Raw genomic sequence first — 65,807 nt, 5'->3', positions numbered from 1 at the left:
ATTTTTTATCATAATGGGATGCTACCAATCTATTGAATATTCCGCACAATATTATAATCATAATAAAATGAAATATATAAAAAGGTATCCTTTATAAGAAATTAAGGAAGGAAGAATAAGATATTAACGTAATCATGGTAGAAAATAATTTTCTATTCTTTTCCTAATTAACATGTTACTACATTACATTATATAGCAGGTATGTTTCAAAGAAACTATTATTTAATCAAAGCATTGTATTCTAATTTGTCTCTTTTAGTAATTAAACATGTGCAAAATCAACCGTATTAAATATTACAACTTTATGTGAGATATATGTATAAGTGAGTTTGTAAGCCACCCACGGATATTATATAAATCATAAAAATCTGTCTCCTGTGGACCTCTCTCTTTCTCTCTCGTAGAGGGTTGTCTTTCGCTGCACGCACGGTCAAGATGTAGAGCGGGTGCCGATAAATTAACGGGATTAATTATCCGACCCTCGGATTTAACGGAGCCGAGGGATACGGCCTACCATTCTCGGCGATCTTCCTTCCACGGCTCATTACTTTCAATCGCAGCACTTCAATATCTCTCTCTCTCTCTCTCTATCTATCTATCTATCTCCTTTGTCTCTTTCTTTCTCTCGTCCTTTTTTCCCCGCTGCTCGTAATTTTTACCATAGCTACTGACGAGGTTGGGGTGGGATTAAAGAATAAGGAAGAGGAGGTCAGACTTCGTTTATATGTCTTCATCCACGATTTCATCGACCAATGAAAAGGACGAAGTTAAGGGATAACAGAAGGGAGAGTAAGAGTCAAAGAGAATAGCTGCGTCGCCGACCTTACCATCCCTTAAGGATTATAAGGCCAATCCTGCGGCTAATTTGCGAACTCTCGAATTCTCCCTTTAACATTCTGCGATTTCGTCTTAACCATCCTCTCATCTGCCTTTTAGTCGTTTCGTCCTTGTTTTCCTTGTCTTTCTGCTCTTACGCGCAATCCTAAAAAGACACGAAAATATATACACTTCAAACAATTTCGTTTTTCCTCCAACCTATTTAATGCTGCTTTATCGTACCTGGTATAAGCAATGTTCTTTCTTTTAGTTTTGCGGAATTTCACGATATTTTTTTACATTAATTGATAACTCATAGAAAGTGAAGGAGATCCATTTCTTGCTTCTTACTTTTGGTCACATGTTGAAGATCAATGTTGACCTACTTGCACATTAACACGTACTTTCACGATAGACAGTAGTTTTCTAATCGTTCGAATTTAATATAAGTAACTGCTTCGACCTACATATCGCAGAATTTGAGCAGCATTGTTATTGTATCGAGAGAAATTTTGGGAGCATTTAAACGTAGACAAGCAGATTCAAAGTTTTCCTTTTAAAGTTAATAGTAAAAAGAAATGAATGAGAACAGAACATTGATAGTTCTTACACAATCCTTATTTCCATCTTAAGAAAAGAAGAACTTATGATCCAGAATCCATACTGTAGTAATTAGAAATTAAGCTATCTCGTTGCTGAAAAATTGTTCTTATACAGTGACGCTAACAATTACAGGTACATTTTCAGAATTTTAAATGTTCATAAAACGCAATAATATAAAAGTCGATTGTGCGGATGAAAACACTCGCAAGTTGATCATGATTATGTATTAATTAGCTATATAAATTATCTTAATTAGTTACTACTCTGCTTTCAAGATTAGCAGATAAAAGATAGGAACTTTTTAAGATTGTGCCAAAACCAAGAAATGCATAAAAATATCGATGATTCATCGTAAGCCTGTACGTTCTAAAATCATAACCGAAAAGTGATATTTCCAAAAAATACTGAATTTTTTTAGCTACGCAAATAAAGAGATTGTACTGTGTCGTCACATCTTCAACAGATTAAGCTATAATCATAATCATAACCTGGTTATTACTCGGTCATTATCCTTAACCATTATTCTCGTATAAATCCTTCTGCATTTATATAGGATACGTAACAGTATTAGGACACTTTTACTGCTCTTACTGATCGCATCCAACGATCTAGTCATCATGGACAACATTATCTACGACGAAACGTCCGGCAGCTGCATGGAAACAGAATAGTTAGGCATATCCTAACCGCGGCTGATAGGAGAACAGCGTGGCTCTCCGTTTTGCTCTTTCTCTCGATCTCTCTGTCTTGTTCTCCGTTATTATTCAGGAACTTTGCTGACAGCTCTCCGGATAGGCAGATAAGAACGTCCTCTGAATGCCGAAGCGCGCACAATGCTCCTTTGGAACGACGTGTACCCACGTCTCGTGGTTACTTTTCTAGCGTACAATCGCGACGAGGCCATAGTTTACCGAATAACATGAACGTTCTTATTCCGAAATCCCAATTTTTCGTTATCCACGCAGATTTGTCGACCGCTTCCGAATTCATTTTCTGAGTTTCATCGATTGCTTCGTTGAGCATCGTTCGGTTAGATTAGGTAGTCGCGTCACATTCATATCTAATGGAAAATGACGTTAAAGGAAATGGCTATATATGTACAGAGCTGGAAAGAAGTCCTCTGAACGAAATACAAACCTAATTGATCATTTTCGATAGAATCGATACAATCGTAAAGTTAACTGCGCGTATTAGCCGAAAGTGTCACATATATACAAAACAAAGAATATGGCATCGCGTGACAAGTCTGGCGAGATTTCTTTCCGATTCTACACCGCACTTGCATATATGAAATGTTAATTGCGACGAGAATTATGATTGTAAGCATAATGAAGATGTTCAGTATATGATTGAGCACTAAATTTAGAAGAAATCGACTTAGCTTTTAAGTAGTCAATGTTGGCAAACACGAAACTTAAAATAATAAATCATTTCAGTCTCTGAAATTGAAGGTATGTACGAGTGGAAAAACCTCAGTATCACTTGATATTTGAAAGCATATTTCCAGTCAAGCAAAGTAATAAGCATTAGTAAAGTGGGAATATCAACGAAGACAAGCGTAGAAATATGAAAGGATATTGCAAATCAAATAAATGACACTACTTTAGAATTTGTAAATGAACTATATAATGACTGATTATATTTTTGGGATCTTCTTAAATCTTGCAATGTACTTATAAAAACATGTAAATTTTCGATATTATTAGAAGAATTTTTACATTTCATTCGGAGCCTCGTCGTATCTGTTGTTTAAAAATCCAATAAAAATTCAATATTAATTAAGGATTAATCGAAGAACATAAAAGGGCGAGATTTCCAGGGCGAGAATGTCATTCCTTATAACGATTTACTAGCGAGGGTGTGGTTTAAATTATTCCTGTGTCGGCTGACAAATTAAGATCAGATAGAGAGATGATCCTCGAGGCTGCTGACTTTTAGATTTTCATAAGGCATCGGCCCGCCACCCTACCGGCTTCTTACATTCCACCCTCTTTCTTCCATACTCTTCGACCTCAATTTTCTTATCCGTCTGAACAGTCTACTATTTCCGTCTCTGTTTCTGAATCTTCATTCTGGCGTTTTTTGAATCAAATATTCGAACCGCGTTCAAGATTTGTGAAATTTTAATGCCTAGTTCAGAATTAATTATTTAGTTGTATTCCTATTTCGTTTGTAGAAACATGTCATCGTTAGTCAAAAGTTGAAATTTTTTAACGCGTTATGGTGATTATCTTTTTCAACAAGAAACGACGAAATTCCGTAGAAAATGTGCCGTGAACATCAAATTTACAAATAAGTGCTTACACATAAATCTACGTACGTATTATTCCTAATCATAATTAATTGTTTATAGAAACATGTGAGGCAAAATTTTTTTTAATTAAAGCTTAATGCAGTATGACTACATCAGTGTGTTCTTATTTTTCATATCATTAAAGAAAGATGATTAATTTCATTACACACTTTTTCAACGACGCACAAAAATGTTTGCATAGAATGATTAAATGTTTAATACGTCTAGTTTATATATATTATAATTCAAACAAAACGAATGTTATGCAGAGTTCTCAAAGGTTTTTCGCTCAAATAATATCCGTGGGTTCTGCAAGCATAAATGAGGCTCAACTTTGTAAGCTTTCATAAAAATAGAATGAAATAGTGTGATACTTCATTAATTTGTCTTAACGAGCACCAACATAATTTAAATGAAAAACATGGTTTTCCATTGAAACACTTAGCTTGATCTTAATATGTTTTCTTATTTTATTTGCAGACAACATTTTGAATTGTTCAGTTAGTAACTCCAGTATTCCTTTGCAGTGAAGCTTTTTGAAACCAAAAATGATATTTCGGAAAAGAAGATTATTCTTATGTATTAATCTTCATGTACACATATTTATCTTTTCCTTTTTAACTTGCTATCGATGAAAATAATAATTTATCAAAATTGCAAAAGCGATATCACTGAAGTACGAAAGCTTAAATAAGGTTCAATTTTTAACACAATTTTTGCTAAAATGCAAGGAAAATCGTTGACGATACGTATGTATTTACGTGAAGCACTACACCAGTAAAATCAAAGGTTTGGTGAATTGAATAAACTTTTGCTACGGAGTATCGATAACAAATCGTTATCCGTTTATTGAATGTACTAAAAAGACATACAATACAAAAAGAAATACAAGATATCAATACATTGCAATTTTCTTAATTATTTAATTGTAATTTATTGTAATTTATTTAATATATTATCTTTTTATTATTTTAAAGGTAAGAGAAATCTTGAAGTAAAAAAATTAATGAATTTCCAAATTCTGTGAAACTTATTCGATATTTATACGATTCATCCGATATCGGTAAAATAGTCCCGATTTCCTGAAGAACGTCCCTAAATCTTTGCCGCTCTCTTAACGATGTCTCGACTTTGCTTCACTCGAGAGACAAATCTCAATAACGAAAGGGATAACAGTTTGAGTTTGTACCTGTATAGTCTCGGATAAGAAGAAGCTGCTGCGGTGAAGTCGAATTTCGATGTTTTGCGAATGAACGAGCATCGACCTACGTGGATCTTTACAAGACATTTTAATTGGACAAATCCGCCTATCCTCATTAAATCCGCCCTGACTTCAGTACGATCTCCCTGTTGTCGTCCTATGCGTGTATCTCATAGATGACGAAAGCACTTCCCCTTCGTCATCTTCGTGTAGCATTGTCGACTTAAACGGAGTCGAAAGTCTGATATCCTCTGATCAGATTCGCTCATACCGTCACAGGAACTTCGATAGAAAGATCCGTTTCCTCTTTAATCATTAGTTCTGCATACTATTCGCCATGGGGAAAACGTGTCGTTAAATTTTATGTTTTCTATAAAGTTGATTTAAATCTTAGTTATTAGTTGACTCTTATAATTGTATCATTAGCTTTTTTTAATTTTGGCATTATTTAAGAACGAGAAATTTATTTGATTTCATTTTAACTGAGCGAAAATAAATTTGAAAGAAATTTGGCAACAATTTGCATCTCGTACTGAATTAAACAAATTTTAATGCAGCTCAGTGTCAGTGTATGTCACGTTATGATTTATATACATTTACATCTAAAAAGTTTGTAGATTTTATATATAAAAATAAATGACGTTGAATAAGATTCTCTTTTAAAATGTCTGTTTATTTAATATATATGGTCTGCTATAATATTCACAGATCTTAAATAAGTTAGTACATAATAAAATTTTTCATATACATTCCTTAAAATTAGTAAACATCTCCAGTTTACTTAAAAACATAATTAAGATTATGATGTGTAACGAAACAAGCACGTACACTGTATTTAAAAGAAAAACGGTTTAAACATCGAATTGTATATACTATAAAATTGTAGTATTGATTTTGAAGAAGTGATAATTTTATGTTGATGTGACAAGTATAGTTCTTTGCCAAATCTGTAGAAAGGCTTTGATTATTATTGTAAAGCTTGAGTCGGAGTTGACTCGGCAGCAACACGTTGATTTCATCTTGGGGTGAGATTTCAACCCCGCAGACTCTACGTTTCGAGACTCGCAGACATTATTACAGACATTTACGCTGGTCTGTATCATATCTTATATACCGCATCTAATTAGATATTGAATAGGACTGGGTGCTGAATAGAACTAAATATAATAAAAATATATAAAAATAATACAAAATAGTTTTTGTACGAATAAACATTTCTCACATCGATGTATGTGAAAACTAATTTTAACCCCCTCCTATTTGATATTGCATATATTCAACATTGCACTTTAACAAGTTAACGCATTTTAACGATTAACTAAATGATAAATGTATCAATGTTTTCGATAAAATTACTTTTAAGTTCTAGTAAATTATGCAAAATCTTAGTAAAAATATCAAAAGATACGTATTCTTGCTATTAATAATACATAAAAGTGAAAAATTTGTCTCGCAGAATGACATATGTAACATTTACTATCCAATTATGCCTCATTGGTAGCATAAGTAAATGGATAAATAAAATAAATACTATGAAATGGGTATAATAATATCTCAATGCATCGCATGTTTGAAAAGATTCTTTATTTATTTGTTCCTTAAGCCATAACAGACGAGGAGAAGAGTATTTACAAACAAGGAAGTATAGACACATCGATACTATTTAAGAAGGATAATGACGATGCTATAAATCATGACGTATAGTTTTTATTCGACAGTATTCTCATTATGTACACTTATTAAGGTCCATAATAATTATATTAATTATTACGCGATAATTACAACAAAAATGTAACCGGCGAATATGGTCACAAGTCAACGATATTAAAGAATAACAGGTTGATTAACGATGTTTCCAATTCTCCTCTTTTCTTTTCTTCCGTTTTACAGTACATAAATGATCGTGTCTTGTGACACCTTGGTTGTTCCTACTTTACGTTACATGAGGAAACGAGCTAGTCTGCATGATATGGGTGCGTTTGTGGTGATTCGCCCTCAAAAAGGGCCATTTTCAAGCGCTTACACTTGGCCCGGCGATTCTTGAACCAAAATTGTACATTTTTTGGTTCCAGTCGCGGGAACTTTTGTCGATACGGCATCCGATTCAGCTCCTCCGTATATTTCAGAATCAACTGCGAATTAAACAAATTAAACCTCTTAAAATAATCGATTGATTGACAAAAGTAACAAAATGGGATGAAAATTATAAACAAAGTAGATTCTAGTTACGTCTTGATTCTTATTGAATTTTTGAAGTGAAAAAGTAAGTGTGAGACTGGGCATTTATTGATAATAAAATATATAATGTAGTTTATCTTACTCATATATCTTGAATAACATCTAAATTTATTATGTTATAAACACATTGGACATAATTTGTTTCACGTGTAATCATTTTAGAGATTTTAAACTGAACTTTATTTTCTCAAATAGGATGTTAATTTTTCGTGTTCAAATTTTAAAAAAATTTTAGAGAATAAAAAGATCTGCACAAAAATGTATTAGTACTAGATAACTTTCAATTTAATAATTTAGAAAGCGTTTGGCTTCATTTTTTGAGTATTTATTTGGCATAATTTGTACCTTTACGTAATTTTTCGTTTATTCCATCATCATTTTAATAATATTCCTCGTGTAAATATCATAGCACTTTTTTTTATACATTTGAACATAAATATCTATCTTTTCATTTATACAGAATATCAATTTTCTTTTTCTTTTTCATAATCGCGTATGAAGCCTGAGAATACTATCACTACTAAAGGAATAAGATATATTTTCCATATATTAGACAAAATATTCGGTTAATTAATTGGTTTATACATATGTCAGTATAAATACAAACAGATATTTTATTTAGAATTGTTAAAATTTTGGAATAAAAAATATAACAAATAGTACAAAAAATATAATGCTGTTTTAAACAAAGTAGACCATGAAATCTTTCGAAGGAAATAATTCCACGAAAAAGTACGCAGATTACGTGCTTCTTGAAATCATGTAACTTTCGTATATAGCAATTTTTGACTATAATTTGGAAAGTATTTAAATTATGCGAATGAATATGAATTAAATACTATATTGAGTGAACCATTCTGTATAAAAGTGGGTAAATTTTATCTTTTGTATTATATTTTTTTTATTCACAGCCACAGGAATTAAACGCATAATCTTTAAGAGAATGCAATGTACAATTCTGACTACATCTTCGTTACAATCAAGGACATAGAAAGGATAAAATCACGTATAAGGATGTATGAAATAATATAGCGATGTTAAATTCATTTTTACTAACGTCATATTTAAAACGCACTAATATTTTAAGCTTGAGCAATCATGAGTGCTATTTTTACCTATTACATCAAATCAGGAAGCGAAAAAAATGTAATTCTAAATACTAGATAAGAAGATTGGCCATCGTACTGTACATTATTATTGATCATTCTCGTTCGACTTGCACGAATATATTTATTCAAAATTTCAAAAATAGTATTAGCTTCAAACATCCAAGAAATACCGTAAAACTGTTTCAATGACTAGATGAGTATTAATGCCGAGTAATGACAAATGTACATGTCGATGGTTAAATAGCATCATTCAACTTACCGCGTGACTGGGATGAGTATTGTGAGTGAACCAAGTTTCGAGTCTCGGTACTTCCGTTACAGGATCAATGAATGTCCGGTTCCTTTTCCTCCTCTCGTCCAACATGCTAGTGGAACAACCAGCAGATCCACGTGGCGGCAGATAAGGTGACATATACATTATTCCATGACCAAACATTGAACTAGGAACCAGAGAAAATCCAGGTGGCAATGGGCCGGTCGGTCTTGTCTCGTCGTCTTCTGAACCGGAGGATACCCTGGCATCTTCTTGTTTCACCGAGGATGGCGTTGAAGGTGCAGGTTGTTGATCCTCGGGTCTGGTTGTAAGTGACAATGGACCAACGGGTGGGCTACCAGGTGGACAGGGAGAAGGTGATGTCGACTGAAATATAAATGCATAATAATAATTACATATTAAACATAATTACATATTAGTAATCGTTATAGCAATAGTAAATTTGCTGTACCTTATACTTTATTTAAAAACGTATGTTTACTAACTGAATTTCATTTTAAAAGCGATCAAGATTAATACTCGTTTTAATATTTGTTTGAAAAATAAATTTGCCAAAATTAGGGTTATACTTGATTCATTATTATAACATCGAATATTTTGCTCTTCTTTTTGAAAAAATTACAACTTTGTTTTCAATTGCATCAAGATGAGCTTTGATCAAAATCTGTTGACTCCGTATCTCTGCTACAGGAGCAACAATTGTTTTAATTTTTTCGTGTTTCGGTACATACCTGGTTCCTTGAATCCTCTTCCTCGTCTGTACAATCTTCGCTGACAATACTGGCGCCTCTCGGACTGAGCCCAGGAGGGCTGTAACCATTGACACCCCTGTTTTCAGCCCTCTTCTGAGCGGCTCTGGCATTCTTGAACCAGTAGACAACGTTATTTACGTCCAGGGGCTTCCTGCCTCGTCGAGACTCTAGGGCATTCAATTCCGAGACGTAGTGTTGAATTTGTTGACGTGACGGGTGTTGATTCTCACCGAACCATCGCTGAAGCCGTGGTAACTCCAGTTCGGGATCGAAACTCGTTCTCATCCTAGTTTTATGTGAGTATTGAAGAAGCGCGGGATGCGGAGGACCGATCGTACCACCTGCCGATCCAATGGTACCGCCTCCATCCGGCTGAGGGCTCTGCGTGTGATGCTGATGATGGTTGGAGGAAGGTACTATCGGGTTTAGACCTAAACCCAACTGTTGCTGTTGCAACCAAGATTCGAAGTTTCGTTTAGTTTCCTCTGATAAATCGTTTCCACCTCTACAGAGAGATAACAGTGTCATCTGCAAATCAAACAATAAGTTGTACTTGAGTAACTGAAACAATTGCAACAAAGATGAGAACCTTCTACCAAGTTTCAATGCATTTCGTTGTTGGTTAAACAGTAAGTATGGCAGCATCCTCGTAACTTTCTCTTTGAAAGTGCATTTTCTAGGTATTTTAGTACTGGAATGTGGTACTGAGTCTTATTTAGTGGTTTTTGCTTATCACGTTATAGATCGGGAGACAGTGAGCATTTTTGATCGCTTATTTTCATACGCAATACTTGCAGCTATTCCGATTCTTTTTAATGATGGTAATTAACAAATGAATAGTCTGGCTATTGATTACTTATGAAAACAATGTATTAAAAATATAAATACACTGTTCTCTTTTTCACATACGTGAAACTTGACATACTAATTAATACTATAAATACTATCATCAAACTTAGTAGAAAAGTAGTGTGACTGATCTTCGATTATGGAATTTGCAGTCTGGCAACGTTTTTCGATTAATAACTTCTTATTTAAAAAATTTTAATTAGAAAATACAACAGGCTTACAAAATTCAGTTTGATTCCAAGGTATGGTACAGTTATCTTCGCACATACGAAAATTTTTTTAATCATTAATATTATTATGAAATTATGTAAAACAACAGTCTGGCTGGCGCACAACGTTGAAGAACGAGTCTGACGATAATTCGAAGATTTGACAGAAAGAAGTTAGTGCACTTATTTTCAACAATTTGTCTCTGGACTCCAGCAATTACTGTAGCAAAGTAATCTGAAAATTTTCTTCGTTTTTGTGCATACTTGTCTTCGTTGCGTTAAAAATTTTTAAAAGGCGGAATTAAGCAAATAGACCGCGGTCACCTTTGTTCATTCAGCAATAGAGAGTTACAGCGCTCGCCAATTAATGCATTTGGCGAGCCTGGCTTGTCTTTGGTAGTTCAAAATGACAGCCAGACTATTTTTTTTCATTACTTCATACATTGAATTGTTATGTGGCTAAATTTCAAGCCTGTGAGAATAAAATTGCGTTCCTTGTATGACCGCAAACGAAAAAACGTACGGATTTCTTGGTATTTGCAGGAAATATTTTATTTCGAATAACATCCAAACTATCTTCTTTCCTCATTTTATGAGATTGTCATCTGATTAATTTTCAGCCGTACGAAAATAAGTCCACTAAGCTTCTTTTTTCACTATTTCCAGGCCAGATTAATTTTCCATTTATCCGCCAGACTTTCTTACTGAGTTTCACGATACGATTAATTACTACATTAAATTTCATCTTCGCGAAGGTGCAACCAGTTTTTATTCCAAATTATTTAAAGCCTTGCCGCAGTTATGTCTATCAGAAAACCGTAACTAGACTTTCCATTTCTTAATAAACAGTAATAATTCTGTCTAAATAACCTTCAAATTTGGCTGCAAAAATAAATGATCAAATATGTTTACCGTCTCCTGGATTGTTATTTCGTTGTTTAGTTTAAGATCCTTTCTTTCTGTTTATTCTTGGTCGCGAACATCCCTTGTACGTTAAGATAACTGAATTTTTTGAACAGTTTAAATTACACACAGGACGCCATTGAAATGCGATTCAGTTTTATCAGTCGCTACGATTTTGTCAAACAAGGATATTGGCACAAGAAAAATGCAAGTAAAGATAATGAACATAATGTGATTCTAAGAACGAATTAGCGATACAATAGTGCCGTTAGATTAAATGCTATGTAGGGAATCGAATAATGAGACTACTAATATGTGTAATCGTCAGTGTATTCAAAACAGATCTTGTCGCGAAACGGTATCTATACAGTCGTTTAGTCATAGTTTAAACTGACTCGTTTGCGATCACGTTCGTTTATTTATAATCGTCAGGAGAAGGTCAAAAGATACAAATTCGTCTTGTTTTACGGTTCCATGTAGCGGCGGCATTGTTTTGCCCGGAGTTCATAACTCCTTGCAATACCCGTGACCTAACGGTCTTGATACTCCGAAGCCAAAACAACAACATGATTTGAAGCAAATTCTAACTCTTGTGCCGCTACATCACCCCCTACCAGTGATAACGTTTTATTGCCTTTGCAGAGAAAGTCCCCGTGTGTAATCTTTTGTGATGCCTAACCGAAACCTGCCAATCGGGAAATATACACCTCTACAGCTACATATGAATTTGAGGAAATGTCTATTTCAAACATCAAAACGCCAAATGTTTGCTGAAAAGCTATGCACTTTTATATCTCATAAAGATCATAGAAAACTCACGAAGAATCGTGTCTTTTAAGAGTCGACGGACGAATGAATTCACGCGAAGGTTTCACGCGCGTTTCTCAACAGTTCATTAGATTACATGGAGAAATATATGTATGTATGCATATGAACGTGCGTACTTGTGACGATATCGCGCGTGTTTGCGCCGGATAAAAATTGATGCGTACACGCGGTTAAGTTCATTTATACATGTTACAGATACATAAACGATTGTCATGCATCTGCCGATGAACGTTATTCTGTTGCTACATTTGTAAGTACGTTGCTTCCTTTTTAATAACACCGAGTGTCTGCTGAGTGCGGCAAATATAATAACAATATCTCAATTGTTTCCATTTAAGACTTGATGAAATAAGCGGCGAATGAAACAAATAAATACATTGAAAAAACTATATAATTTAAAAGAAAATTATTACATTATATGCAATAGATACTTCTTTACGAACGTATGTTATATTCTCATTAGACGTACGAAAATGAAAACGGAACGCTGTGCTGTGCCTGGGGAGTTTAAAAATTTTGTTAACAAAGAAGGGATTGTAAATGTTCGTATATAACGGAAGTAGAAACTGAACAACTAAGATATAAACTAATTATTCAAACTTGAAATGTTAAATAAAAGAGGAAAGATGAATACTAAATTAAATACTTTCATACGTATTCGTTTTATTCACGTATTAGTGCAAAAAGAATTTCAGAAGCATATGTCTCAGAAGTTCATTGAAATGATTTTTAATTGCGAGTTTTGAAGTGTTCTACCTTGTTATTTATTATTATGCGTAATATAAATATATACAACAAAAGTAGAACAAAAAACGGAACAAAATATGGTTGGATTGAAAAATGAATCATTGCTCCATAAGTAGTGGATTCAAAATTATATAGGAGATTATTTATTCAATTAAAATAACAAATGATTATTAAAAGATAAGTAATATAACAAACAATTTAACGCGTACGATGTGATTTTTACAATGCTATTTAAATTCAAAACGACCCTGGAAATGTATGTATCTTACACTTTTATTTATACGACTTTATTTGCTTCTTACAAATTACACCCAGTATGAAAATAGTTGTTAATAATATCTATGACGTCCATAAAAATTACACAGTAATAAAGTTATAAGTATTACTGTATCGAGTGATAATACGAGTTAGGAGGGTATCGAGGTAAATATATACATATCGTTGTTCGCGCGATATAATTCCACCGGTGGTGTGGCATTAAGAAGCCAGATTATGGAAAAGTTTAGATTCGTAGGAAGTAGTACGAGGTTTGACAAACGTGTGCGTTATCTGGACAATGATTTATAAGAACAAATATCTCCGCCCGCGAGGATCAAGGTGCTCGACGCCACTTTAATAACGCGGTAATCCGTCGCGTATCCATGGCACCTTGGTAGCGTCAGATACGACGCAGAACAATTATTATCCACAGGCTGTCACCCGTTAGAATTTCTCATACGACGAATTTTACAACCCAGCACTTAATCACTCAGGTAGGCAGTCGAGACACAAAGCGGTTGACAGGGCACGAGATTTCTGAAATCGGTTGATATACATGTAAACACCGTCGAAGAAAAAAGACGGGCCACCCAAGCTTATCTGACAACATCGCGCTGTAATTCGAGCTCTGATTTACGCCTATTTATTATTTCCAGATGACGCAGTAGCGTCAGCTGATCATCCGCAGGGTGGTAGTAAATCAATCGTCATCGCAAGAACTGATATCAAATATTTTGATGATCAAATATTCTCGACTGAACTCATATTGTCAACGAATGCTCGAATGTAGACTTTTTCGTAATACAGAGGCTAACGGTTGGATACTAGTGGGAGACACAGCAGGAAAACCACCAAGAAAATTAGACAAGGATTTAAATTTGTTGTTACGAGATTCTAGATTTGCTAATGTTACCAGCAGCTGTCTCTTATTTACGCATATCGTTTTTAGTACTACATTCTCACACAGTACGTCAATGTACAAATTATTATCTCTGCTGATATGTTTCTTTACTTCTTTATAAGTAGTCGTGTTGTGTTTGCTCACTTTGTCGCGATGGAAACGGATGAGGATATTACCTACAACTTACTTAATATACTAGTTGCTTGCTGCTCAGAATAATGTACTAACGTTATATATATAACGTTTCTTTTCCTATAATGGTATGATATGACATGATAAAAATATCGATGAAAAATGCTATTATACTTTCTGTTAATATATCTTCCAAAATTCTTTTTGCCAAATCGTGTGTGAGGTATACATATGCATGCACGTATTTACCAAGAACAGAGCAAGTCTACTGTTTTTATGTTTTGTATGCGCAAATAGAGAGAATTATTGAAATCTAACATTTATGGAACAATGAATTCGCGTTTCTGATTGATCCGAGTCTACATAAAGACCTTGCTAGAACAATGAAGCTCCAGGCAATGATACTAAACGTTAAGGAAGGCAATTCTAGGCATGACAGCTAATCATGCAAATTTGTCGAGACTTCATAAATCGGTTGGTTAGCAAGTGTTAGCTAGCGCGAATGTCGAGTCTTGGCCAAATGATCGGCAGATTAAGTCGCATGAACTCGAGTCGGTGATTCTCCATCACAGCCGTTCGCCATTAGTCGACGGGCCGAAACTCGAACAGGAAACGTCTGTCAGGGAAAATTGGTAATCATAGACCACCGCGAGCGGCATTAAAGTTCAGGGATGGGCGAGTATAGCAGGATCTTCAAAGAGAGTGCACTTAGATAATGCCCGCCCGAAGGGGGTGGCATACCCCATCACCCTTCTCCTTCTTCCGATATCGAGGGGGCTTTTGATGAAGGCTGCGAATTTGGTTGAGTAAAGGGTAATCCTATCACATGCTATGAGATCTTCGTTGCCGTCGAAAGGGCGCGCTCGCGTTGCTCTCTCATGGAAATCGTACGATGATGCCTCAACCTTCGAAGAAACGAAGTCGAGTGAACCCAGTCCTTAGGATTATTTCTTCCGAGGAATTAGAAAAAATGTCTCTATTTCGGTCATTTGGTTGTTAATATTCTTTTGAACGTGATTCTGGACAATCGATGAGAATGATCATTTCAATTACGAATTAAACATGATGTTTTTAAAATCACCTAGGTTTTCAGAACTTTATTCGTCTTGAAAATGTATATTATTTTATTCAACTATTAAGTTCTTCAGATATATGGTAAGTATAGTAAGTTATGATCAGTAGATATATTGTTACGAGTATTATTTTGATAGCCACAGTGTGAAATGTCCGAAGCAATGTGTATCGCGACAGAAAGTCAAGAAGAGGATTAACAAGAAAATCGATATTGATTAAATAAATTTAAAAAATTGTTAGAAGTTGCTGAAATCTCAAAGTGTAAAGATAAATCATTTCAAAACGAGTATCATTGCATTGCGTTATGAATACATATATGTAGAGAATAATTTTATAAATATTGATGTAAATACTCGTAGGACATATGGTCACGGATAACAATGCTATAGTATACTATATATTTGTGATTTTTCGAGTTTCGATCGTGTTATTAGTATTACATGTATTAGTGTTATTAGTACTAGTATTCCAGTTCACTTCTTCAGACCTGAAAACCTTTCACCTGAAGACACAATGTACTAATAACACGATTGACAAAATCACAAATATACTAATTAATCATCGTGAAAGTTTAGAATATAAAATACATACTATAGCTCCATTCTTGTTCAAATTTATTAATGGTTTGTAGTATGTCGTGTAAATGTTGGAAATGTTAGTAGATGGGCTAAAATAAGTCAAAATAAATTGTAGAATTATTAACTAACAATAGGTTTAATTAATTGGAAATGTTCCTTATATTGAACAAGGAGGATTTAGATACTGTTGTGGTTGTTTGAATCTGGGAAAACATTTATTTAAAGCGGAGATCAACGGGGATCGAGACCAAAAATCTGGCAAAGATTACTGCTAGTTCTTAAAGGACGAACAAGAGCGCAAGACGGAGGACTTCTTAATGAGATTAGGTGTCCCGAAGACAAGCACTTTCTGGTTAGATTTACATTTTAAACATTTTTAAGCGGTCTTACACGGAGATTCCTTTCGGCTGCTTGATCTTTAAGTTGTTCTTAAATTTCGCGGTTTAATGCTTTAACATCGTTAGCCGATCTTAATCTTTGTTCGGACAATTGATTGAACTTGTTAATTTAATTTGTAATCTCGTGAACATTCAATAACTTGTTTATGTCTTTAATTGTCATTATGATACTGCTTCACACTGGGTAATACTATTACATTTCTAACTTAGTTACAAAAGCATTGTTTGAAAAAGTTTCCAAAAATATTATCGTAAAAAAGAAACAATATTACAGTATAGAAATATGTAACAATATTGTGGAAATATTTAAAACAGACAAGACCGGATCTGTTTATGATATATGAATATATACTGCTATTCGTAAGTATGTAGACATTTTACTTGATTATTATGTATTAATAATACATAACGTTACTAAAATATAGGAATTAACGAGGAACTATTGATGATAGCAATATTTATTATTTTTACGTGTGGAGTCAACGGATGCCATATAAAATATAAATTGTTTATTTAATATAATCTAATCTATTAACATAATTGTTACATTCGCGCTACATAGTTAATTTTCTTATCTGAGAATTGGATGCTCGGCTTGAATTCTGTGAGGTGAGATCAACGCGAAACATGGACCTTCTCCGTGAAAAACCCACGTAGTGCATAGATTTCATCTGTACATTTCTTCTATTTCTTCTCCTATTACTTTTCTTTTCCTTAATTTTTTGGTTATAAAAAGAGTAGGAACAAGAGCTAAGTGAATCCAGTTGGACAAGAGTCTTTGTACCATAAAACTCTGGAAGATCAGGTATCAAAGTCGCGATCAAGCTTATTGCAACCCTTACTTTGTGATTTGTAGTTAGAGTCAACACATAGAAATCGCGATAATTACACCGAACAATTGTATGCCCCAGTTTACAGAATATGCATATACAGTACTCTCTACTATATATCATTATATCAAATCATAATATTCGCTGAGAAACTCCACAACGGTATACCTTTGCCGCTCGAGTAACCGATTAGCTAACGTTACAAGGCCTACGAGTAACATTTCCTGCGGCTCCCAGCGTTAACCACACGTTGCATGGGTTCATCCCTGCGTATATTTTCTTTGGCAACCAGTTTAATAAGCAACGTTGAATTTACCATACTAACATACTTCATAACTTAATTATGGCCTAATCCGGTTCGTAACGTAATTTACGAATTTCTTTTGTCTATCGATTCTTCTTAATTTTCTCTATTTCATTCGTAACTTGACAATCAAGCGAATATGATGAAGAAAGATGTTCCATAAGAGACATTTATATGGTGTTGCTCAACGTCTACAGATGTAAATCTTTTTTATTGCATATTAACGTTTAAAAATGAATTTTACCATATCATGATATTGTACGACAGCTCTGATAAAGGATAACATCGTCCTACATTTTTCTATGGATGAGTACTTCTATTTTTTCCATTTTATAACTTTGTAATTAAATTAAATATTTTAAAGAAACGAGCAAGTATCCGCGTATTTCTGGACGTTGTCATACGTATTAAACATAAAGACACGAAAAAGCTGATTTAAAATTAATAAACTTACCTCGTCTAAAGGACAACCAGCTGAGACGAGAAGTGCATGACTATGGAGTAACAGTAATCTTAATAATTTGTTTCTAACTTCAGCCGCTGGACTAGGCGGCGGCGGCCTCGATCGGTATACTTGAATCTTCAAAGTGGCGACTGATGTTAGTTCAGCTAAAATGTCACCCACTGTTAACAAAGGACCGTCCGCAACTTTTTCCATTGGCAGAGGTTTCCAGTTCCTTATGACGATACTTCCTCTAGCGCTTGGTATCAAATCGCTTGAATAACCAAGACGTACTAATGCCTCGCCTACTAAATCCTGCAAAGGCGAAAGAATTATCTTATTAATACTATTGGAATATGTGGTGATAGTCGAAGTAAAAAACAGGGTTAAGTTAAGCAAGTTAAAGACAGGAAATCTGTAAACTCTGGGTAAATGGCGCATCGTTTTATCCAGATTATATGACACTATTTTTATTAAATCACAGTTAAAATTATTTTTGTTAAACGTTACGCGTTATATTTTGTTCTTCTACCGTCGGGAGACTGAATTGTTAATTTATAAATGGAGATTACAAGGGAAGAACTTGTTACATTTTCCATTTTTTATAGAGTATCAGTCTTAAAATCAAGTACATTGTAAATTAACTTTATGTTATTAAAAATATCTTTCTATTTCATTTTAGAGTTAAATATGTATTTTACCATCCTTGTAATTTAAAAAATATCGCTTGTCGTATTATTAAAGTATTCAAGGACATTTACATATTGCTTGTTTTATAAAGCATAAATTGTTCTTAGTTATAAAGTGATATTACAATAAAAAAAAAAATAAACAGAAATGTACTTATCATGTACTTTTTTCTCGTAATATTCAAACAGCTAAAATTGAAAAAGAACTTTGGACCATTCTTATGTAGAAATTATGCTTGTAACTACTATGTTTATTAGAATTTTATATTTGCTGATTGAAGTTATTACTTTCCGAAAAATGAATGGCGGTGTTTAGAAAGTAATACTTAATTTTACATTAAAAAGAAAGAAATACTCACTTGGAAAGGCATAGCCACAGGGATGATAACGTAAGAATCCGTTTCTACTTGAGGCCTCCGCCAGTTCTCACGAGAGTTGCTTACATGCGTTTCTACGATATTGTGAATCGTCTCGACTACACAGTGCACTGGAAGATTTTTTCCTGAAATCAACATTGTTTTCATTCTTAAGATTCTCTCATATAACATTCGCACAAACATGACATTCGAGTTTACATTTGCATAAATTAGTAAAGTGTTAGTTCTTTTCATAAATAAGAAATGATTTGTAGAAAATCTTGATAAACTTGTTGCTATAACGATTTTCCCAAATGTTTACGTCATTTTTCATAAAATTGTAGAGAGATGTGTAAAACTCTTTCAGCATTTAATTTTTGTAGCGCAAATGTAAGTGTCAAAAGATACTTTCTAGTATAAAGCGAATTTATAGAAATATTCGGAAATATATAAAAATATCCGAAATGTCGACACATTAATTAGAAAATTTTACTTCTATAAAATTCAAAATACTTTAATGTTTAGTATTTGACGTAATATGATAAATATAAATAATAATTCTAATAGCAATAATAATATAAGTTACCTGCTTTAGAAAAAATTAAATATCTATATAAGTTATCCGTTTTGGACTAATGTTAATTAAATTAAATGTACAGTTTTATTATCAAAGAAACACGATAATTCGTGTTAATGATAATTCACAGAGTAAAAATTTAATTAATTACAATATTTGTATATATTTCAAGGTAACTTGTAGTACTGTATTATAATAATCTATAACTCGACAATTAGACGGCCGATTCGTACGTAATACGAAGTCAGAGTATTTCGACAAAAGTTTTCAATCGTTCAAAATGGAGAACAGGGCTTCTTGAACAATCAAGCTAGTTCCGGCTCTATACATTCGACCGACAATAGGCACACGCTTTCGCATTTCAGGATTTGAATTCGAGGGTCCAGATGATTCGTGAAGCTGAAGATCGCTGAGAGAAGTCTAACTCTCGTGCTAAGCATATGCAGATCCACTCGTCTATCCCGAGACAATAAGAGCTGGGCGATGGCACAATAGCTGCGATCCTTGTGTAACCCTGACTTAAGTCCCAGAGTCTATCCCACTTCAGGTTATAATCCCAGACTTCTACGAAACTGAGGAAATGGAGAACGAGAGGAAACAACGAAAGAAGGAGAAGGAAGGAAACTTGGTTTTGCCGATTTCATTCGGAGAACAACGAAATACTTATTAATCAAAATACCGGCGGTATCTCTCTACTGAAAATGAAACGATAACTGTAAGTAGTTATTCATCCCGGAAATACATATTGTGTCGTACTTTTAATTATCTAGGATATATATGTGGCGCTTTTTATTTTAATTTTCCATGGAATAGATGTCAATTATTCATTATACGAATACACAATCAGTAAGGAATTAAGTAATTGAGAAATCGATTCTATTTTTTTTTTGTCAATTTTTAATGTTATAAGGCAAATTATTTTGCTACGATATACGAGCATAAAAGAAATAAATAGTCGTATTAAATATGTAATTGAATAATTATATGTAAATATAACCAATAAATTTTTATATATGATAGTTGTCTATATATTAAACGATAAAATTTCTGTAATGTAATGAATACACAAGCAGAAGGAAGGATAATTTCTACATTGTGTTCTACTAAATATTTTTATCATCTAATTACTAATTTCCTTTGTTTCCGCGTTTCAATTATACTAATTAAATATGAAATATCGAAGTTTACCACGAACTATTTTCAATATGCATGATTTCTTCGTTATGAACGTGTTGATCGACTTACATATTAAATCATAAACTGATATAGGATGTTCTCAATACTCGGTGATGTAAGGTGCTAAGTCTACCAGTAAGATGACCAACAAAGGATTTACTGCCGGTGGCATGATATTAGGTATTAATGCCCTAAACTTCCATCTAATACGCTGGTTGCTATAGGGTCTACCCCCAGGATGCATAAGACAGGTCGTACCTAGGAAGACCGAAAGCTGACCAGTGGCCACCTTAATCCAGGGACGTATAGTTTTCATTAAGGTGCCCTGCCCTAGCGTCGTCTCTGTATGGGGATCAGCTGGTTTAAGGTAGGCATATACTCCGCAGATTTGACCACGACCGGCCGTATTATGCGGTCTGTTTATTAGCAAGCTTTCTTGATACGCACAGATCCGCTGCTGTAATCTACTGCTTTGATATTTATTTCGTCAATTTTTAATATCACAAAATGTATCGCGTTCATTTTATTTTTCTTATTCTTTCCGTTACAAAATATCCATAAGAACGCGTTCGGTTTTTAAATAAATATTACTAGAATGAAGGCCGTATATAGTCAGTAAAATAACATCTATATAATAGATAATAAAACTTGGAAAGAAAAATTTACAAGTTCGATTTAGGTGACATTAAATTAAAGAAATACAGGTATGGCAAAATGTATTGTTAGTATCCGTTACGATGTTAATGCTCATTGTGCTTGAAGTTTGCTGAAAATATCAGTAACGTAGCTTTCCATATATTTTTTGTTTTCAATACACGAGAGAGAAAGAAAGAAGGAGAAAAAGTGTCAACCACTCATCCGCAAAATCTTTAATCTCTGCAGCGGCAAAGACATTTCTCATTTCTGGTGTAGACCCTATCGGGCTTCCGGTTATCTCCCCGTTTGCGCTGTGAAGGAAACACGACGGAAGCGTCAGGACGGTTCGTCTTTGACAGTTCTCGCTACAAGATAAGATTCATCCCAAAGACAACCCTTGAAGAAACGAAACAACTTTTCTCTTGATAGATTTCTCTCGTTTACGAAAGTTGCTATATTTTCAAATCGATCAATGAACGACTTAATCTATCATATTTGTGTTTGGTATCTATTCTGCACGCATGTTGTATATATTTTAATGATCCTTTGAAGCGTAAATTGCCTTTTTTACGAAATTGGAGAGATTGAAATTAAATTTCGGACATGTCTTTTCAGAATATGTTTGTAAGAAATATTCAACGGAAAAGTTAAAAATAATATCCAGTTACAAGCTAAAACTTAATAATCCTACGTAACTGCAAATGAGTACTGTAGTAAAATACCGTCTTTTAAATTTTGAAATACTCGCAAATAAATTTTAGCAAGTAATTATTTATAGTGCATAACGTCTGTATTATATGAATCTAATATTCGTAAATTCGCGTAGAAAATAAATAAAATTGTATTAAAAGATTATCATTTAATTTAAAATATCTTGTATCGAATAACTATTGTTTATAAAAAAAAACTTGACGGCATGACTGTTATTAAGATAAAATGTATTACAGAAAATGAAATTGTACAGTGTATATGTATAAGAAAATATATAAGCGATTCGATAAATATTTGGATATACCTTGTAAATGTAATTCACATAGCTAACGTTTAACGAAGTTCTACACGATAAATTAGCGGACTGGTTCTTGCACCCATTGCCAAGTCGGCGGTGCAGATACAAGATAAAAAGTTGGAACATATTTTTCGACACCCCGTGATCACCCATTCCACGCTACCGTGATAATGGGTTCTTTAGGTGCACACGGAGCTGCCAGGGGAATGAGACGAAAAATCTTTACTGAATATTTCTTCTATATCTTCGACCCCTGTTCCTTCTTAGGGGATGATTATTTATAATATCAGATTGGTGAGAACGTTTTTAAATCACTGTCGAAAGATCCTCAGGATCGTTTAGATACATCGATAGAGAAAAGAAAATTCCTTGCCTCGTTGCAGAGAAATTTTGATTAAGTAATTTACGATGGAAAACGAAATTTTTTTTCATTGTTTATATACATATACGTATACATACACATAATTCTATTATATATTCAATTCTATATTTATATTTATATCCATGAAATCTGCAAATTACAGAGTGGAGATGGATTGAGATTAACTACGATATTTGTGCATTTACATTTCGTTTTAATATAAATCAGTTTGTTTGTACTGCAAATAATTCGTTGGAAATACATATTACGTGTAATTGAATGATTTTTGTAACGGTATTATAGAAATCAAAATATTATGTTTGTTCGAACATTTGATAAATACTGCCAACAATTTGCATTCTTTGTTCCAAGAACAGAAATCCGCACCAAATCTAATGTTCTACATCCGGAAGAGCAGAGCTATGCAGATGACTCGTAGTACGGCAAAGTCTTCGATCCTAAGGTTTCCCCTTCGTCTTGGTGACTTGGTAATCCAAGACGATTTTGTCTAATCTCTCAAAATCGAATCAAGCTGTGCCCCGAAGCCTCGACTAAAGAATAGGGATATTAGAATCCATGTTTGACGGTAAAAATTTAAACGAAAACAATTCACAGGTAAATGAAAAATCTTGTCTATTGTTGTTGTATAAAATAAAAGACAATATCACGAAGATATTTGCAAATGTTTTCTACATGTACAAAGAGAGTATCTTCTATTACTGTAATAACCTAGGCTAACGTAGGAGACATAACATTCGTGCACGAGCAAACGTCTAAATTATTCAATGTTCGTCTATCTTGTCGATTGCAAATAAATCTGAATCTATAAAAATGTTGGAGGCAAACACGTCCTAGCACGTTACGGAATTTGCGATCTATGGAAGTCTGCCACTTCCGTTCTTGAAACTTAACCTAAGCGCGTACATTAGAAGGAAAGTGTGGGCGTTTTTGGTATCTGAAGCTGATCCGGCGGATGCCGGCCTTTACAGATAAGCGACCAACTCTTTCGAACTCTTTATCTACACCCGTCCTCTTTCAAAGTCTTTCCCTTTCGCGTTTATTCAATCTTCCGTGTCGTGTTCCCAACGTACCATATTGTTTGCAGCATGATTAAACATTTGTAATGCCAATTTTCATGCTCTGTCTGATTAATTTAGAAAATATCGATACGGTGTAACATTCGGTTCGCAATAGCAATGCAACGCAATTTAGTATTACAGATTATGCGTTTCCATTATGGATTAAGCGTTGCGAAAAATGTTCGATCAAGAAGATTCTTCGTAATATTCGCGACATAAAAAATCAGAAGTTGATATCGCTTGGTCGTGCTCCATTTGCGTGCATACGAAGGTTGTGTCCGTGAGTTCGCGTGCGATTTAAGCTCTACAGCACCGCTAAGCTCGCGTTGGGGAGAAAGCACCAGATAAGATGTAATGAGATAACCTCACGGCTAGTGTGGCTTATAAGATCACCAGCCACGCGACGAAACCTTCTAAATCTAAGTGTTAGCCGATTCTTAGAGACAGGATCACGCACCGTGCTAAAAAGTACATCTCAATACAGTACTCGATTGAAAAGTGCGCGATCGTACGCGAAATAGCAGATCGTAACGAAATGGTATTTCATTCTCTTCTGGATTTCATCGACGCTTTTTATTTCTTGTCTTTTCATGACGTTTTATCTCAGTTAATTGGTGTACTAGATGTAGAAGACGGAAAAATGAGAGAGACGAATGTAACAAGTTTATATGTTATATGTAGAATTTAAAAATAATTCCCAATTTGCTCCAAGTTCTTTTATAAAAATAAAGCAGGGATGAGAAGAATAAATCGCATCAAAAGTTTGAAAATAAAAAACATGTAAGCTTTAAACGGATGAAAGAAAAGTGTGTGACTGGCAAGGATGCAGAGTTAATATGTCTCCTTAATCTTTTATTTCGGACCATTTTTGATATAACAACGTGATCTTCCCTTTCTCTCTCTCTCTCTCTTTCTACCGGGCTCATTAGTTGTGTCGTGCAAATATTAATCTCTTTGTATTTCGCTGAACCTCGATCCGAACCTCCGAGGCGCGTTTTACTCGATAGTCGAGATCATTCTCTCAACGTATGCGTCGCCGTTGAATGAAAGCAAGGGTGAAAACTTGCCCTAAGACGCTTAGAGAGTAAGCTCTTATACACGACAGAGAATAAGAGAAGGGCGTTGTTCGCTCGTACTCCGTTACCGTTTCCCTGTATGTATATCCGTTTCTATGTATATAGGTGTTTTGCATATGCGTGTATCTATATGCGGAATATGCGAGTGTACGCGCGCTTACACGCACACACATCACGAGCGAAGAGTTTGTTTTCCAACATCTGCACAGGTTCGTACGATTTCGCGTCGTTCGTCGCGGTAACTGACATTTGTGTGCACGCACTATACTCGAAAGATTAAAATTACTTTGGTAAACTGCGTCGAACGAAGGAAAAGGAAGGAAACTTCGTAAGATACTAGAAGGGGACGGGGGACGGACGGGGACAGGATTCTCGAAGAGGGAGAACGTCTCGTAAATTTCTCGACTAAGGAGCTTAATTTGGATTTTCGGTAACGAGTTATTGTAAGCGCCAACTCATTGGGGGATGATTTAAGTGGCACCAAGGACAGGTTCCGGTCGTCTATTACCGATAGGCGATGGATGGATTATTCGTTGGATTTTCAAGAACAATATCGTGAAACTTCTTATCGGTACCAGTCTGTCGCTTTCGAAAGTCTTGCAGCGTATCAGAGAAGACAGCTAACATGAGATTCGGTTTATTTGTTTAATTTGAGCCTGAGATATCGGGGTGGAAGCTGATGGATGGATTTTTCCCTAGTTATGCAATGTTAACCAATATTGTCTAGAAATAAGAATATGCTGTTTGCGGAAAAACAGCGATGTCTGCTTGATGCATAAATTTAATTGATTTCTTTTAAACAAGTAATGATTTCGCTTCGATTCTGGGTACAATAAACGTAGTAGCGTAAACGACGTTAAATACTATATGTTAATTTAGCGAGTTATATCAGGATGTTTTTACGCAGGGTTTATAATGCTGGATTAAGAAACAGAGATATGTATGTACAAAATGTATATACCGCAGCAAACATACCGTGTTTATGTACAATTCAATATGTGAAAAACATTCGAGGAATGAGTTGTTGTACCGTTGTACTGTACTGTACTGGATAGTACTTTTAAGTAGGCTAGCAAAACAAATGATACTATCTTATTCACTCTAAGGATAGCTACATATAGGTTGACATTTCTCGATTTTGTATATATGGCCATTCCTTCACGTAACGTGAGAAAAACAAAGTTTGTTACCTGAATCGAACATATCGTTTGTATGAATTTGTTTCATCGCTTTTGAGCATTGAATTAATTTTTGCGCTATCTTTCATATGGCGGGTTATACGCCAAATATTATATTCATGTCACGTTTCTAAAGAATATAGGTCATCCCCTAAGCATCTGCAATATTTTCGTTATTGTTCGACTGTATGGAAACAGTTTGCAAAGTTTAACGATTCAATAAGCAATAGCTTCGTCTCTCAAGATTTTAAGTTGCGAAATTTCAGGCTCTCGGCACTGATTTAACACTTTCGCTACCGCCGTTTAAGGCAAAAGTCGCTGTTCGCAGTTCGAGTTTCCAATTTTCAGCATGTTACATAATATGTCATATATTTTTACGTATATATATAATAATAAAAAAAATGATAGGTAGACGATCCAAGGAGCATTTAGAATGCGTCACGTATGTGTGATTATAGGACTGTAATAAGCAACTAGTGCGTCACACATGCGTTGTAGCGAGAGGATAAACAAGATAACATATCCAACAAATTTTATTGTTGCATAAAATTTATCAATTGTACATAGAATGGAGACCTGTATGACGCGAATGATACGTTCCGCGTATATGTATATTTCATTTAAAATACCATAAAAAATGATCACTGTTCGTTTTTACACACTTTGAAGAAATAAATCAAATGCTGTTCCTTACTTATAGATAATCGTATGATTCTCGATAAATTCACAGGTGGTTGGGACACATACGCATCGGTTCTTTCCTTGTACGACAACAAATTAAATTTTATTTCGAAGTATCATATCCTACAGAATAAAAATCGTTTCCAAAATTGTGTACGATTATACAGTTACAATTTATTAATTTACTAAGTTATCGATTTATTTATTTATGCAAGTTAATGGAATTCATTTTTTCATGTACGTATAAACAATGTAAATGAAACAATGTGCCGTTAAAAATTAATCGAAGCTCAATATATCACACAAGTGTAATTTCATTCTTTTCTACGAGTAATGTTTTTATGTGTCGATGAATTGTCTCGTTTCAAAGAATGTAAAAGTTTAAAATTTCAAACTCTCAAAAGTCGTAAAAAAATATAGATAATCTTAAAATTTCGGAAATTGGAATGTTGACAATCATTCTCGCTTAGCGTGAGATTCCTTGCAAGTGTCTGACGTATGCCGCTGTACTGTTTTCGGCTAAAGCCAGTATTTACGCCGCAGGAATTTCCTGTAAGTGTCAGACGTTTATATGTCAATGCATCGAAAAAGCGTGCTTCTAAATGATTTTCAGCTATCGTATTCGCGTCAGATGTACACAGTTGGAAAATTGTAGGAAGCACACCTTTCTCGAAATATCTGTTCCTACTAGATAGAGACATTTAGTCACAGTGTTAAAAGTTAAAAGTAAATATAATTTATATAGGACTGTATGTAAAATTTCTGAAATAAATGAAGGACGAAATATATTTGACAAATAGAATTTTTATTTTATATTCAAAACAATTGAAGAAGAAAAAAGGAAGGAAATTAAAAAACTCATTATAGAAAACCTAGGCTTCCTTTACAGTGAATGATAAAAGAGAGGGGAAAGACGATTTTATAAGAGGAAGAGTAGAAAATATTTTTTCTACCTGTACAAGTCACTTTGTTTAGGAAATTATTTCACAAAGTCTTTCTTATATGAAAGCAATTCTCGTCAAAAAAATATCAGATGATTCGCAATTGAGAAAAATTCAATTATCGTTTAGACATTTTGCCTAAAAAAAGAATTCATTAAATATGAATACAAATCTTACGGAGAGAATTATTAACAAATATTTTTTAACGCAATTACTGAGCTTAAATGCGTTACAGTATTAGAATGCAAATGTGCAATTACTCAAATTGCCATTTATAATTGTACAAAATATGCAGTGCATCCTTAATGTCGCACAACCTTCAAGATATATCCTATTTCTTAGAGATAAATGTACCTTACGGCTATAATAAGGAGAAAGTTATTAAAGATTATTTAAAAGAAAGAAGCGCTAAACGGTATGAAATGATTCAGCCTGTGGCTGACAACCTGATTTAGAAACGGGATGGAGTCCTCCACGAAATCCTCAGAAGGAAGAGAGCTGATCCTTCCGGCGACCGGAGAGTCCTGCAGAATGACGTAGTAATCCCACGGGAGAGCCTCGGCCTTAGCCTTAGCTTAAGCCATAAGGGTTTGCATACACGCGCAGAGAGAGAGACCGGCACAAATCAGGATACACACACAAGCAAACGTACTGTATACAGTGGCTTGCACGCGTCCTTAAAATACGGATATACGCGCAACACGAATGCTCCTAATCCACGAGGGTTTCAGCAAAACCTGAACCCGCCATCGGCCGAGGAACACTTTGGATTTAGCTATTCCACTTGCTCGGACGATCTAAAATATTTAGGGAGATCGATGAGAGCTGCGTGCGTTCTGAAGTAACATCAAAGACGATCGGATATGCAAAGAAACTGAGTAAGATTCCTTCTCGACTTGCCATGGAAAAATAAACGTTTCAAAGAGCTTATAGGTTCCCGGAGGACCGACGAGTTTCATTTTGCTAATGATGTTTCAAACCTTTATCTTTCAATTTCTTTCAGTCTCGTCCCTTTCCATTTTGTAGAATATTAAAAAATCTTAACATTGTGTTTAATTGCAAACAGTAAACATTTATGGAAAATTTTTCAATTTAATATATTACGTATTACTAACGTATTACATATTACGTATTACGTATTACGTATTACGTAATATTTCACGTTACCATCGACGTAATATCGACTATATTACATCATATGTATAATTTACTTATCTTATTCCCACGTTTCTGCTACATTTTTGTTGCTAATCGCTCTTCTTTCGCACAACTGGAAATACCACGCAAGAAGGGTTATAATTGAAACACAATAGTTTCGCCGGTTCTTTTGAACAATGAAGGCATTTTATGCGACATTGTGCTAAGGCACGTAATCTTCGGGGGTTTCTCGGGAAGTGACGCTGGTCGGAGCAAGCTAAGGTCGGTAAGAGAGAGGGGTCGAAGAAGACGGCAGCCACGAGCATCGAATCGGTGATGGAAGGGTGAAGGCTGAAGGAGGGTAAAAGGGGAGGGTTAAAGGGCTCCTTAGCGGAGATCTTAGGCAAATCCAGCGTGAAATCGCATCAGAACATCCCCTTGCCAAAACCACCACTTACTCGTACCATCCTTGCTTGATATCAGTGGTATCCGCCTAAGAAAATTTTTATTGCTATTTTTTCTTCGGTCCTCTAAAAAAAACTACGTTTACGCACTGCTTAAATATTATGTAACATCATAAACGTTAGGGTAACTTAGGGTAAAAGAATCGTCACTATTATAAGTATTTTGTGATATTTACTTGTGTTGAATTTCCGCCCACTACGATAGATGTACTTGTTTTACATATGCATTTAGTTAATTGCCATACGCGTATATCTATTACATATATGCCTATTATACGCATATAACTGTTAATTGATTCTTAATATAAGTTTTTATATTCAATTTTAACTTCGAAAATATAACATGGGTAAATTCCTATACGTTGTTACGTATTTGTCATGCAGTTACAATTCCTGTACATCATCAATTGTCGCTGTCTGATAGAATTCCCAGCAGGGAATAAGGGATAATAAAGTCTCACCTCTGTTTTGAATCGTCACGGTGCTACAGGTAAATGTGACTTTTGACGAGCTGACGACCATAAGGCTACAATTACTCAAGACTTTAGCCAGCGCACTATCTCCGGCACTCGCATTCTTCCTTTTCTCTTCCACGTTCTTGCCACGGGACCTTTGTCGGAGCTTGCTTCTCTTAATCAAACCACGGAGAGAAAAGACATTAAAAGCCGCGGAGAGACCCCGTATCTCGCTTCGAAATAAAGTTCTAGTCAACCAGGGAAGATAAGGCTCCCCCTCGACGCTGCTCTCTTTCTTCTACTCTTATAGGATCGCTGTCTAAACGCACTCTATTATTACAATACACTCAGCCGAGCTCAACAGAGTCGCGTGTGATTTCTTCTTCCACGGAAGATTATGTCGTATCCTATGAAAATGTTCCCCTGGCATTAGATAACACCTTAATGATCGAAGGTTTAATGCATTCCCTACTGCGTGGAAGTATTATTCTTTTCTTTTTTTCAAGCTTCTCTAAATTAATTAAACAGTTTTGAACTTTAGGAATCAAATCCTCTTACGAATAAACACGGCCTTTATTTATTTTATCGTTATTCGGATATGTTAGGATTAGGTTTTACTACTTAAATCTATGCCAAATACTGAAGCGTACACTATAATCACTCACAATCAAACTTTATTGTTGTGCTTATTACTTCCAAACATAGAGCTTGAAAACATAAGACTTTCGAATATAAACGTAAATAATATTTTCACAAGATGGTAAGAGAAATTTTTGAGAAAATAATTTTCTACTGTAAAACGACATATGATTAAACACGAACTATTAATTATTCTGTTCATATTATCTGTTCTTAACACGTCTATGATTCTAAGTTAATTACTTCGATCATAGTTCAGAACATTTACATGAAATTTATTTATTCCCTCTTATGAATTCGCATTGCTAGTTTCAGTATAATATGTATCAAATTGAAATGTAAATAAAGTTACCGAAAAATGTGTATAATTTCTAATATGTAATCTATAGAGTATCACAAAGGAAAATAACCTAATACATATTTCTTTAATATAGATTCTGAAACGAACCACTATATAAATATCATAACGAATACTATACTTTTTGATGTTTCGTGCCTTTTTGTCTCGCACGCGCATTCTATCTGTCTCTTTCGCCTTTGAATTCCCCATAAATGCATAAACATCCACAGTCTATCAATTACATATTTTATCTTTTTCTCGGTGAGCAGCAGAAGCTCGATAAATTTGAAACTCTTCTTTCTGTAACATGCATTACAGCAACGAGCTGCATGCAGCGCATAGTTCTTTGTTTCATGGTCTTAAACCTGCAAGAATATTTGCGAAGAAAAACTTATCACTTACGAGAAGTTTAATACGCAAGTCTATTGGTCGGGAAATCACTTGAACGGATCGAATCGCGCGGTCACCGACGCGCCGTTCTGGTAAGCCGCGCTTTCGCGAGCATCGTCTTCGACGCGAACAGGAACTCGAACTAGATCTCTGCGTGAATACATCCAGGTGAATACATAATGTGTAATCCTCGGGGTATGCGGACTCGGCGTCTTAAGCTAATCTTGTTAGGCGTTCTAAGCCTTCGGCTGACCCTGCGGAGCGGACTTTTAATCCCTTAACACGGCTACGCGCACGAAGATTTTGCATAAGAAAGAAATAGGATTGCCCTGCCCCTGTTCGAAGGTGACGAGCCGTTTTCCGTCTTCTTTCGCACACTGCCAATGTGTTTCTTAAAGAATCGAAGTTCCGTGTTGCATACGTTCAGATCGGAAACCTTTTCATTCGAAAAAGCAGCAGATGCCAAGGGTCTCTCTTTATTTTATGCGATCTCTTTTTGCGTCACCTTAGAAGTGTTAGCTTAGAAAATTCATAGAAGTGTAACTATTTTTTTACTACAACGGAGCAGCTGGCAACATGCTATGTTTAATTTTATGTCAGGCGCAAGATAATCGGTTGGTTACATTCGTGTAATCGTGTACGTTACAGTACATAAATTATGTCAGCATCTGATGCAATTTGATATAAAAGATTCGTATCTTTGTTACATTCTCTGAATTATAATATAAAAGTGTTCCATAACTAGGGTTAAATAAAACACTGGTAATCTTAAGCTGAAATAAGTAATTTGCCTGCATATTACGTTACTCTAGTTTTGTATTTATTTGTAAGAAATGGCTGACGCTTTGTAAAATCTATATGCTCTTGTAGAATGTAGGTATATAGAAACACGTGTTTTAATCGCTGCAATTGTAAAACCTTAACGTTGAACAAACTCAGTTTATAACTACTTAAATTCACTAGATCCAGGTATCTTCGTACAACTTATTTTTATCCAACTCCAACTACTGTTCTTTTCTTTATGTATCGATATTTACTAACTGTACGCAGTTGGCCGAGATTCAAAATCATGGTTCAAAATTAGGTTAATGTGGTTTTATTTAAAAAATATATTTTATCTATTTATTATATAATATAAATAATATAAAAATGTCCAAATATGTATAAACGATAGATTAACATCGAGGAACAGATTATTGATTCAATTCAATGGGTAAGTAATTGCATCAGTTCGCCGATATTTTAAGTACATTACATAATTGACGATTACCGAAAGAGCGATTCGTGGTTTCTTATCCCGAAAAAATTTCAAAATTGGTATGATGTTTAGTTGATTCGGTAGATGTAATATCACAAGTGCTAGAAACGTTTAAAGCACAGAGTGGACCACATTGTCTTCATTATAATTTATCATGTTGTTAGTGAATGGATCAAAATTTCAACATAATATGACTGAATCTCACGACTTTTTATCTTTGCATAACATGTGCCGAGGAAATTAATCGATTTTGGTACGAAAATATCTTCATATACCTCGCTCCACATTTAATACAATTTAATCGTGGATTTGTTAAATTTCATATAAAGGATCGAGATTCCCTCTTCCATTTTCAATTATGATACGCCAATAAATTTTACCATGAAAAAACTTGAATAATTGAAATATCGAATAGTAATTATTTGATGTAAAATAATAAACTTAACGTGTACTTCATATCCGTCTGTACTAATTAGTTCAAATGTTTTGCAATAATTCTTGGTGTCAGCACTACAATATCAATAACAGAATTCGAAACTTTATAATTACATAGCACTCTTCTGATAATACGAAGTAAGCCAAATTACTTTTCGCATAAATGCTTGTACATATTTTTATAACATACAATACAAATTTAACAATTTTATAATATAATTTGTGTTTCAAAACCTATAAGATTGAACCTGAAGCTCTGGACTCTGCAACTCACATAATCTATGTTTATAGCTTTCAAATTTTACTTTATTTGCTTGTCGATATGCTATTTATTTTATCTTGTTAGTACGTTATTATATCGATAGTAAACGTTTTATCTACGAGAATAATTATCCCCCAAGTTTCAAATTAAATTAAAAATCTGTAATTGATATTAAGAATCTCTTCTTTCACTGGTGTACAAAATTTTAGCTGCAAGGGTTTAATCACGTTTGAAAATTAAGTAGTTAAACATAAGTATCTAAATTCGGACGATGTGAATGTGAAAATAATTATGATATCAGCTTTCGAGTGGAGAAACTCTTTATAATTCGTCGCGGTTCCAGTATACAGTTTGTTTGTCCATGCGCGTTGCAACATAAGGAAAAAGCAATTAACAAATCCTATTAAAAATAAAGTCAGGAGACGTTGTCGACGGAGACTTGATGTTGTCTTATATCTATATTTATAAGAGTCTTAGAATATTAAGGCTCCAGAAGAGACTATTATGATTATACAATGAGAGCAAATTCGTAATTCAACGACACATCCTTTCTGTTTTCTATCCTGCTTCAGGCTATTCTTAAGGTTCATAAGACGACTTCAAAAGAAAATTACCGTTATTGAAATTTAGTCGCCTTAAAATTTATTTCTATTAATATAAAAGTTTCATATTTTCCTTGATCTATTTATATATGCAATAAGATATTTGTCTCTGTTATAATATCCCTACAAATCCAAGATCGATACGATTAAAACATATTTGCATTTATCATCATGTAACATATTACATTATAATAACACAGTAATATTCTTATGTTAAAAAATATAAGCTTTACTTTGTTTATCTTTTCTAACAAGGTAGTAGTATTTTTTTCTAATTGGAGAGCAAACAAAGATGCAAATAAAAATATGTCGCTTAAATGAATAATTTGTGGAAACATCTAATACAAACCAACATCCTGTATTAAATATTCATAATTTACTTAAATTGGATAAATATGTGTTATGTAAATATTGAAAAATTATTGAAAAATAAATATTGAAACATTAAATAAAGATCTCGTATGCTAATGCCTTTTTTAACGGGCCTTATGTTCTATATACAATCTTCTAGTGATAAAAGACGAAGAACCACGGTAAAAATTTATTTAATATCTAATATATCCATTATAATGATTACTGGCGTCGCATAAAACACGTGTAAAGTATCTTACAAATATTACTCAAATTAAAATGTTAATGCATACCTTACGCCAGACGTGTACAAAAGTTAATATGTAACATAATGATTTATAGTCCCACATGTGCTAGAATAGCTGAGGTAAATTCGGGGTATTTGTCTTGCTCCTAAAGATTTTTTTTACTTGGAATCTAATCGAGTAGACGCCCGGGAATAAACATTTAAAGCGTGATTACGGAAAGGGCCGGAGGCACCCATCGATGACATCACCTGCCCCATCGTGAGCCTGAAAGAGGAGAAAGATAAATCGAAAACAGGATGCAGAGGCGTGGATTTTCGCAGAGGCCGACGTGGTGGCATGCACACACAAACTCGTATCCACCAGTACATTGGAAAACGTAGTTGGAGATACGGTGGAAAGAGAAAGAGCGAAGATGAGGGGATCAGTGTATACCTACACGCGTCATGGTACACACGAGAGTTAATGCCACTCACACACCGTTGCCACCTTCGAGGATTATCCTACGGGGATATTTTTGATCGTGCAATAATCCCTAATACGATTTACACAGCTCGTGCTCGCAGGGACGCACACATTATTCGCTGACGCCCATAACCATTCGCGACATTGCACCTGACTGTCGCCAGGGCGCCTCGCGTTCCGCAAGAATTTTAATTAACCGATACCGATGTCGAATAAATCATCTTTTTATTCGAGATAGTTTACATTGTCTTTCGGAGAAATATTAATAAGCAGGGGCTGTACAATTTGTTATGGAAAGCTCGAAGATAATGATTCAGTGATAAATCGTACCAGCGAAATATGATTAATATAAAACGCTAATACTTGTGTAGCCGAGATAGTGAGCGTACTAAGTCATAAAAAGTATACAGCCAGAGTACTGGTATAAATTTAAATAACGATTAAAAAGCAAGTGCTGAAAGATATAAATAAGTTTTGAACACACAGCTGGTGTACGTACCTTAAGGTTGTTTTGGTTGGTTATGATTTAGCGGCGTAAAATACGTGACTATTGTTACAGTTTAGGAGGAGAGATACTCATATAGTTAATTATAGACGCATGATATGTAATGTAGCAAACAACTTCAAATGTTACGAGGGATTGACAATGTGAAATATTCTACAGTTTCATTAAATTCATTGAATCGTGTCTTTTAAAATCAATGATTTACAAGTTTGGGATGAAAAGATTTATTAGTAAGGCATCGGACTTCGCTAATCTCGCGGTATCGTTTCGTCTCTCCTGCTCTAGGTATACATTTACAGATCTGTATATTGTATGTACGAAAAGATTATTACCTTACGTTAACGCATATTTTAGTTCCTATTTTTTCCCTTTAATCTGAAACATATTTGTATTCAACATAGTGTAACATATTATATTATGATAACATACAATATACGTTACAGGTGCAGTGTAATAAACATATGGTTTTTTATCGAAAGATACTGTTATTTTATCGAAATATATATATATATATAAAAATTATATAAAATATCTAGAAATATATAAATATATAAAAATTTCGATAAAATTGACTTCATACGTATTTATCTGTGAAAGTCAGCAAGCAATAATTTAAGTTCTATCTTGCAATTTTAAGAACAATCTATAAGAATCTTAAGGACGAAGAGGGTAGTTCTAATGAAAATTTTTATTTAACAAGCACCAATGAGATCTTTGACAAGAAAGATTAAACTACTCTTTGATGCTACAATGTTAATTCAATTACTTGAACGAAGGAAAAGGATGGACTCAATCGCACAAGGCGGCAGTTTTCTCCCATCTTAACGATAAGAAACGGCAAAGACTGAGATGTTATTGAAATGTCGCCGCTATTCCACTACAAGATATTACAGATTGATGAAACTGCAAGGACCGATTAAAAGATTAAAACATAGCGGCTAATCGTTGTTATGGCGCGGCGGGTAAAACGAAGGAGCCAAGTGGCACTCAACGGTTGTTAGTCGCTCGGATAAAGATAAGTGTCGACCCTTCTTCTTCTGATTGTGAGACTCCTTCGTCTTCTTCCTCTCGTCAGACGTTGGCGAAGATTAAGCCAGCAGCCGTGGCCGGTGACCCGTGAAGATAACCGGCCGTATATTCCTAAAGCCGTCGATCGGTTCGTCGTCCATGCGCTTCTCGTAAGCCGCGACTTTTTTATCAACCCCTTTCGTGCGTTGCATCGTTAGCTTTCGGATTTCCGATGTGCCGTTCATTGCACTTTCAGCTGCTCGCACGCGCTTACGCCGCAAGGAATCGCGTTCCAGATATCGCATTCATCGGCCAGCGAAACAAGACGTTGAAAGAGAAAAGAGGAAGGAGCGGTTTCTGTACGCGGATGCTGTACCTACCTGTTCCGCAGCTTGCAACAATGCCCATCTTTCGTCATTTCTCACTGGTCCAAATTTCGTCAATATTCATGATCGCTTCAGAGCCTATCCAATTTCGGACAAAGATATATTTCAAGAAATTACAAACGATTGGATTTATTATACACTTTATGCGCGTAACGAGAAAAAGAATTTTGCCATTTAAATTATTTGCTGAGAACGAGTTTTTTTTATAGAATACCACGTAGAGGCGTATCTTCTTGCGGAAATTATTTAAACATTTTAAAATTAAAAATTGCGTATGATGCGTTTTAAGAACATTTAATCGCAAATGTGACGTATTGAAACATGTATTAAAGAAGAAAAAAAGAAACGTACATATATTTCGAAGCTTTTATCTGCTGAAAATGATATTCTCAGAATGATATTATCGATCATTTTTATTCCCTATAAAACTGTAGCGCTATTAAATTTTATATTGAAAGATTACAATCACCATTTCGTTATGGATTTGACAGATTATACATACATTATTTGCACAGTTTATTAAAAAGTAAATCATATGACAACATACATTTTGAATGCTGTATGCACAATGTACATACATTGTAACCATGAAATGTAGCGTGAATCACTCTCTTTGTTCAAAGAATTAATTTTATTGACTGCATCTTAGGTTAATCGTAAACAATAATACAGATAAAAATAAGATAACGTGACACGAGCTTAATGTAACATGATAAAGATCGAGAGATTAGGTGAAAGTGTGAAATTCCATTTAGAATATCGGTGACCTCGTTTCTAAAATTATGATAACGCTTGATTAGTATCTTGTAACCATTTTTGTAGCAAAAAAATACGACATCATTTTAAATTGAGATCCATTTCTGACACCATGAAATTAGATAATCTCATGGAATCACCCACAGCGATCACTAAATCCTACACTTCAAAATTAGCATGCTACGCATTTGTGTAACCATACCCAAGATCATGCTCGGCTATAGATATTATTATATGCGTGCATTTACATACTCATGAGATTATGTGTTAATTCAAAACTTGCTTTGGATTTATCTTTGTCAATGTAATTTTCATCTTTCAGAGTAAAAATCCATTTTAGCAGAGACCGCGTTTAAAGTCGATTATGGAATATTTATACGGGCTAAAACACGTATCAATTATCATGATATATGAGCTTTGAAAACTATTTCAAGCAAAAGATAATTAGCATCGAATGAAGGCAGGAATTTATTGGTGCAGAAGGAAATATTTTCTCTCTATGATAAACCGAAATCATCTTGTGGTTTTTAAATAGAATTAATTTTTGCCCGCAACTTCGTTCGCGTGGATTAATATTCGGAATGATTTTTGAGCAGATGAATTTTTATGAATGAAAAGCCAGATACCTTTTGTGCTATCAGTTAGATTAGTTTCTGTAGTAAAAAATATTAAATTACGCAAAGGTTCGATTTCAGAACAAATATAACGTGAACAATAACGTAATCGTTGCTCGTCTTCTACAAAACATGGGAACGTATACAACTCAGATGTTAGGCTGTTCCTCAGTTTCTACAAAACGGATTAAGACGAAACGTACCCTATTTTCTTTCTCCGACACTAAGCTATACAACAGAGAAAGCCCCATCAGAATCCGTTCAGTAGTTTTTATGTGATGCAAATATAATACAAACAGATAGACGGACAGACAGACAAAAATTCCAAAAATTGGTTTTTTGAAACTCCATAGCTAATGGAGCTATATAGCCGTACCTGGATGACTATTTTATTCTTTCCTATTCAATGTACAGACACAACCCTTCCATTGTTTTATCATATTTGTAAACAGATATAGAATATGTGGTCCATGTTCTTAGATTATAAGAAGAAATTATTTTGGAAATACATGGATCATGCAGTTTGAGATTAAGAAAAGGAAAATACATGATGTTATTCCAGAAACTCCAGTTTTTTATTTAAAAAAATGTATTAATATCTTCTTCAATTAATATCGATGAAAGTTCAAATATCGTTATGATCAATCCGTACAATGTTATTCAAAAAATTCAATTCTTTTTATAAAAAAAAATAATATCCTCTTCAATTAATGTCAATGAACATTCGCTTAAAAAATGCTTTTGTGACGTTAAATTGAGGATCAGTTCAAATATCGTTATGATCAGTCCGTACCACACTCTGTATATACATACTTGCTATACATTCGACAATTTTTCGTTAAAATTATTCTTTGTTACAGGTATATTATAAATATTTGTTTATTTGCAATTTTATTTAAACCTTCGGTATTAGAAAATTTACAAAATTATACTTCTTTTTATCGTAAAAAGGTTTAACGAAATACTATATTTCAGTTTAGTAACTATTGGCGTTTCATTAAAGTATATGTGACTGTTAAAGGTTGGAATTATTGTTATTGAAACGTATACGATTATTTAAATTTAATATACCTATGTATGAAAGAAACTTATTATGCGATTTTACATTGACTATTTAATTGCTAAATATGTAAGTATTTCCTCTTAGTTGGATCAACTAGATCTACCAAAGATGTAGTGTATGACGCTGCAGGGTTATTTCTATTCTTGCTTGACTCGAAGCGAAATAAACTTTTAGATTTTCCATTTTCCTTCACCATAGATGGTACTAACAGGTTACGGTATAACAGAACTAAATTTCAGAGTGTAAGGGAATCTATTCTATTTTCTTTCAAATATATCAACATGTAAATCTTCTTTATATCTATATTTTGTAATTATTACGTAATGTGCCTCAAAGTTTGTTTTATTTTATTATTCATTATTGAAATGATATTATTTATTTTTACAGTTTATTTTCATATTTCCGTACTAGCCACGGTAGTATTTATAATAGTATTATTTACTTTATTGCAGTTAAGAAATCTCCATAAGCTTCTCGTCAAATTTTGTTCTTTAGATTACTGATAAATGTACATATATATATATATATATATTTGAACATTACATCATTATTAAGTACAAATGTTTATAGCACTTCGTATTCACATGAAAAGATCATTGAATGAGAACAGAATAGATTTCTAAGCTTGTTAGTATCAACTACATTAACAACGAAGAGTAAATACTTGACCAGTATGTCTTGAAAAATACAATACGTATCGAACATGTCTGAATTTTATCCAAGTTTGTCCTTTCATATTACGATGATGCTGGAGCTAAATAGTCAGCATAATGTGTCCAGTTTATATTAATTCTGGCATAATATTGTACAATTTGCAGTTATACAACAGATTATTATAATGATCATATTTCTCGGTGCAATAATTTTTAATAAATGCCAAGATAATATTTTATTTCCTGTAAAAAAAATATCAATTACTTTCATACCCACGTTCTCTCTCTCTCTCTCTCTCTCTCTCTCTCTTTCTCTCTCTCTAGGTCATATACAAAAGTATAATATATTATACAATTTACTCATTACTGTATAATACAACAATGTTGAGTGTAAATGTTATATCTATCTTTTTTCGCCTTGTATGTCGATGATTATTTTATAACACATGTACACAATGCACACATACGCTGTCTTGCACACAGCATCACGGAAGTGCGCTTTTAATCCTCGAGCTAAAAATCAATAGCGTGGCCCCTCGATGGCTAAAACCTCCCCCGGGATAAGCTCGCGCTAGGACCGTAGTTAAATAAATCCTGGATCAAAGGATAAGTCCTACCTCCGCTCTCTTTTTTCATACACACACTTTTTCCTCTCCCCTCTATCCGCGTTCCCTCTCCCTTCTATTCTACACCACGGATTATTTCCAAGATCGTAAATTATGAATCTTAACCAGGTCGACCTAGGGAAATTATTTCCTTTCTCCCTTCTGCCTTTTCTGTTCTACCGGGTACAACTCAGCTAAGCAGGAAGATCGAGATTTGTGGGGGTCCCTATTCGACGGAATTAAGATCATGTTCCGACCTTTTTTCGCATCGGCCTCTCCTGCTACTTTTTCCTTTTCTTCCTCTCTTTCTCTTACTTTCTTCGTTCTCACCGCTTTTTGCTCGAAATAACGTTACACATATACAGGCACCTCGTGCACTTCGTTTGTACGGGGATGTCGTAGTGCGAGGCTTAATCTCAGATTATTTCTACCTGCTTCGAGGATCAAGGATTAATTCAAGGACGAGTTGACTTATTTGCGAGCAACGGCCTACGAACGTATTACTCTTTTAAAGTGGAAAATGCATTTTATCGATCTTGCAGCAATTTGCTAATTTTTTCATCGTTCGTAAGGGAGTTTCGACATCAATCAGTTTTACGAATCATTAAATTATTTCTGCTAACGTTATAACCGGGACTAATTGCTTTTAAAAAAGCGTATGATAACAAAAGTATCGTGGAACGAACGCGAACACCATGTGTAAAATATATGAAACGTAATATAAAATGAATTCTTGTATAATCGTACGGTATTGAACGTGTGTATCTGCGGAACTGACAAGTACAGTTACTCGCGTTTAGGATCATTGGCCGAAATTAGTGCCTTCTTTAAAACTATGTTTGCGATGAAATTGCAGTATTTTACGAAACACGAGTTGCACCGTTAGAGTATTGCAAAATGTAGCATGCATATCATATGCTATGCGCAAAGTTCTTTAAAGGGAATTTAAATTGACCAGCAAGAAGGAAACGAAAAAGGAAGGCTCAGTGTTTGAGCTTTTAAGGATGAGCGAGTTCTTTAGTCAATAGGAACGTGGAAAAGAAATCGAAAAGCTATAGAGGTTGGTTTCCTATCGTCTTGTTTAGGTTAAAATCGAAGGGCCTTCTGTATCAGGGTTTTATACGACGAACGTATAGCATAATCCTTTATTGGCGCAAGGAGCAGGCTAAACGGCTACAGGATCACATTGATCCTAGATTTAAGCCCAGTATAAGGAGTTTTAATATCAGGAGTTCATAAGTACAACAGGAATCGTTTGCAACTTCTTGAAGATTCCTGGCAAGATAGTCCTTAATTAAATGTGCCTGTTTCAATTGGTTTTGACTCGCAAGTATTTGAAAGTATTGCACTACTTCAGAAGCAGATTATTTCCTGAAATAATAAAACCCTCCTTAAAATATTTTCTAGAAAGACATACTAACAAATGAACATAAATAATTAATAACATGCGTCAGACAACTAAATACTTATTGCACGAGCACACGCCAGTTTATGAAATACAAATTTTCCCTTCAAAAATTGAAGAAGTATGTTTCTCCTTTATGTATTATATCTTATACTCTAGTAATCCTTTTGATCCTCTATAACATATCACGGTTTTCTAAATTATTGCTGTTGTTACATTTTATTCCGATTATTGTTCATCAACTCGAAAAATAAAGCTTCTATACGACGTATCTCAGGAAAATTAATTATCAATAGTACGAGCGAATATTTTGAAGCGAGTGACTGAATTAGCATAATACCACGTTACTATATCATACAATTATATAATATAGAATAGCAGGAATGTAAATTCAATAACGTGAATATCAATTCTATTTCGCGCCTCTACTTCAAGATCAATTGCTATGATATAGCTACTCCTCTTCCTTTCACATAGTGCGAAGGGAGGCTGAACCGCTTGCAAGGATCTGTAATCCTGATAACACCTTCTACGTATATCCCCTCTGGATCGCCTTTAGTCTCATGTACAAATGCATCCCTATATTTGGACGCGGTGTCCGTTCGTTCTTACGCTTGTTGCTGGCTGACGCTATCCTTGTTGGCGTCTCCACGTTATCCCATGGGAATGTAGGTAAGGGTACTGTGTGACCTCTCTATCCCAGGAGAACAGAAACGATGGGAAGAACTGATAAGGGATCACTAGCTTGTTGAATATATCAAAGGTCTCGAAAAAAATGTCAGGATCTTTATTATATAAATGCATGGAATGGTTACTAATTAAACAATGCTGTTATATGAATCCTTTATTCGTTGTAATATGTATTCGTACAGCTTAATTTTCTAAGTAGTCAATTTTATAATCAAGGTACTTTGTATTTTTAAATTTGTTCGATAAAACAATCGTAACGTGAAAGACGTTATATTTTCAAGCATAACACGTTTGCAACGCAAGATGATTCTTTTAATTATCGCCCAAAGTATTTTTATGATCGTTCAAAAAGGACAAGCAAATGTCTTTACGCGAGTTACATTCCGGTAAACGGATGATTACAGAAACAAAAAGGATACATTGTATTTTATACTTGAACACTCTGTAATTTGGAAATCTCGGATAAAGAAATTTGTTAAATCATTAAAGGGGGATAAATTGTGTATGCCACGTATTATGAAATTGGGTTAAATAACTTTTGATGATTATCAAATTGCAAATTCATAATAATTTCACTAATTCATTGAAACGTTCCTTTTGTTGTTTTCAGCGATACAGAATTATTTCATAATCGTTTGATGGATATATTTTCCATTGTTATTCTACAAGCGGTACGTCCTGCACTTCACATGTTGCGTGTAAAATACATGTGCACGATGTAAAAAATAAGCGAAACTTGTTTACTCGAGTATTAGGGAAACATGCAGCCTAGTTTCCCAAGGAACATTCGCAGGATGTTTCCTATTTCCACCCTGTTGGAAGGTTCTTTTTTCTACTAGCAAGGTCAATATTTATCACAACAATCGAACATAAAGAACAATCTCAAGAAATTTTACAATTTCAACAATTTCTGTAGCGTTCCCAAATTTCTCGTCGATAAATTTATTTATGGTACACTGCAGCCAAAAGTAACAAGAGATGAAAGTACCTTACGAGTTCAATATTTCAAAATGTATTACAATCATAACAAATGCAAGTTATTATGTTGAACAAGTATAGTTGAAACACGTACATCTATATTTTATTAAACAAGATACAAAGTAGAGATGTGTAGTGAATAAAATATCTTTCCAATACCAAAGATTTCTCGTCCTCGGTGCTTTTCGAATTTCTAACAAAGACAGTTTCTATATGGCTTTTGCATTTGTTTCTATTCGGTCTTGGTTGAATGTAACTTACAATTTTAAGCGCATCATCTACAACGCAGACTGTATACAGTCACGCGTCGATCAAAATTGATTTTATGACAGACATAAACGCGTATACCTGTTCGAAATGTTCCTAAGGATGTGATATAATTTATGTTAATAATAATTCCTTAAAAACGATTTGTCGTTCATATTGTTGGGCGCAATAAATATATGTCCTATAATGCAGCATTTCTGTATTTGGAAAAAAGAAATGAAATCACAGAGAAGTTTTATGTAATGAATTTAAGAAAGAAAAGAAACTTTTACTTTTTTCTTTTACATGCAAAGGTAAACGTTATTTAAAAAATTGATCGGATATATTTGGGAATATAATTAGTGTATATCTGTAAATCAACATTTAATTTATCTTGTAAAAGTTGCGCAAAAAATTTACTAATGCATCCAACTGTCTCTCTGTTAATCTTGGATTAAATAATCCTCAAGATTATGCAACCTTACCGTTTTGTTTGCCAAAGACGCTTCAGGGATTAGTAAGTCTGGGTCTTAAATGACGGGATTATATAATCCAGAAGATTATTTAGAGCAGGATTAGACGTAAGATAGACACAGGGTAATTAATTTAACATCAATGTGCGCCGTTATGTGCCACGTCGATAAACACGATAGACACGTTATCAAGGTATATGAATCATTCACAAAAAATGACAAGGATCTTACAAAAGCAGAATTTATCAATGAATTCTTATTAAAAATAAATCAGTCATAATGAAGAGCAATTGGCCGTATTCTTTCCACCGAGATTCTCGATATCACATATTTAATTTCTATAGTTACTTGTTCCTCTTCACAGAAGCTGACCATTATTTAATCGATCGCATTCGTAAAAGTTTCTACCATCTCCTAACTCCTTAACGATCTTGTACGTTGAATTCGAACAATTGACATTCAATCAAAACCTTAACAAATCAATCAATTACGTGCTACATGAAAATCCTTCGATGCATAAGTCATCAAATCTTCGACTAAACGAACTTGACGAAACTGATAAGCAGAAGTTTAGATCGTTTCGAATTCTGTAGAAGTTAAACTTCTATATATTTACTGCATTATTTTTCCTTTTTTGTAGACATAAGAAAGTAGCAGAACAGCTACAGCTTGTATTTATAATCCTTTGAAATTTATCGTTGAAGGAAAATATAGATGAAAAGTAGAGTAAGAAGAAGATGAATATATCGAGTAGAATATGTAGATAGAAGAGATTCTAAAAATAAACAACGGAAAATGATAAATATAAAATATGAAAAAACTAATGGGACGAGAAAAGTTTTGTAAGAAAGTGAACAGTTTGGAGGGAGGCATGCGTTATACGACGAATAAAGCTCGCGTGCAAGGGCGAGGTATCCTGCCATCCTGCTATCCTGGTTGTCGGGATCCTACAAAAGCCCTTATTTGGGTCACGAACCATTTCTACAATCCGGAATGTGCTTTAGGACACCTACTCGCCGCTTCTGCTTTCCCATTCGTTAAAATAAGGCGGCAGGTGTCAAACAAAGGATCTCATTTGCATACTTTTCGAGTAAAAAGGATACTTGTGACTTTTTGGCCAGCGAATAACGGACCAAGGCGGGAATATCCGAGATAGGTTACTTTCTAACAAAATATGCGCGCCCGATCCACGAGACGTCTAGTAGGCCTACGAATTATTAGGAATCGATTTATAATTTATACCAACATTCGAAAACTTCTACTAAATAGTGAAAATGTACGGTATAAAAAATGGGAAGAAATAAAAGGATTAAGAAAAGTTTACATTTGAAAACTGTTGGGACCTTGTGTAATTTGTAGATAGAATAATTCTCCAATGAATCAATAAAAAAATAGCAAAAATAAAATGGGAAAATTATGGACAAGATCATTCTTGAGAATAGCATAGGTACGATAGTGAAAAAAGAAATACGATTAATTATAATAATATATGCAGTATTAAAATTTTTAATTCTAGACGGAAAATCTGGAAGCATTGTTGTAAATAAAGATTTAAAACGAAAATACTGTTGAATATAATTGGTGTACGTAGTTTAATATTGATAAGAAATTACAGAATTAAGTTACAGTCAATAATAACAACATTTGGCTATATCGTATAAAATATAAAATAAAGGGAAAAAACTACAAAAATATTAAGAGAAGTTTCACTTTATTGTATGATACAACTTGTATCTATTTGCCGAAGCTTCACAAATGGTATGTCCGGATAACATACTAAATAAAGAGGTGTTTGGGAAGGTAAAAAAGGGTAAGAAATGACCCTTGAGCACCAGGATCACAGAAGAAGAATTACAAAACACTGGTACCTGTGTTCCAAATCGATTATCCTGAAAAGTCTAAAAATCCACAAGGATCAGGCCCTCATATCCTACGTCCTATGCTATCGGTGTTACAAGGAAGTCTACCTTTTTCTTTCCTGCGATCCTAATGTCCTTCCTCGCTCTTTATCCCAATTCTCGCGTTAAAGTTGACCGGATTCTGGACAAAATCCAGCAGACAGAACAGTCCTAATTGTAAGAAAGTTGTATTGCTTTCGAAGTGCAAAAGCTTTATAGTGCTACCGTTTGTCTCTTTCTCGTCGTCGGATGCAACAGGCTAAGAGCGCTCCTACGACGATGCGCGCCAAGAAGGACCTCCGTGTGTTGTAATCCTTGTCACATTCTGTTATCCTGACACGAGAAATTCGCCGCAATGATCTGTCGCGAAGCCTTCGAGCGCTCATATAAGGACTTCAATTTATTTAATAGGTAAAAACTCTTTTTTTTTTAAATTGTCACTTTTATTAATCGATGTACAGGTTATTATTAAGATAAAAATTTCTCAAACCTTTCAGAACGAAATATATATTTTAACCATTTCAAAGTTTAGATTTAAAACAGTTTATTAAGGAGGGAAGTTTTAGCTAATGTTTCGTTGAGAAATTAAATCAATTGTACAACGTACGTTCTTTTGAGAAATTTTAGAGTTTTTTTCTACAATGACTGAATTTTTAAAATATCAAGACGAGGACGTTATTATATTCTAATATGTGAGAATTGTTTCCCCTTATTAAATAATATTCAATACCTTTTTTTCAAGAACATGAAATGTACCATTGGTCGTATTAATTAATTAAAAATGACGATATTTACTATCTTTATTTTCGCAAATATGTTATACAAATGTTAAAACATCGCTGAACACGTCAAAGTCAATAAACTTTATATGTGTCATTTATTACAATGTATTTAAGAGTATGTGCATGTATTGAGGTTATATGATCCACGGATTTATCGTCATAGTACGACTGCGAGGTTTTAGACTCTCTAATCCTGAGATTCGTTTCAGGGACAAAATGGCGAGATTATACAAACCCCAGATCATTTAATCCAGGATTAAGATTATGGTCACAGAGGAGTGGGCCTCTGCGAATGTGTCCCCGCATTTTTCTTCTCCGCGGAGAGGAACGAGGGAGATAAAATCCATATGGGTCTCCATGAATTAGTGCCCCGAGGAAGATTCTTTCGTGGAATAATAAGGTTTTACATACGATATATTCGAATTTTAATCGTAAAAAGTACAAATTAAATCCTAAGTCATAATCTATCTTCTATCTCCAGGAAAATGGAATTTACATAATAACTATGTTATACATAGTATGCAGTTGCTTGCACGTTCTCTGTATTCAGCGGTGAAACCTCGTGTCTTATAAATTAATATCGTCTGATGTTAATAAATTATTACTGCCGATATTCCCAACTGCATGAAATATACATACATCGGAGAGTAATTGGAGTCGCAGATACCGGCCAGCGCGTATCTTCCTTGTGTTTAATCCTCCACAAACGATTCAGGATTTTACCAAAAACTGGAACTTCTCCGTGCACAGGCAAACAAACAGAATCCACAAAAACACGGCGCATTCCTGTAATCGTCAGCCGTACGATGAGCAGTAAAATCGTCTTGCGTCCCTTTCACACCGACTACCGACCAATATTTCCATACAAACCGAAGCAGTACGGCGCGTCACGCCGCGCATACTCGCGCCTCGACCCCAACTCACAAAGAGGATATCTTTCGAATCGTTCGTAGAATTCCCGTCGTATCAGGACGGGATGTAAAGCTTTCTGGGGGATGAGCCGCTTAGCCTCTAAACCTTGTGTGCTCTGCCATAGTCCTCCAGCTCCCCGCGTCGCCACCCTTGATCCACCCCCGCCGTCGTTCTCTGCGCCACCCTTTTGTACGGACCATCATCTGCGTCCGTGATAGGTGTGCTCTCGTACGTGTATACGCATACGCGATCCGGCAACCGTATATACGGTTCTACACGGGGATTATCCAGGTTCTGTATTCGTGAGGATTATCTTTGGCCGTTGCATCGATGTGTCCTCACGTGTGTGCGTGGCTTTGTGTGCGTGTAGCCAAATCCTTTGGCGGCTCGGCCTGGTTCTCTCTCCTCCGAGTCCTGACGCGCGTGCACCGTTTTCTCTTGGTGTGCGCGATCGCGCCTCACTGCAGGTGCACGCTCGTGTAAATGTACGCGTATTGCGACCACGTATACTTCAGTCACTTGGTTTGACCGGACTCCATGCGCGTCCCTTGCGAATGTACTGGTAACTCGCTGCGAGGATATATATGTTGGTGTAACTGTGTGAGTCCTTGGTTCGGTACATGTGTATACGTATATGGTCGAATCTGGGATTAATCCGGGATTATTGGTCGAGTGTGCGCTGCCCGCCTCCCACCGCCTGCTCCCCAAATCCGAAATCCAACGCACACAACTCAGCTAATCCTAACCCCCATCCTCTCTTCCTCGCATCTCGCGCTCACACCACCAGTGTTCCACTCTTGGCATATCCTGTGTGTTCCACGACAGTCGAGGCATTATCTACAGGGTGTACGTGAAAGTCTACAACCGACTCTTCTTTCATTTCGCCCGGGACACACTCTGTTTTAAACCTCGTTTCATTCGATTTTTCGTCTTAACGACCAGCTCAACGACGGAGCTCTCTGTCCTTCCGGAGAACAAATTTCACTCACATTTTCGAATAATCTTAATTAAATCCGATAGACGCGAATTTCGTCGAAATGGAATGCAATTAAACGGAGTTCCGAATCAGCTTTGTTACGCGTGTATTTCTTTTCGCTTAAACGGAACTCCTATTAAGCTAGGAATTCCCGCGACCGAATGCAATCATTTTTCCTTCGAATTTTAGTATTATATCTAGAATTCTATATTATATGATTACATTAATTTCACGAGTTCTCGCCATAACTATCGTTATCTAACAATTTAATCTCGCTGTTTTCAAAAGGATCATTTTTAAAAACTTGGGTATTTCGCGTGCTGATTGATATTTATCAAGCGGATTATTGTTTGTTCTTATTCGGACGAATGACATCGCGATACGATTAAATACGAGTAATGCGGATTTATCCACGCTCAAGTATAGATTTTGACATTACATTGCGTTCATAGTTAAGAACTACTCAACGTCGCAATAATTTTCGATGATGGTTTACAATTTACCATTTTACATTACATTAAATTTTCGTACATTTCATATATATTAATGTAATATACATTCCATATAAATATAGAATATCTATAAATCAATAATCTTCTTCCGTGTTATTCGTTACACGTACTTTTTCATTTACATGTAGATATTGGTTTTACTAAATACTAGCTTACAGCTAAACTTTTTTCTTTCTACTAGTTGTATTTCATTACTTATGTTCATAGTTCTTAGAATAGAAAATGGAAAATATGAAAATAAATAGATAATACATATTTAGTAACATCTTCTGTCAAAAGGTATAGCTTGTAACAAAGAAGATCACGTATAAGATAATGAAAATTAATCGCATATATACACACGTAAGTAATGAGAGATACGTATATATTCGTACATCGTATGAACATTGTCAAAATAATGATATCGATTTTGTCTTTAGCTTTCTGTGTGGTCAAGTTACAAGCCATATGTAGCTGTATGCGTACAGGACAATTTCTGCAATACAGATCATTTTTATCTTTAAGCGTTTAATAATTTCTTACACCGTGCACAGCCTCGAAGTTTTTATAAATCAGATATAACATTAATACGTGCTAATTTTACCAAAAATGTCATGAATTTGAACATTTAGGGAACTTTCCATATCAGCTTTACCACTCGCTTCACATTTCCTTCATTAATTTACCAATTAATAACTCGAACCGAATGGAACACTATTGACATCCGACTAGAAAGACGGATGAAGTCTTCAAATGACGAGTCGCTTTTGATTCTTTCATAGTTAATATCACATAGCTGATTAAAGTTTCCATTGAAAATGATTAAAAAATAATAAGCTTTCGAATGTATCAAACCGTAATATACCGGTGTAGGTGAATCGATAAATAAATTCAGAGCTTCTGGATGATAAACAATAGGCGAGGGGATCAAAAGTTCGATTTCCAGTTCCGTAGCAATCTAAATGGAGTTGGAGAATGGGTTAAATGTCGTAACGAGTTCAATCGTATGCTGCAAGACGGTGTAGTACATGTTCGCGGATCGCCCAGCCACATAGCCAGGGATTCAAATTTAATCCGGATTAGATTGTAAGGGTTACAATATCCTTCTCTCTCGATACTCAACCCTTATACGTACACGAGAAATCAAGCTAGCCTCGCACAGGTAGAACCGAGACACATGTACACGCACTCTATTACCCTAAGTCGCGATTGTCGTACTCGCCAGCCAGTGAACAAGACGACGCAATTTCTATCGAAGAAATATAAAGGTATTTTTATTCAACGTCTTTTTTGTACTGTATTTCCAGTAAAGCTATTTTGAAGAAGTTCCAACAGATAGTAGCAGGACGTATGAAATTTAATGATGAGGTTCTGCTTAACTCTACTGTAGAAATATTACGTTCGAATTAAAAGTGTTACGAACAATAGTAAACGCTGCATGATTCTAACGAAATAAGAAGAAGAGAGATTTGCAAGTAACAGTAAAGGCAGAAATACTTAATTTTCGTGAAAAATAAATTAAGAGACTTCGCAATCGACGCAATTTAATATAAAAACGCTAGAAATCTTTGATTTAGATTTATTAGACTTATATATGAATCATTGAAGGAACGTCTATGTGATATGGATGATACTAGTTACAAAAATTTACTTATTAAATTTAAATGTAAACAGATTGTACATGAACTTAAACAAATATATTAGCTGAGCACTTTTGTACGATAAAATTAATATTCAAAACGAAATTTTACATGTTGCAAGTTTTAAGCTACCGGCGTTAATAAATCCTCTTGCACAACAGTAACAAGTTTGTCGATAAAACAAATTAAATTAAAGTAAATTCTACAAATTGCTGAGCCAGTTGACTATCCTACCTTCTAACAACTTTATGCATGTTGTATTAAATATCATAGTCAGTCATCAGATATCTCGATAGTTTTCGGTATGAAGTACCAAGCAATAGATTTGTTTGTTATGCGCTGGAGAAATCATCGGCTAGTCATCGAACTGAGCTAGTTGAGCAAACAGTTCTTTCCATCGATCCCAAGGTTTCGTAGAATTTCATGGGATTTAAAAAAATCGAAAACGACAGGGAAAGTCGTGATAAGAGCGACGGAGACGGCGGAAGAGTGGGAAAAGGAGGTATCGGCTGAAGACCGAGGATTAGTCTTGACGCTGAAGATTTAAAGAGGATCCTCGAAATCCGTAGATTGAAGAAGTGCGTGCTTCCACGTCTTCCCTTCCCTTTTGCCTTCGTCATTCGAAATTCCAAGGGCAAATATGTACTTTTCCGCTCCCTATATTTCAACGATCACCGTTTTCTTACCCAAAGTCACGATCATGGGAATTCCACTGGGATATATCTTTCAAAAACATTCGAATATGCCCCATAAACTATCTTTCTTCTAAACTTTTTAGCTTTTTAAATGGTTAAACGTAATAGTGTATTATCGTATTAACGGTTCGAGAGAAAAAAGAGATACAGATTGATGGTATTATTACGAGTAAGATGGGTTATTACGAGTAGTATTTTAAAGAAACTAATTTAACTAATTTAAACGAAAGGGAAGGATTCTTTAATTTGCTTTTATTCTTCTCTCATCTTATTTTCTTTCTTTTTTTTCGTTAGCAAATAAATAGATATATTCTAGATCCATGTTGCTATTTAAGGAACGCGTTGAAACACTTGTCAAAGGGGATCGATACGTCTCGAAGCCAAGCGTGGACTCTGGTTTTCGTTCGCTCCGGCAAACGGACGCGTGCAAATTGTTTCCACTGCATTATCGAGGATCAAGGAAATTCCGCCGATAGTCTATCTCGTTTACGAGCTTTAACGACCCCTTCGAGCGACCTCCATCGTCTACGCACACAAGCTGTTCGTCATTCTCGATGGAAACTTGCTCTACGAACACGGAATCCAAGTTCTTTAACTTGTACATTGCGATGGTTAACGGTTCCACTGTTCCTCGAACAGTATTACCGGGTTATTTTTATTGTTTGAAAAGACGCGGGATTAATTGGACGATTACAGTGATCATTACGCTAAACTAAAAAACAACCAATCAGTGCAACACAAAATGAACCAATTAAGGCATCAAAATTATACATAAATTAAAAAGAGATGCGCTTATACTATATTCAATAAAGTTTGGTAGAATTAAAAATTAGAAGAATCGCATGTGCATATACAGTGAATACAAAAAGTGTTAAAACACCGTTGTAGATATTTATCATAGCATTTACACACTAATTAATTAATTCCAAGTACCTATATTACACTTCCTATCATTTAGTAGTGCTTTTGTATGGCTAGAAAAATTTGACATCATGAAAATTAAATGTAGAACCTGACGAAAAATACGCTTCTTTCAAGAATAGGGACGCCATCGTAATGTAAAATTTAATGTACGTTTACGTGCTTCTGCAATTGCAGAATGTTCCGTTAATAATAATAATAAAATAATATAATTACCTATATATACATATATATTCATATTAATTCTTATATGTATAATGTACAACAATATTATATAAAATTTGCATATAATATATTAATCATAGTTAATACAGGTAAATAAAAAATGTATATAATAATAATAATATAATATTAACATCCTATCTAGCACACAATAAATAATTTGGGAACGTGTTCAATTTTCAATGTAGAATAAATATCTTTAATTGGAAACGTTTATCTTTTATATTAAATCAAATCGTTTCAAATAGATATTTTCTTAAACGGGCGTATTTTAAGCGCATCAATTACTATTAAAAAATAACTTAATATGTGGCGAAGGATAGTTTGGTGGCATCATCGACACTGATAGTCTAGACCAAGGTTCACGATGTAAACATATAGAAGTCGTTTTTATTCGATTCAATACCATGAAGGTGATGTACGTCCAAGAAAATAACACATGAGCTATTCAATGTGATTTTGGATGAAACTGTAGTTAAGAAGGATAAATAAATAAGCGAAACAAAAGAGGAATTAAAACGAAAAAGAAAATTGAATAACTTTGCTGGTTTTTGAAGCACCAAGTAGTAAAATAATACATAAAATTTATGTAAATACAACATTAACGAAAAACACAAATAAAGTTATATAAATATAATATTAAATAAACTATCACATTAAATAAATATTAATGTAATATTAAAATAAACTTATATATCTCTTACAAGGCATTAGACAAATCAGATAGAGAATCGCTATGGTATAAAAAAAAGTGCTATCCTTGTAAACATTTCAATTTCTTCAAACTTAATAGAATTATAGCAATTGGTAGAAAAGAAAACAATGATGAAATAAATATTAAGCAACTCCTCGAGCAAAACCTTTCGTATCCACAGTGTCAGAAGATAGAATTGAATAATGTAGATTGATTAAAAAATAACTGCGAATAAAATGTTGCGTTGATGTTCTGTTTTTTCTTTTTTTTTTTCTTTTGAAATCATGCAACTTGGAAACTATGCCGTAATACTTTCATGGAATTAAAATTTTATGTCGATATAATAATATGATACAAATTGGAATCTCTGTCTTCATAATCCTAAAGTGATCAAAATAATTAGTAAGTTCGATTATAGTATGAAAGAACCGCGCTAAAATCTTTCATTATAATTTCGTAAAGTTAATTAATAAGCTTTACAATGTCGTTTGTTATAAACAGCTTGCATAGTGCAAGTATTCTATAAAATACGATATATATATTCTATTGTACTGTGTATACAGTACATATATATCGTATTTTATAGAATATGTGTACGGTGTCATAAGGTATGATACATAATATCTTTATCATATAGAATATATTATAACATTTAAATATTAATTCTAGCATTTTATGAATAAGCGGTTTCACCCGACAGTGTCAAATTATTTGTAATAAAATTCTCCCGATCTTATTTCAGTTGTTTGTCAGAAATCAGTGTGGAGCAATTTATTTGATTTAATTCGGCCATCGACGATCATCGAATGATAGATGGAAGAAATGGAAAAAATGGTAAAGCTCACCCGTACTGGAGGTAGACTTGCTGAGATCGAATCCTTCCTGTTTGGGGCTTGTATTTGCTTCTTGCTTGGGGTGTTGATTGTGCGCAGCAAACGGTGTCTGGGGCGTGCTTAGGGGTGTCTGCGATTGATGAGGATGCACCGGCGGAAGCTGAGTAGTACTCTGCGGCTGAGACTGTTGGGACTGGTGAGACTGAGGACTCCTCGGTAACGAGGACACACTGCTCGGCCTCGAAGGTGGCGAGGTCTTGTGTGTCAATGCCAAAGCTTGGCTCTGCAAACGAAAGAGTTCAACTTCCTAATTAATTATTTACTTATGTCGGATCACTCCCAAGATTTCTCAGAAAATTATCGTGTATAGTTTCAGACAATATGTACATATTGTTAACATACACTCGTTGTTAATATAATATAGTCATTGAATCGCAAAAAATTCTCGTTCGTTGAGTACGTACAATACATTAGAAAAACTTGTTAAAATTGTTATACATTTGATGATTAAATATTCACAAATTCAAATATCAACAAAGATAGTGATAGTTTATATATTAGTATTTCACAATGAATTTATTAATCCCAAAAAATACATACATACACCAAAATGTAAATATTGGTGAACTGTGAGTAACAATATTATGAATGACATACTAAACTAGAAATACTAATAGGTCAGAAAGACGTCCAATCATGTGCATATTTAAAAACCATTAATTACTATCATTTTGTCAAATACAATGAGATTTTTTATAACCGCCCCCCTCTTCCTCCTTACTTCACAACTGTCAGATGCATGAACTGTACATATGATAATCGTGTAAAACAATGGAAAGGGAACTGTATATATTTTATATGAAGAATCACGTGCGTACCTTGCTTTCAAAAATCGTGTATAACTGGATTGCAATTATTACGGATTACAGTTACGGTTTATGATTATCATGCTACGTTACACAAAGGCTGTAATACTTATTAATTTCATTGAAAATTCCGAATTCTCAGTTTATAGACGTGTCTACTTACTGATATGGTTATAATTAAATGGATTAAAGTACGTGAAATACCGAATTAAAATGTTCTTAAGGTAAATTTATATTCTAAGAAAATATATATTATATTTTCGCTTTTATTTAATATATAAAGATTCGCGATAATAGCGTAATTTATCTTTTATATGTTATTCTTTCTGAAATATCTGGTGATAACAGCAATAACAAATCTTTCAAATATATAAAACTGTGAAATACTTGTGAATTAAAATGCAAAATATTTATTATACATCGAAAAAAAGTAATCATTAATTATCTTTATATCTTATATATTGTAATATCATCTTAACAGTGTTGCGATTTCCCAATTACATTGCATTGTTGCATTGTTGATAATTATTAGTAATATAAATTAATATAACGTTTAGACGAGAGGTCATACGCGTTAATAAAAAATTGTGTGTATATATATATGTGTGTGTGTGTGTGTGTGTGTGTATGTTAAGATTAATAATAAAGAGTAAAACGTAACTTTCGTGGAAATAAAGTGATAAATTTAAACGATCATCAACAATCGTTAGCAGACACGTAAAGATAGATAAAGTAGACGCAAGGAAAGCTGTGCATTAATTGTGCGGTTTAATAATAGACATAAGGAGAACAACGTAATAATTTCGTCATTAATTCCGATGAGACGACACTCTTAACATAGTCGAATCCGCGACGATTCGGTCGTATCGAATGAGCCGGATGATCTAAGCGTTCTCGTCGATGAAATCTGAACACGTGCTCAATTCCGACAACGGTCTGCTAAGGCATAAGCGCGGACTTAGATTTATGTATGAGTGAACTGAACTTAACACTAACGGCTAAGCCGTTCACGATGTCAACGAGGGTCAAGTGGGCCCAGAATGCGACAATCCTACACTACGACCGAAGTGCGAAATGCACCGCGTGGCAGTTTTCGTTGTCTGAAAACTGGATCGTCGATGACGCTTCCGAGGAACTGCATGACCAAATCGACCAAGAAACCGTTTAACCCTCTCATACTCTATCGTCATTATCTTCTCGATCCGCAACGCATTTTACTCTCAATTTTTATTGGCCGTTATCCTACTATGCTAATAAAACGATCGAAAAAATAGCGAAAAATGTCCATGAAGCCATAGTACATACTTACAATTAATTACGTTCGTTTACCCTATATTTTTTGTAATTTTTGTGAATTATAAGTAAGTTCAGTACGAATAATTTTCAATTAATTTTGGATTAATTTTGGATCAAATGTCTTAACCTAGTAAGAGATTTAATGATGATTAAAATCAAATTAGAAGATTAAAAATATACCTTTTTATATCACAATACAAGTGATAAAATAATGCTTAATTTAGTACGATCGACATGTTGTTTTATCTAAAAATATAGCTAAATTAATGTAGAAGTATATTGAATAGACTTATAGTATATTGCATCAAGATCTTAAATTAAATTTGATTAGATAGCACATTTCACAAAAAAATACAGTAAGTATATTTAGAAATACTTGTTATATATGGAGTGTTTTATAATTAATGATATAAATCATCATAATTAATCAGTAATATTTTTATAAAGTAAGAAACGAATGGATTTCAAAATTGTTTTTTGAAAAGAGAGGGGCTGTAAAAATTTATGAATCAACAAAATCATTTTCTGCTTACAAAATTGTTAATATTATCAACTATTTATCAAATTTAACAAAATTGTATACCGTATAATTTTGCAGCATCACTTTCTAAAATTCATAATAAATAAATCCTAACTTTAATTATAAATAAACTATAAATAAAATTAGTTTACATTATAAAACATTAATTTGCATAATAATATATCGTTCTTGTAATATATCGAATGTTAAGTAAAATAGCCTCTGTATAGTAACATAAATGGCTGATAATTTAGTCCCATGTGCAAATTTTATTATCTTTGTATCTAATAATAATATGCTATAAATATTTGTCAAGTTTTATTTATTACGAATATATCGAATCAACGTTCTTCACATTATTTTCCTATACCTAACACAGTACTCTTGATATAAACTTTGCGTTTAATCCTGGTAAATTTACAGAAAATAAATTCATTATGCCTGGTTTCCTAAGATATTTATTCTACTGTATATTGTTTGCTAAAAAGAAAATATCCATAGGAAATAAACGAACAAAAGTACAAAACTTAACTATTTATTTGAAATAAAAAATCATTTAATCAATTCGTGATATTTACTAATTTGTTACGTAAACAGTTCTTAGAGTCAAATACGTAACAATACTTTCTTCGAAATATAGATACACACCTTATACTCGATACATCGTTTTGATAAACTATTACGATAATTCTGTACGGCCATTATAGGTAGATTTTTGCCACTGCCGAATTAATAGATTCAAAGTTCAATCAGATTGTATCATCGAAATTTTACAAAGATGTAAGATAAGCAATATTGAATCAGTAGTAGGCTTGATCGTGCCATTTCTAACATGATCTTACGTTCTCTCGCGCGATTCGATTTTCTTGAATTCTACATATAATTGCAAATGATAAAATCTTATATTTTATAGGTTGGCATTTTCTTCCACTTTCAAGAATAAATTGTATACTTACTCCTTACTGTTTCTTTTTTCTTTTCTTTTTTTTCATATTCGCCTATCATGAAGACAATAGAATAAACAAAGCGGGCTCTTTTTGCTGTAGAAGTTGTTTATAAACTGCATCTATTTATAAACTACACAGTATTATTGTACGTCGACTGCACGAATTGGCCATAAATAATGGGAAAACAACTAAAGCGAATATAACGTGATGTGGTACGTTGGCGTTAAGTTCGTGTAAATCCCATCATTTCGGTGCAATAATCTATCGCAAGAAAATGATCGAAGAAATATTCGACGGTTGGCGTTGATCGGTGGATAGGCAACGAGAGGACCGAGTTCGGGTCGCTGATTTTTTCACTGGTCCGGACTGTACCGGGGTACCAGCTACTGTTTCGGGAGCTGCTTCGAGGTATGCACTCGCAAAAAACACGTCAGACCGCTGAAGACCCGGGCTTGGGTGCGAGAGCAAGAGGGTACAAGGTGGTGAGAAAAGGAACTGCAGGAGAGAAGGAAAGAGAAAAAGACGGAGGAGCAAAAGAATCAGACGGCGCTGGCGGAGGAGGTGGAGAAGGAAAACGTAGAAGAAAAGAGACTGACGAAGACACCGTGGAAGCGGCGAAGAGAGGAAAGGAGCACAAGCCTGACACCGGTGTATAAAGTAGTGGACGAGGGAGGAAGGCAAAGTCCGGAGGTGAGCGAGGATTGAAAGAGGACGACTGCTCCTTGGCTCGTTTCTACGCGAGGAATGAGGATGAACGCGGGCCTGTAAGCGGGAACGCATAAGAAAAGGCAACAGGTGGATGGGGTTAGCGGCTTATCCGGCTAACGCCCCAAGTGATATCGCGGTAACTTCGACGTGACGCGAAAGGGGATGCACCATTCACTGTGCAAAGATGCGTTCGTATTCCTTTGTATATCCCAACAATTTCCGAATCAACGTAGATTCCACTGCTTGCCTATCCCGTTTCTTAATTGTACTATCTTTTCGATTACCTAATTTTAATTGATTTGATTGATTTTTTGAATATTACCTTCAAAAATTCGATAAAGAAAGAGAAATTGATGCTTAAAATACGAACGAAATTTAAATATCGTCGTCCCAATCGACGACAAATTTAACAGAATGAAAGTACTCTTATGTATAATACGTACTTAAGTTTCGCAGCTGTAGTTTTAAAGATAGGAATTCAATGTTAAATCTGCACGAGAGGGAATTTTGTTTTCTTTGACTTAAGTAATTACTTAAATTACCCCTTGTCTTTCTATGCAGTTACTTACGTATGTATATATATAAATATATATTTACATATATTACGTATAACTGATGTAACCATAAATTCTAGATTATCGTGGCTACCGATTTTATCCTTTGCAAGCGAAAGTAACAATCTATAATTTCTGAGCGGAGCAAAGAATTCACAAATTATACCGAGCAAATTCGTGGCTGTTTCTCTCGTTAATAAAAGAGGAAGTGCCTATCAATGTTAGTCCGAAAAAAGTTAAACGAATAATAAAAAGTAAACTCGGTTGTTGTATGCAAAATGCAACATCATCACGAATTAATGCCAGCATCGCAAACAACGGTTCGGCATCGTTTATCGGCGGATCAGCTTATCTACCGGGTGTAACAGAGATACGCGTCAACGACGTTTCCTGCTAGAGTGTTTCCCGTTAAGACGATAACCTTAATCGCCGACCAATGTAAAATGCTGCCTGGTCCTGTGACGATCAAAGGCCCCAGAAATTCCGTGAATTTATTTGCGGCTAGACTTGTGTCGCGTCTTTCTAACGAGCTTACGTAAGTTCGAACTAGAAATGGTCGGCCTACAATGTTTGGCAATTGAACATAGGTCCAGTTCGGAGTACTCCTTGCGTCAGCTTCAATAACCTTCTAAATTAATACATCTTCCTATCAGAAATTTTGCGACGTCTTTCGTGTCGAACCTTGCCGCTCGTGTTCTTCCACCATATCCGTAACGCGTAAATTATCCAGTATTCCACGCGTATTATTTTCTTGAAATTTTAACTTTCGTTCTTCTTATCCGGATAATTTTAGTAGGACTCCATTCCCATTTGCATTTGATCTGATAAATTCTAAATGGTTTCTTTCTTTACGAATGCTGATTTTTATTCTTCATGACGTGCACCAGTATCGAACGAAATCCGAAACGGTGATCACGATTTATTTTATTTTTGCATACTACCTGTAACTTGAATTTAAATTTATATTTTCGTAACGCGGCTTCATACGGATAATTCGTTATGCAAGAAAACAGCGCTAGATACGACGTGTAATTTATTTATAACAGTGGCGTTTATTAAATTTAATTGTCTGGAGGTTTTCAAATTTGAAAATGTATTGCTTGAAGCGGAAGATAGATTAAAATCGTATTAAATAACTTGCTTTTGATTGTTAATTGATTAATTGGAACAATTTTAATTTGTATCGTTTTACACGAATTGTAGATTTCATGCATTTAAAACATTCGATAGATAAAACATTTAATTCAATTTCTAAATATGCTCCTTTTATCAATATAATCTTCTAGCGTTTATTAACGAAAAAACCAGTTTACAAGTCGGTGACTCGCTGTAAACTGGTTTTCTACGTTTTAAATATTCTGTGTAAGCGTGTACAAACTCAAAATCAACGATCACATCTCATCTTTCAATTCCAATTTATAAGTAGCATTGGATGATTGACGAAAGCAATTTCGTAAAAGCAAAGCACTTAAAAAATGTCCTCCCGACAAGAGATTAGCGATTGAATAACACCGACCAATGTAATATCTGTTTTTATCCAATATCGATAGAATGGAATTAAATGTCTCTGTGGTTTACGTTAATCGTGCAACATTCTAATCAGGCTTATCGAAATATCAGATGGCCGATATCCACGTACAATAATTGGCCCTCTTCCCGCGGTAGATAATCCACGGATTGATGCTTCCACGACTACGTTACGTAAATTGCTCATTTCGCTACCAGATGTTCGCTGCCTTCTAGTCATTTCTAAAAAAAAAAAAAAAAAGAAAGAAAGAATACTACGTGAAACAAGAAGAGTATCATTTCAATCGTTCGCTGAACGAAATCAATAAAATCGTAACACATGCTACGAGTGTTTCAAAATTCTAAATATTCAAACTTCCCTATGTACTATTGAATTGGATTATTTACAATAATTTATTATGATTAGTAACGCGATAAGTAAGAGATATACGATCACGAAATATTATTATTTACACGCAGAATTCTCCCTATTAAATGAAGATAACGCACGATATCTTATTTTCTATTTGCACCTTAATAACGTCGCACTTATCGTAACGTACCTGTAACCTACAACGGATGTGATCGCATAAAATTGTATTACGACAGGAATACCTTGATTATTGTGTGTTGATTAGACATTTTTAACGGATCGCGATGTACCTGAAGAAACGTGATAAACGTTTCTTACAGAAATAAATCATCAATGTTACCATTTCTAGACAAATGACGTACGATGTAAGGCTAAGTATCAACACTTTTATAAATATTAATAAGATATTCATAGCGTGTTCGATGTTGAAGATAACCGAACAGAAAACTTGGGTGAGGAACTGTCAGGGAAAGGGACGAGAAAAGTTCTATGTGCATTTGATGTATCGGCTTCGGCGGCCGGATAGATGGATTACAATCATTCCGGTAGCTGGGGTGGTCAAATACCGTGACCATGCGTGCCTCGAACCTATCCTCGGACGTACATGTACGCACTTTCGAGTGCACACGTGGCCTCGGTGTTCGTACACGGTATACTCCTGCGCGCAATACGACAAGGACGCATCTTCGACTACCGGAATCTGCTTTTCACTACTGGAATTTTGGAACACCGAATATGTATTCCGGTTATCTTGAAAGCTACCAACTCTCCTTGGGTTACCATGTTAACAGAAAGCATACGATGTCCTTTAAATTAAAAAAACGTCGCGTCGTGCTGTCTGTGCAAGAAATTCGTGATTTAAATATCACATGTGGAATATTTATGTCATTTATTTCGCACAAGATTTCTTTTAATGAATTTAATCTAAGGAAAGATCTGAATTAATGAATACCTTTACAATTCCGTTTAATAACCTCTGTTCTGATTATTGTTTGACGTACGTAATATTATTATATAGCAATTTCTTTTTCAAAATGTTATTGTTCTTGATAATACTCGATAGAAATTAAGATGAATAAAGCTTTTGGTTGAAACAATAAAAGTACATTATGTTCGCCATATACAGCATATATAGCATACTATAGTTTCTGTCAGTAAATTTCGTAGAATATAAAATTATCTACCTATTCCGAAATCTTTCCTATGTTCTGCGCGTAAAATGTAATGTAACGATATATGATAATTTACGTTTGACGTACGTGACATTTATGTACTTAATACGTAACGCTAATATTTATTACCAGGTACTTCGGTACTGACTAGTTGAGAAAAACTCGAAATTTATTTGCATACGAAACTGACTTGTCGCTATGACGTGTAGAGTTGCTTCCCCTACATTTTCCCCTCAATTTTTAAGAGCGGAAGGTAAATGCCTGTTACACTTCAGAGAATAGCAAGGGAGGGGCCGATTTGGATGTCCAACAAACCCCATATAATACTACCGAATCCCTCTCGGAATATTGTTCTTGTGTTTATTGAGGAAAAATACGGATTACATTATGCGTAATCTTGACAAGGTGCAACACTCCTAAAAAAGGAAATCTCTCGATTCCCTGACAAATCAACGTAACAGGCATTACCGGATTATCTTTGATTTCGTCGCTTCTCACGCACCAAGTTTAGTCGTGTTTTTATACGTGCAGGTGCACTCAAAACTCGAACGACTGAGAAAAAAAGCAAAGAATATTTTTCGAACTATTTCCTGCTCCATCTAATCTCTATCTACAAAGTGAAACACATTGAGAACACGCATTAGAAGTAACAGTTAGAAAAAGTATGTGACTAGTGCATGCATATGACGAGCACATTGAACTTCCGTGTCTTGGAAATTTTCGGATATCCATTGATGTTACAATGATAATATCGTTGTAGTATAAAAACAATAACATTCGTTGTGAGATTAAATATTATATTACGAAGAATTTTGTTATCCTTAACGTTTATAGATAGAGTGGAACGTACCACGAAGACGATAAGGTTTTTTTTAAGACAGCAAGATGTTGGTACACCGAGATCGGAATAACGTTCGAATATCTAGGTCAGAAATAAAAATCAGAAGTTTCTGACGATCGAGAGATCGACTGGTCAATGGAGATGCGGTCTTATTGCATTGAATGCCAGAACGTGGACGTGGTCGTAGCACAGGAAGAAGGCAGGGGCACATCCGTATCGTGGTCAGAACCCGTGACCCCCCGTACGTACACGTGTAAACGTACGTATGGCCATCCACGCAACACATACGACCCGCGGTTTTACCAAGGATTATCTGACAACCCTTTCCACCACCTCTACCACCTTTAGCACCGCTCCGGTTGCCTTTCTGAAATTTTAGAGCGCCGAATCTACATACATACTTGACACTTTTGTCTACCTCACTCGACTTCTTCTGCTTAAGAAATTCCTACTACGGAGGACCATATATAACGATCTGGTTAACCAATATTATCTAAGTACATATGAAGTTTTTAATTCCATTTTCTGTAGCACTTACTGTACTCGACATAATCTGTAATCGTCAAGTTGAATCTTTTATTTTCCTCGACACATTTCGTGGTACCCGTAATTGTTCCCTCGTAAATTATTTTATGTTAAAAAATTTTAGAATAATCAGCAAATTGCAAGACAAGATAGCATTAAATCTCTTAATTGTCTTGAATTTATTAAAGGCAATATATAATTCATTGATTATCTGTTAAAAGAATTTGATGTTTCTAAATCTTGAAGATTACTCTGGGATTCAATTGAAGTTATTTCTTATTCATTTACCGCGGTATGATTTTTTAATAATTACTATCTCTGATGTGACACGTATTCTATGTAGGTATTATATTTTTGAGAACTGACCTGTTAATGTTATAATCGGTGATTAACTTGCAATTTTCTTGGGATATGTTAAGACAACCAACTTGTACAACTAGCTATTTAACTAACTTAACTACTTAACTCGTAATTATTGCCAGCTTATGATTAATATATCTATATAAATCATCGTGCATTATATAGTAAAATTGATTGTTTATAGTTTTTTATATTTACTTAATATAAAAATTGATATTTGAAGTACTTTCTTTTGTATCCAAGTAAACTGTCTATTCTAAGATCTAACGAAAAGTGGCAAATTGATATCGGGGAATTAGCTTGGTGGCAAGTTGAAGTGCTCCGAGAGGGCAGAAATTGCTAGGGTGGCCAATTGGCTGTGTAATGTTAGAAGGGGTTACTTTTCAATGATGTTATTCACGGATGCCAAAATCGGGATATCATTTCTTCGATATGAATATCAGAAGCGAAAGGGATGTTTGAATAATCATTTGCTTTTAATTATTAATGATACACATATTATTTACCTGTACTTGATCTGTTTTCGTATTTGCAGCCATCCATGCCTCTACAAACGTGTCCATAGCGCTCTGAAAATCCATTCCCTCGTAAAGAGTTCCTCAATAATTATCCTGGGACTCGGAAGTCGCCGCCATTTTTTATTTTACACTGACATTTATTGTTTCGATTATTTTCACTGATTAATGTTTGTCCTTAGTTCATGAAATTTACCAACGATTAAGACCCAAAATAGCTACACTTTCTCGCTACTCACCATGCAAATATAAATTTGTTGTAAAGTCACAATCGCGTCTATTCATATTTCGAACGTCCTTAATTATTCTACGTCTCCTAATGTCAATTTTTTAGCATACACAATACCATACACAAGATACACACTCTAATATAGGACATACACTTTGCTTCAAATCTCATTAACCGTAATTACGTACGTTCGGTTATATCCTCATGGCAGAAGTTTTTTTTACCGCGACGTTATTGATTATTAAGAATACATTATATTACTATCATCGAATAGTAAAATTGATTTAATCACTGGATCAATAACGGCGTCGACCGCGCGCACTTATGACTAGATTGAGAAAAAATGGTTTTGCACACACGTGTTTGCGGAATGATGCGACAGTATCTCGAAACTCAATGAAAACAGCGCATGTATGGAACGTGACTTTACACTAAGAATGTTAAACCGATCGAATATTAAATTTCAGTTTCTTTCGATACATACGATAGCTTTTGATTTTTTGGAACAAAAGTTCACTATACGTTTAAATAGAAACACTATGTCAATAAATAATATATACACTGGTAAAAATTGTTTGCAAAACACTCCAGGAATATTTCAGTCTTTAAGGAGAGTTTAAAACATGTACTCTTGGTTAAGTAAATTGCAAAAGTGTCACTAAATCAAATTGATTTTCGATCGGCCAATCGTATGACGTTTCAGTTGAAAATCGGTCTTGATCGATTAACTCTGATCAAGCTTGAAAAGCTTCAATGTCATCGTCAAAATCACTCCGAACGATCGATAACAGATTTAATCTTAAAACGGTCTCACAGTTATTAATCGTACGACATCGTCAATGAACACTATTCTCAGTCATGTTTTCAGAAACTTAACGTTGCTTTTCATCGATCTTGAAAGAAAATCCATCTTCAGGGCGGAATGTGGATCGAAAGATTTTCGTAACATGTATCTCGATCATGTTCTTTCGAAATCCCGATCTAAATGTGAACAGGTCGTGAATATTATACACGATGCTGAAAAAGAATACACGAACCGCGAGAATAACACGTTCGCATGGGACGGCGTTCCAGCCGCGACTGTGCGTGCCGAAGCGTCGCGGCGCTGGTTCTGCCCCTACGACGCCCTACCCGCCGTCGCTATTACCCCACCACCTCGCCAGCTACCATCGCCCACCGTCGAGGACTATCCTGGTCCTCACTTGGATGGTTCACCCTCAAACCCTCCGGAACTACCTTCCTCATCCGTGCAGTTTCTCCGCTTCTCTCTTTCCTCCTCTCCTCCTTCTCCTCCCCCCTCCCCGCTCACTTTTTTCACTCCATCTTTCTTTCATTTTTTTCTTTTTCTCTCCTGTGATTCGTCATATCCTCTATCCTTGTCTTTTACTCATCCGCACGATCTTACCCT

General features: G+C 34.6%; 1 protein-coding gene across 3 annotated transcripts; it reads right to left on the bottom strand.

Annotated features, from left to right (window-relative positions):
• Positions 1-6,602: 6,602 nt before the first annotated feature.
• Positions 6,603-65,507, bottom strand: LOC117205223. 3 transcript variants are annotated; one of them, XM_033443407.1, is made up of 9 exons: positions 64,162-65,507; positions 60,518-60,627; positions 54,000-54,270; positions 18,788-18,930; positions 17,752-18,054; positions 9,517-9,814; positions 9,266-9,453; positions 8,520-8,900; positions 6,603-7,045 (listed from the first exon to the last, which is right to left on the bottom strand). In XM_033443407.1, exons 1-9 carry the CDS (start codon positions 64,196-64,198, stop codon positions 6,869-6,871), a joined length of 1,908 nt encoding a protein of 635 aa, XP_033299298.1. In that variant the 5' UTR covers positions 64,199-65,507; the 3' UTR covers positions 6,603-6,868. The 3 variants fall into 3 exon arrangements, with proteins under 3 accessions (XP_033299298.1, XP_033299297.1, XP_033299299.1); XM_033443406.1 differs by having other exon boundaries at positions 9,266-9,814; XM_033443408.1 differs by lacking the exon at positions 60,518-60,627 and having other exon boundaries at positions 9,266-9,814; positions 64,162-65,506.
• Positions 65,508-65,807: the final 300 nt, after the last annotated feature.

This window comes from Bombus bifarius, unplaced genomic scaffold (assembly GCF_011952205.1).
Source record: "Bombus bifarius isolate JDL3187 unplaced genomic scaffold, Bbif_JDL3187 scf7180000007987, whole genome shotgun sequence".
NCBI classification, from domain to species: domain Eukaryota; kingdom Metazoa; phylum Arthropoda; class Insecta; order Hymenoptera; family Apidae; genus Bombus; species Bombus bifarius.
Note: the sequence above shows the minus strand (reverse complement) of the source record. Positions and strands in the feature narration are given on the sequence as shown.

Coding starts and splice junctions, on each gene's coding strand:
- LOC117205223 (XM_033443406.1), bottom strand. CDS start 64,198: ATGGATGGCTGCAAATACGAAAACAGATCAAGTACAG. Junction 54,271..60,517: donor CGGGAAGAGGGCCAATTATT/GTACGTGGATAT, acceptor TTTCGTTTGCAG/AGCCAAGCTTTGGCATTGAC. Junction 8,901..9,265: donor AAGAGGATTCAAGGAACCAG/GTATGTACCGAA, acceptor TTTATATTTCAG/TCGACATCACCTTCTCCCTG.